A 72,089-nucleotide genomic window follows, 5' to 3' on the forward strand; every position below is an offset into this window, starting at 1 on the left:
AAGTGCTTTTTTCCTGCTTAATGAAGGACCGATTCAATTACCCATCCTGCCTTAAATACCAGTTACAATTATCAAACCGTACAACCTCTACCGTAATACCACACTAACTGCTGATGTGATACGATGATAAAGTCAACAATATTTTGCTCCATCTTGAACCGGGGAAATAACAGATTCTTTTAAATTAAAATATAGGTGGTCAATCAACACGACCGAAAGCGATTCAACTTCTATTTTTTTCCAAATAACGACCGAAAGCAAGATAAATTCTAGGCAGACAAATAGACGCCATCTTAATTTTTCAAAAGTGTTTTTCAACAATTTAATAACCTTCCTGATTTTATTTGATTACGAATAAAAATGATAAATTAGTAAGTGCGCTATACCCTAAAATAATTTGTGTTCATCTTGAGAGATAACATCAACAGTAGACAGAAGAGTACGTTGACATTGCTTAAAATTGACTTGCAGGAATTCAATTACAATAATTAGATTTAGGAAGGACAGACGATGAATTCACATTGTCCTAACCGGCGGATAAAGTAAACAAATAGTCAGCCTTGTCCTATAAAATTGAAAAAGGGTTTTAGTTAACGAATTCCCGATTTCATCTTCGATATTGACAGCGATGTTTTTCATCACATAGAATACAAATATAACATAAAGGTTAATCTGATCGTTTTGTTTTTCTATTTTGGAAGCCATCATGACTACATTTATAAATCAGATCGGTATTAACATTCAGGAAATCATAAAATTTGAAAAATGTCTTTCAAGTGAAATTTGTGGTTACTCATCTAGAATTCAGCTGAGCTTCGCTTCGATGCCTTGCATGGCATTTCGAATACGAAATCGGAATTTTGTGTAGTTAGCTACGTTTCTGTATCTGAACTGAAACATTAAATCATAGCCATATGAATCTTTAATTATAAAAATCGTTTCAATGCAGCTAAGTGTTTTTATTTAGCAGCCGTACTATTTGGTCAATTTGTTTCAAAAACTTTAATACATTAAGAACTCGTCAGACAGAAACTTAAAGGAAATAAAAATGATTCACCAAATTCGCAGTTTATCTGTTGCCTCACAGTCAATTCACTTTTATTATTTACTCGGATATATTGACGTTGTAATAGCCACTCTTTCGTGCACGTATAATTCACTGTGGCAGTCTATCAGTATTGTCACAGTGGTGATTAGCAATTAAGTAGAGAGTCTGGCATTTTAATATTGTGCTGAACTTATCTAGTAATTTTCAACTGAATTATGCAAATTGGTCTGACAAAAGCTATAAATCATTACTAATATGAAAAAGTAATTCATTATTTTCCTTACTACTTTTATTTAAAACAATTTGATTATTACTCCATTAAACATGTCCTTATTACACTTCCATTCGCTCGCGTTCGGAAATAGGAAAATAGGAAATGTAATCAAACAGGTCTATTACTATAGAAGTTCAGTTACTTGACATATTTCCTTTCATAGCATCATTATTTTTGTCAACATAGGTTAGCTACAAGTACAGTTCTATTATTGCATATTATTCTTTTACTATAAAATTTTGATTTCCCTTTTGAACGATTAAATTGATAAAGGTGCTTATTGAAAGAACAAGTTGAGAATCAAACTTATGTGTTTTGAGGCTGCGTCTTTTTAATTGGCGGCGTCAGTTTCCATTTCTCCTAGATAACATTAGTTTAGGCTGTGATAGTAAACTGAAACTTGGTCTATAGTGACACGTTGCGGCTTTTAAAAAGGTCTTGGGTAGGATTACATGAGGCAATACTAAGTCAAGGTGATTGTTGTTGAAAAATAAAGAATAAAACACGTTTCCGCTCAACTATACTTGAGTTTTGATTGATGTTTTAACATTTGACTAACCGTAGCTCATAGAAGAAAACAGAGATTGCAACATCTGGATCAGAGGTAATGTCAATACTACCAAATATAACTATTTAAAAAATCCATCCAAGCTCATTGCCTTTATGAAATTAGAAAGTTTGTAGTATAACGGTTCAAATGCCATTTATAGTGTGTTTTCATCTTTAACAAAGCTCACTGACAGGTAACTTTACTCTTTTAGTTTTGATTATACTTTCCTTACATTTAATTTCTACAGTGTCTGACTATTCTCAGGTGGTGGTCAATGGAATCTTTTAAAATTAATAAGTTTTGAAATGCAGCGGTTCCATTCTCGGATATTTTAAAAATAAGTTCACTATTTTCAAAGTCAAAGAGAACAGTACTGAATTGTTCGGTTTAAAAAAAGAAAAAAGTATTTTGTGGAATATCTAAGCCGGTCGGTTTTAATTTATATTTGAGAAATTGCTAATTAAGACTGATTTGGACAAATTGATTTACATTTCCATACAATATTAAAAACAACTTTCTTGTTAAGGTAGTTCTGTACGTTTGATAAACCGGAAGTAATGGCGTAACGTCATTTATCTGGAAAACGTAGAATATAGTCTGGATTCGGCGTACAGAACAGAAAACCATTTTATGAACTAATGGCAACCGGTGCATTTATTTATTACAACGGCAACGATACTGACTTTCTTAAATTAAAATATGATATTAAAACACCTGACACGATAAATAATTCCAAAAATGTCTTAAAACTAGCTTGAAATGCGTGGATGTCTTTAATCATTGGCAAATGTCTCAAAAACAAGCATAAGAACCTATACATTTTATTTCACCATATTGTGGGTCATATGTTTATTTACTGTGGGAAGTTTGATTAAAATCTACGTTGTAGAAACAATTCTAGTCGCGAAATTTTATCAAAAGTGTGATTTCGCATAGACACGCGTTATGAAAGCTTTTATGAGATCAATTTTTTATTCAAATCAGTCCAGCAAAAAATCAAGCACACGACCCTGTCTTTTTGCATTTGCCGAATTTTATAAGTATAGTTCGAAGTTTTAAAAAAAATCAGAGTTTAATCAAATTCTACATTGTAGAATTAATTTTGATCCTAACGTGCAGAACTACCTCTGTCAAGACATTAAAAGAATGTCAGTTCATCAAATATCATAATGATCGTAACTGAAAACATGTTAATGGTCTTAGACATAGTGTTAACGATATGACTTCGAAAAAAGAAGGTAAAAAGTACGAACCTTATGCGTTCTTTGTATTATCAAATATTTTCTTTAAATGTTATTAATGCTACATTTCAGTAAGTTTATCATAATTCTTCTGTTTAATGTCAACGACCGTAAAAAACCGGTGCTACCTGGTAGTGTTTGAACTTTTGTTAAAAGTACATGCTTAGCACAGTTGACATCCTACTCACAACAAGTCACTGGACTATAAGGTATAATTAATCTCTGTATGTATCCGCTATACCCCTGCCGTTTAAATGTCAGAACTATTATATGAGGATACTCCATCGTTAAATGCGTGCTGTCGCCTTTTAAGAAGCCAAGCGATTGCTTTGTAAGTATCCTACTAAGTGCCAAAATTACTGATAATTCTATATAACCTATTGCTTGCTTTTAGCACCACTACAGATGGCATTCAACACTGCCTCTTATTAATGGGATATGACGATAGGCAAAAATAAATGACATAGACCACTACCATTCCCATTAAAGTTTGCTACATTTCTATTAGCCGTTGGAAAATAGCAGCAACCAAACTGATCATTCCTACTTAATGCTTCTGCAATCACATTACTTTTGAGATGAAGATAACTGTAAAGCTCCAGCAATATTGTTCCGCTAAACCAATGACTAGAACACCCCTTTGAAATGTACGACTAATACAAAGGTCTTTTCTGTATTTCAATGCATTTAATGCCGTGTATCTCTCAACTAGTGCATTTGTTAGTTGAGCCATACTGTGCATAAGATTATTGTAACAGCTTTACAAGTAATAAAATGCATTACAAGCAGCACAAATAGATATACTTCATACATTTATAGACAGCTGTAACAATTACTAAAATTACAGAATTAGAAAGATAAAATAGTAAACAATTGTTCAAATTGATGTTTAACCTAGTTATGTGAAGTTTGAGCACTGGAGCATCATTGCAGTTGCATCAAAACAAAGACATGTAGCAGTTCGTAAAAAAATGGTGAGTGTTTAAAGGGGTTGAACTGTCTAGAAGTATTGCATCTTCATGCAGTTATTTTTCAGAATTCAATACATATGTGAATAAATTGATGACGCTTTTGTAGACTTACATATATATATGTTTTATATGCTGTTTAATATTCATGTAAAATAACCCTTTCTTTCTATGATTTGGTGATGTTCGATGTTTTTTTTCTTTAAAACCTGGATCTAACTCTTAACATTTTTATAATATATCTTGTAAAAACGTGTTACGTTTGTGTTACATTGAAATGTTGATGATCATATTCCATCTTTCCTTGAAACATCTTTTACGCATCTGTAGTTCTACAAACTGAACCTAAAACTTTTCTGTAGGGGAGTAAAACATTTTCATAACGATCTTCGTCGCGATCTGTTAAATAAGCATTTACTTCCTGTTAAGACAACTGAACCTGGTATCTGGTGAGCAGACGAATTGGATTGACATAGTGTCAAAGTAAATAAAAACCATTTCATTAGGCGTGATATAGATTAAGCTCATTTTTAATGATCAAAAGATTAATTCCAATTTCTTTTTAAGACAATTATTTCGCACTGTAAGACAAAACATTCGTTTTGATTGATAAATCAGTGGAAAAATAATTTGTGCATATTAACCGAACTAATCCTGAAAGTTTGGAAAAAGTGGTGCCATTACGTTCAACATTTGTGTGATTTAGTGGAATATGTTTCAAGAAATTACTTCATACATATATGAACTGTTCTTCAGATAAAAAATCTAAATCAAGAGTATATACTAGTAACTAAATATTACCAATTCTGACCTCATCAGTACTATAACCTGACTTAGATTACATAAGCGTACGTTCAAACGATGGCAAACATTGGTGAAATGATGTCTGAATAATGGATTTATTGTGAAATAGAACTTTTTTTCTTCCTTAATAAAACGACCCTATCTTGTCAATTAAACAGTATGATCAACGTTCGAAGCAAATACACGATCAATCATTTTTTTGTTACAAAAAAAAAAAAAAGATAAATATTCAGCAGGGAAATCTACGTTCGAAAATGCAGCCTCTCTAAACCGCAACTCAAAGCACTAGGACGTACACACGACTAACACACGCACACACGCGCGCTTCACACAGACAATGAAAGTAAACGCATGAAGACAAAACGAACAAATAAAGGAACACAGTAGGCACCACGTGGCAAAAAAGATCACTGTAGAGCATACACCGGTTTATGGTACAGTATTACCTCTGTTAACCACAGATCATATTTCTTTAAAACGCTGTTGCTCGAAAAATCTTTCAGAGTTTTGTTCGGAGTATTAATATTAATGTATGTTTGCCAGATTTAGAGCATTTACATTCAAGAACGCGCCTGGTAGTGTCTTGTAATCCATAGTATGTACACAGTAGATAAAGCCACAAGTGTCATTCATTTCTTTGCCTGAGTTAACGCTTCTTTATAGAGATACAAAATTTAATTTCCGGAGAAAATCGCATGATATTTGACATGTTGACATGTTTAGATGTTGTATTCATATCGCTATCTCTACCACAATAGAAATAAGCCTTGTGGCGGAATAACATAACAATATGGACAACACAGCACAAACCCGTAGAAGAAGATTAAAACACGCCTCATTAAACTGAATAAAATAGGCCACGGCGTTTAAAGTTTGCTTCAAAGAGTGCTGCTTATTTCTTTTAAAGATTTTAATGCTGCATTTGACGTCTCTAGAAAATAGTTTTCACAGTTTGACATACAGAATGATTTTATTTCTTGTTGATCACATATGCAATTAAGCCGTACTTAAATGCCAATACAGACAACTTACAAGATCAGCATTTGTATTTTGCTTAACACAGATCATACACCTTGATGAAAGCTTAATTTTAGTTTAATCATATTTTATTGCTGCTAATTTAAATACAAATACACAAATCATACAATGAAAAAGGATTGCTTATTTTAACAAATTAATAACAGTATGATTAGAATTCAATTTACATAAAAGCAAAAGGATTGGGCCACAAGTTTTGCCAACATTAGAGGTTGACCCGTCCCATTGAAAGCTTAATGATGTATTTACATGGTAAGTACCCAGACTGTAAAGAAACATATGTCAAAGGTTTAAGAGACAACATGTATTTTATTGATTGTGGATTGACTGGACGAACCAGATATGATAGAGTCAGACCGGCAAATCATGTGTCGATTTCCAAGCGTTTATGGTAATGACGCTCCGAACAGACTCAAGAATATTGAGTATGACCATCACCTTTTGCCACGCTATCCAGCTTCCTTCAGTACTTGAACCGACCTTTATATCTATGTTCATTTCTCTTAAAGATATCTCTAAAGTCAAATGAACCATAACGAATAACAATGGAATGGCAAAAACTCAATAACTGGATTGAAGGGGAGTTTAAACTCATATATATTCACGTTTAAGTGTACAATATTGTTTCTATTTTTTCTTTTTTGCTATAGAAAACATTAAAATGTTGCAAAACAATTCTTTTTATCAAGTTTTAAAACAAACTTTTTATCAAGGTAATGTGTATGCAATTTTAGATGTTAAGTTTACATTTAAAAAATGATTATATAAGTTAGTCCGCTGACCGCAGTGAACTACTAAATATTCTAACATAAAACTGCTAATTTTGTCGTTTTCAGGATGCGTTTTAACAAGATAGTAAACGTGTGTTAACAGAGATTTTCGCGTTCGAGCGCTATTAAACATGCCTTCTTACATATCTGCCTTCTGTTGCATTTCGGCTCAATAACGGAAACTTCAAAAGGAAATGACATCTACGCAATCTAACAACCCTAGGATTCTCGTGCATTTAATGACGTAGATGGGTAATATATTCACTTTTCTCGACCATAAAATAACCTGACTGAGGTTTTGCACAACTCTTTGTCTCTGGTTTGGTGTAAAAGTAATGTTGGCTTGGGGCTAGAGGGCGTGGACGGTAGCATGCATTTCCACTACCGTTCATGAACAGGCTCAATCAAACCGAGCCTGCAACATCTTCGTTTTTGTTGTGTTGAGCGACCTGTGGAGTTTCCATTTTTTCTATTTGTTAGTTCTATATGGTTGAGGTTTGTAATTACGTCTGTTCTGTACATCAGGTTTTGTCTTTAAGATGTTTCGACATATTGTTTTTTGCTTAATGACTACCGAAACTGGAGCGTACAGGGCCGTATCTTAATAAATTTGAATGAAATCATGAACATTGCTGTTGAGATTGAGATATATTTTGTGACTATTGACAACATTGATGTGTTTTATGTGAAAAAAAATGCCGTATGTGAATTTGACATGTAGAGATTCCTTGTCAATTTTTCTTGTCTTGCACGATTTCACGATTTTAAGTGTCGTGGTCATGTGAATGACTATTTTGGTTGCATTTTGGTCTAGTGTATTCTCCTATTATGACCTTAAAGGAAGATCTTAAAGAATTATAACACTGAAGAGGCTTCTGTATATATGTGGTAAATGTTGTACGCAGATAGCCATCTATTATAACAAAGAAAAAAACAAAATGCCAGAAAAAGGTTGATAGTATTTGTATTGATTACTTGTCCTAGTTGTTTTATTTTTAAATTAATGCATCTTAGCATAATTGACTTGTTACACAGCAAGGCCTTGCAGTTCTCGTACACCAGTATGACAATGATAACAAACAATCCCTTGATTAATATCTAGAGTATGGTATTCCATGCACTAAAATTGGTGATTAAGGGTGTTATGTCCAGTAAAGTGCAACCATGTTCTGCCTTTTAACTTGAACGAGAAGACTCCTTGATGTCTTGACAGATTTCGACATGTCTGCTTTAATCTCAAGTGTTTTTTGTTATCTTTTCCTTCGCAAAAGAAGTGATGCTTGACATTTTATAAGTATCGTCAGTAGACTGCATCAGAAGAAATCATGAAAATGATATTGTCAGATGTGAATGATCGGCAAGCCATTTGGCGGGCGGTCGTTTTTCGTCTTATAATTATTATCCATATTAAAGACAAGCCGCGGAGATCGGCATTGGAAAGCGTAAACACTGCGAAAACCATACTCATACATGCCAGGGGTTCTTGTGTTGCAAAAATGCAATAAGGGGATTTAACCTTTAGCCTGCTAAATTTCTAAAATGGACTGGTCCATCATTCAATTTTGGCAATACCATTTATTATTCTAAGGGGTGTTCAATGAATATTTACTGACTGAATAGCGAACAGTGCAAACCATGATCAGACAGCACGGATCTTGGTCTGCACTGGTCGCAAAGGCAAAATCACTTGTCGCCAGCAAATTTCAACTTTATCCGACTAGCTGGCCGTAAGAAACTTCCTGCTTTCTAGGAAATACATTGAAATGCATATAACAATTAAAGTGAAAACTCAGCGAAACCTAGCGTGGTGAAGACAGTAAAATAGGACAACAGAATGAACTTGCCTTAGTTTTTGTGTAACTTCAAATTGCTAACAATACACAGATTTACTGTCTTGTAGTTACAGTTAATTTGTACACAGTTGGAAAGTCTTCTAGCAATAGGAAATGCTTTTTTTTCATGTGCAATTTTCAAATGATACTGATGACTAGTGACCTAAATGGCTTTTTTCCAATACAAATGATTTTCACGAAGTCTCTTTTTTATCTCTTCTGCCAAACAAGTTTATTACCCTTTTTGTCTCCATAAAAACTGTTTTATAACAAAAATATATATTTCATTATATGTCGCATTTAATTCAGTTATTATATAAGATTATTTTCTAAGTTCTTGTTGGATTGTTTTTATTTATGAAAAATAGATGTTGAGATAAAGAACTCTAACCTTATCTCTAATTCACTAAAGTTTTCATCAGAATGGCAGTGTTAACGCAACATAGGTTATATCTTTACATTATGTATAAATTGATGTTCCTGTTTAGTTAAATCTTAACATATTCATGATCTGTTGCGGATTTTTTTATAATAAGTAAGGAAAGTCTTTATTATTATTATTATTATTATTGTACTGAGTGTAATAATACATAAACATCCCTTCGGCAAGCGGACTACTCTAATTTATTCACAATATGAAATACATACAGGCGATTAAAACAGCGAGCTACCTTGGTAATAGGCTGAAAGTAATACTTTGATTAAAAGAAACAGTTTCTATTGCACATTTATCTAAGAAGATAAGATAATGTCTTCAGGCATAATTCGTTAGCTATTGCATCCAAAGCATTCATCTTGAAACGCTTGAACATTCTTTAAAGTAAGAGTTATTAATTCCATTATCAATAACAGTTTGGTTAATCTAAAGTAAATCTTGATATACATTTAACGGAACGACAAACGATGATTAACCGACATCTCACTTTCACAGCTACAGAGACGGCATCAGACGCTTTTTTCTTGATTCCGTCGTGAAGTATAATTGAGTACGCTAAGCTTCTAATCATTATGTGATCCAAACAAAACAAATGAAACTACCACTTCATTGAGCTGCGGATAAGGAAATCATACACCAGGTTAAGAAAATATTGATACTTCATTTTCGACAATAAAGATTTTTTTCATTATCTCTTCCGTCCCTAATACATGAATAATGGTTTCAAAGCAACGATATGATATATATATAAATTTACCCGAAGGATCGTCTTCTCATTCTTGAGATACTGTTAAAACTGTGGAGCAGACAGTTTGACGTCGTTCTCAAAAAGCTCATTGTGCTTTTAACATAAAGGAACACACATCGATACACTTGGCGTCTTGTAGATGAGCTGATCGAAGATCATTTTAGATTGGTAATTTCATTTCCGTCAAATTAAAAAGTTTGATTTGCTCTAATAAATTCATGGCTAAATTGACGGAACACAACATGCTGAAAACGAATTTTCAGATACGTTGATACTGCTCTGAGACTTTAAAGATTCAGCAGCACTCGAACAGTAAAAGATATCTAGAAAATCTGCTTTGAATTCGTGTTCATGAGAAAGTGTAGACGATAACGTAGGGGCCTCCTTGGTCGAATTGGAAAGGTTGCTGACTTCAAATCGTTTACCCCTTATCGATATGGGTTTGGCCTCACTTAGGGCACAGAATTAATTATGTGAGAATGCCTTAGAGGGTCAATGGTTTTACCCGTGATGAAATAATAAACGAAGGGGCACATTGGATCTTCCTTTACCATGATGACAAGCTAGAAAGTTGGCAAATGGTTTCGTGTCTCGATTTGACGTCAAACACATCAAAAACAAAAAATAGAAGATATAAAAATGCATCGAACATTTACAATCGTAATGTATACATGATGGTACATGTATTTTGAATTCTTTGCTGTTGTTGTTTTGAATGTGTTCTGAAGTAATATCAGCGTTACATTTGTATTACACTTTATGAATTTTACTTTTTCCGAGTACGTTTTGTTTTAATATACAATGGCTTGAAGAACAGGCAACATGTCACAATATCTCTGTCATGTCAAAATATGGATCTCTTACAGTGGATATGCTGTCTCAGGCAACAAGTAAACGACATCATAACTGGCCGTTCTTAAAACACCTTTCTATATGGACTCTGAATATTATTTCTTGCTGTATCATCTGTAAGGATATTGAGTAAAAGTGTGTACTGAATGGTTCATTAAGTTTTCTTTTGATTGGCGTTATAATGAGGGTTAAAGTTATATTTCGTTATTTTGTAAATGTTCTCATTGCCAGCGGCCGTCTTAAGTTTTGTTATTACTCTGTGCATATTTGAATGACGTGTCTTTGTTAATCTCGCGATCAAGAATAATATTATGCCTAGAAATGTTTAATCAACAATCAATCCAGTTTTCAGAGGTTGCCATTGTATTATTGCCACACAGGAAGATACCCAAAACAATCGCGCCTGCTAGGCTAGCGTTGATCTGTGGATCGATTGGTCGTTCGTTCGCTTCTCGGGGGATGTGTGATTTAATAACAGACATTGTTTCTGAACTCATTTCATCCTCCAATTCATGTGGGGAATTTGACATTTACTCCTGAGAACCGGTTAGTTATGGTTCAGAATACGGAAACACTGGTAAGGTTAACTTCCCGAATTTACTTAGTAAAGTACTGTCGATAAACAGCACTTGACCCAACACAAACAAAACCTAATCATTTCACAGTGTTAACAAATTATATGCCCATTAATTAAAGTATGTGTTTTGATAAATCTTCGCCTTAATTCAAGAGTGACGTAAGTCCATTTTTGGCAAACTTGAGATTTTAGTGCCATTAGGTATGTCTCTATGACCTCTGTATGATGGTGAATTTGTGGCCTTGTAGAACTAACATACACCGGCCGGCTAAGTTTTAGTTCAACAAGGCTGTACGTAGTGTAAACGTCGTTTCCCAAAACTATCAAAAAAACTAGTTATGGTGTAATGATTGCGGAAATAAGGCAAAGAAATGGCATCAAAATATTCTGCAATAATAATTTAGCATTGAAAATGTGCTACCTCTATCAGTATACGATATTGTATTGCGATATAAGCGCCTGCTTTCGAAAATTTCCACCGCGGAGCAGTTGTCTATGGCGTTGGTGTCTCGAATATTTTGAATGTTAAAATTTTGTAAAGCATCGCTTCAGTCCTCAGTGATGGTAATTATTTTTATTTTTGTAATAAGAAAAGAGAACCATAAAGTCAGCATAAATAAATTGTTGGATTACTACACATTTTTGGCATTACAAATTGGTACTTCTTGGTTAGAATTAATTTTGTTGGCGCACACTTAATTCGATTTGAGACTCACCTGACGGAGATCCGACTACTGACCGGCTAAACATTCAAGAGTTTTATTACATGACATTTGAAATTAATTTTCTTTTTTTTCAAATATTTACTTATCATCCCAGTAAACATGTGTAGAAAAAGAGACAGGTCATATATCACAAACTAGGAAAATCGATTTATATAAGAATTAGTTAGATGTCATAAAATTTAGAACAGTCATAGTACTTAACTTATGTGAGACTTACCGAAAATATTTAAATTTGCTGTAAACAAAACTTTTTTTCCGCCTACTGTTTTTTTAAGTACGTAGACATACTTGTGAAACCTTTACTGACATGTAAATGAGGACTACAGTTTTACTATCTAAGATGAAACCCTGACAGAGCCGTGAAATGGAAAATGCTAGTAATGATATTAATTATACAAAGTCATGTTTTTAAAGATTGCAGTCATATACAATATGACTATGTCATCGGTTATTTGCCTATTGTTAGCTATTGTCTGCTTTTATGTTCCATTAAACGGACATACAATTTCTTTAGCATTGTGAATAGCGTTGTGATCACGAACCGGCCATTTTATTACAGTTTCATTGTGCTATCATCAGCAATCTATTTTACCCTGGAGGTTCGACTTTCTCCAGCAGATCTTTCGTGCTCGTTTAATATAACAAAGGAGATTTTGTTTTCGAAATTTGTCTCGAAATTCAAATGCTATCACCCTTTAATAATTAAGCCCATATTTAATTTCCTTTGTTTGAGTTAATGCGCGCATTATAACTTGATACAGAAAGCGAAAAGTTTCAGTCTCATACATCATTTAAAATCATTACCATTTGCGACACACAGACCTGTATTTCTGAGTCTGTTCTTGAAATGTTATAACAAGCTTAGTAGTTTTGGTAGATTAGAAGATAATAAATCAAGGCCAAAACGCAGCAAATATTTTTTTGGACTGATCATACCAGTCCTGTCAAAATTTATTAGTCTGAGAAAAAATTATTTATCATTAAACCTTATACAGAGACTTATGCCGTCACCATAAATGTAATAAATATAACAATATTTATGAACATTACGAGAAATTTAGCGAAAATGATATCACAGCTATTTTGCTTCATAAAATAATTTCTTAAGTAGAAAATTTATACGATTATCATAGATCCAAGAGTCTGCGTGGTTATTGTGAACATTTATGCAAATTTATTTGAAATTTCCTCCATGGATGACAATTGTATATAGACTGGAAATATAATGGTGGCCATAAACATTTATCCAAAATATTACTTTGACTTCGGATCCGGAGAGCTTGGTATTGTATATGAATTGTGTATGAATTGTTTTTTTTTATTGTGAACGTTTTCATATCCCTTTGACGGATGGCAAATATTCTAACGCAACATATACCGCGCATAAACATTTGATTGCAATACTGGAGTTAGGTACCTGTCTCTCGGAGTTACGTTGTCTTGCCCTGATTGCAATATTGGAGCTAGGTATCTGTATCTCGAAGGCATGTCGTCTAGCTCTGATTTGTTTACTCTGTTATTTCATACTCTCTAGGTGAAAGATTTACAGGTAGACACAGAGTCGACAGACATTGCGGATATCACAATCCTTTCTTTTAGAAACATAAATTATAATGGAATACGCAATAAATTGCCAGGAACTGTCGGCCAGAAGCCAGAAGTACATTATCGGAACTTTATTGGTCTGAAAGCATCGTTTGAAATGTGAAAAGAGATAAGGGTGATACAACACAATAGTTTGTTCTGTTTTTGAAAATATAATCTTCTTTTAAATAGTCATTTCGTAACTGGTTTCAAGAAACAAATAAAGAAAAATGTTATATTTAGTGCCTGGTTTGTCAGCCTATTCCGGAAATGTTATACATTTACTCTGGGCATGCACAGTATAGATTGGTTTTGGAAATGTCAATAAAACATACCATTACAATATATGTACCATTTTAACTGAACGTTAACTGTATCTCGATGATACCATTAATTTATAAAGTACGGATAACAAAGGGGTATAATAGAACAGTAAGGTTTTACGGACGTGAGATCCACCAAAGAAGATGGGGATTTTCAATTTCACTTACCTTTGATATCCAGAGCATATACTATAAATATACAATTGTCATAACTAAGATACCAGACCAATGACAACAAAAAGCCTAGCAGTAGAGACGGGTTTGCTAAGTCACACACTATCTACTAACCTAATACTTAGTTTCAGTGCTACTTTATGCACACACTTGAACTGCTTGGTTCAAAGTCTGTAAAAAGTAAAATCTTTCTTATCCTGTCACACAATTCTGTAGTAAGTCAACCATTTTTATTTCTAAACATATTTAGAATTTCTTGCTTAACTTCATAATGAGAAGCTAATACTATAAAGGGCTTTGTCTATGGTAGCCTACACATTGTGATGAACAATTTCAACATTTTCTGGAACACTGGATATAAATATATAATTTCGCAAGTAAGTAAATACAGATCTATGTTATAATGTAGTAAATAGCTCTTCATTACATTTGACTTGTGTTCCAATTAATTTTTTTAATGAATTACGATAAAGATTCCATTTATCGTCTTAAAGAAAAAATAAGCTGAGAGTACGTTCCACAAACTGGAATCGCGACTACCATGACTACCATTTTAAATGAGATAATTCATTCTTTCTTGCTTAGTACAGAATAAATCCTTTCATTCCCCAGGCGTCATACGGCTAAGCTGGTTTAGAAATTAAACATCATGAGAGATTCTACATCTGAAGACCAAAGGCTAAAAACACTAAAACTTATACACACTCAGTAAACAGTTTCTATAAAGTGTAAACGATGAGTGAAGATATGTATAATATATCAATTTCTGTTCCCAGAGTGATTTATGCAGTGTACTGAAGAATCTAATAAAGAGAAAAGGAAATAAGCATTTACAGTACATGCCTTCTCCCTAGTATATCTTTAAGGAAATCACAATATTTTCATCAACCCACTTTTCTGTTATCTAGACCAGTTCCGCAGAGTACAATAAAATAAATGAGTGTAGTCCCTTGGGATGTTTCGGAAAACTATATTACTGAAAACATGACCGATTGATCTGAACCGATAATGTAAATAGAAAATAATGTACAGACCACACAGATCAATCACAAAATATTAAACCAAAATATTGCAACCCCAAGTCTCGTTTTGAAGAGCTCCAGTTAATGCTGCAAATACCTCAGCATATCTTAAAGGTACCGGTATATCTTAGTCAACGAAGGCTTCAAAATACCAAAATATTTGTTGAAAATGCTAAACGACAGCGCGGAATGATCCAGATGATGCCCTTTCTATGGTAAATAGGTGATAGTTTGACAACCACTCTAAAGCAAACATATTCTATTAACATTTTCTGTCTGGAATGGGTTACAGATGACAATTTGGAATATTTATATAAATGAATCGTTTAAGGTGAGCATTTATGAGCGCGTCTGATAAAAAATGTTTGTAATCTAATACTATCACAACAACCTTAAGCCACTATTGTCATTCATTTCTTTTTTCTGAATCTACGCTTAGTACAGAGATAAAAAAAATAATTTCCGGAGTACGTCACTTGAGTTTTGACAATTGTTACGTTAAGAAGAAGCATTTATATTTCTATTTAATATCACCATAAAAAAAGAAAACTGTTGGAGACGAATTGCGTACATTAATCCACAACTCCGCTCATTCCTTTGGGGAAAAAATGCTTGTTCAGTTAGCGTCTACAGTCTGCTGAACAGAATGAGGGCTACTAATTCGAGAAAGGTTTTGAATGTTTTATTTTATTTCATTACCTAAAATACGTTTACATCATTTACAGTTTTTCTTAAAGTGATATTTTATTGTCTTTTGTTCTTTATATCAGTAAAGACAACTTACCGTGCAGTGTCGATCAAACAGTTTTCTGCTTAATACCTTAAATACCTTAACTGAACCTCAAAGACAGCGTTTCTCGGAAGGCAGGCGATTAAGAGATTTATATACCTGTACAGTAAAGGGGAAACTTTCAAATGCGAGATCGATACACACAATCTTTAATGTACAATTTGAAACAGTAGCGTATACGTTTCATTTACAATCGTTCTATGTTTGTAACATTTTTACTTATGTCCGTTACCTATTCACGACTTGTTTTGTTGCGCTTTAAAGGCTATTCATAAAGATTTGATGAAATGATCTTTAATATTTGGATTTTTGAGTGAAAGAACAATACGCTGGTAAGTGCAAATGAGTAACAGAAAATATTTTGTTAATAAAAGAAAACTGTATGCCATGTATATATATTTAACTTGCGAAAATGGCTATTTTTCCGATTCATTATGCTCTGCCGACTGCACTAACCTCGAATTGGTGTAAGCCATTAGTTATGAGCAGATCGAAGATCATTTTAGATTGGTAATTTCATTTCCGTCAAAATAAAAGTTTGAATTGCTCTGATAAATTCATGGCTATACTGACGGATCAAAACATGCTGAAAACGAATTTTCAGTTATGTTGATGCTGCTCTGAAAATTTATAGATTCAGCACTCCGATGATACAGTAAAAGATAGAAAGTCTGCTTTCGTGTTCATGAAAAAGTGTAACATAGGGGCCTCCTTGGCCGAATGGGAAAGGTCACTGACTTCAAATCGTTTACACCTTATCGATGTGGGTTTGAGCCTCACTAGGGCGCAGAAGTAATCATGTGAGAATGCGTTTCAGCTGGCTTACAGAGTGCCGATGGTTTTACCCATGATGAAATAATAAACACAGGGGCACTTTGGATATTCCTTTACAATGACATGCTGGAAAGTTGGCAAATGAAATACACTTGTTTCATGTTTCGATTTGACGTTAAACCCAACAGAAACAAAGAGACGATATAACAATACTGTGAAATCATTAATATTCGTGGGGGACGAATTTGAGTCTATCAACGAAATTTAATCCCAACGAACAAGTAAAATTCCCATTCATTTTATGTTCAAAAGTTGAAATCCACGAATTCTTATCCCCACGAAGTTTCTGTTTTCAAATTGACCAATACCACCAAATTTCATGCCCACGAACTCAATTGATTTTACAGTACAGATATTCCGCCTACAGGTTTGTGAAGTACGTAGACATACTTGCAAAACATTAACTGATATGTAAATAAGGACTACAATTATACTATCTAAAATGCAAACTGACAGGGTCGTGATCTGAAAAAAATCTAGTAAAATTAAATGATGTTAATTAGACAAATTCAAGTTTTTAAAGACTCCAATCATCTTCAATATGAATATGTCATCGGTTAAAATTTCTTTAGTATTGTGACCATTTCATTACAGTTTCATTGTGCTATAATGCAGACATAGGCAATCTATTTTACTCTGGAGTCTCGACTTTCTCCAGCACATCTTTCCTGGTCGTTTAATATAACAAAACGGAGAATATTGCTGTTTTGTTTTTTCAAATGCTTTCAATCGTTAATAATTACGCCTTTATTAAATTTCCTTTGTCTGAGTTATTGCGCGCATTATAACTTGATACAAAAAGCGGAAACTTTCAATCTCATACATCATTTAAAAGCATTACCATTGCGACACACAGACCTGTATTTCTAAGTCTGTTCTTGAAATGTTATAAAAAGTAGTTTTGGTAGATTAGAAAATAATAAATCAAGGCCAAAACGCAGCAAATATTTTTTTTGACTGATCATACAGTCCTGTCAAAATTTATTAGTCTGAGAAAAAATGATTTATCATTAAACCTTATACGGAGTGTTTGCCGTGGCCATAAAAATAATAAATATAAAAATATTTATGAACATTACGAGAAATTTAGCGAAAATGATCTCACAGCTTTTTTGCTTCATAAAATAATTTCTTAAGTAGAAAATTTATACGATTATCAAAGATCTAAGAGTCTGAATGGTTTTTATTGTGAACATTTATGCAAAATAATTTAAAATTTCCTCCATGGATGACAAATTTATATAGACTGGAAATATAATGGTGGCCATAAACATTTATCCAAAATATTACTTTGACTTCGGATCCGGAGAGCTTGGTATTGTTTATGAATTGTGTATGAATTGTCTTTTTATTGTGGACGTTTTCATATCCGTTTGACGGATGGCAAATGTTCTAACGCAACATATACCGCGCATGAACATCTGATTGCAATACTGGAGCTAGGTATCTGTCTCTCGAAGGCACGTCGTCTTGCCCTGATTGCAATATTGGACCTAGATACCTGTCTCTCGATGGCATGCCGTGTAACTCTGATTTGTTTGCTCAGTTATTTCATCTCTAGATGAAAGATTTACAGCTCGACACAGAATCGATAGACATTGCGAATATCAAAATCTTTTCTTTTAGGAACATAAATTATAATAGAATACGCAATAAATTGCCAGGAACTGTCGGTCAGAAGCCAGACGAACATTATCGGAACTTTATTGGTCTGAAAACTTCGCTTAAAATGTGAAAAGAGACAAGGGTGATACAACACAATAGTTTGTTCTGTTTTTGAAAATATAATCTTCATTTAAATAGTCATTTCGTAACTGGTTTCAAGAAACAAATAAAGAAAATGTTTTATTTAGTGCCTGGTTTGCCAGCCTATTCCAAAAATGTTATACATTTACTGTGGGCATGCACAGTATAGATTGGTTTGGGAAATGTCAATAAAACATACCATTACAATATGTGTATCATTCTAACTGAACGTTAACTGTTTCTAGATGATAACATTAATTTATAAAGTACGGATAACAAAGGGGTATAATAAAACAGTAAGGTTTTACGGACGTGAGATCCACTAAAGAAGATGGGGATTTTCAATTTCACTTACCTTTGATATCCAGAGCATATACTACAAATATACAATTGTCATAACTAAGATACCAGACCAATGACAACAAAAAGCCTAGCAGTAGAGACGTGTTTGCTTAGTCACATATTATCTACTAACCTAATACTTAGTTTCAGTGCTGCTTTATGCACACAACTGTACTGCTTGGTTCAAAGTCTGTAAAAAGTAAAATCTTTCTTATCCTGTCACACAGTTCTGTAGTAAGTCACCCCTTGTATTTCTTAGCATGTTTTGAATGTCTTGCCATGTTTCATAATGAGAAGCTAATACTATATACTATAAACGGGTTTGTTTATGGTAGTCAACACATTCTCATGAACAATTCCAACATTTTCTGGAACAAACTGGATATAAATATATAATTTCGCAAGTGAGTAAAATACTGAACCTATGCTATAATGTAGTAAATAGCTCTTCATTATCTTTGACGTAAGTATGTTCCAATTAATTTTTTAATAAATTTCGATAAAGATTTCCATTTATCGTCCTCATCAAAAAATAAGCTAAGAGTTCCACAAATTGGAATCGCGACTACCATGACTACCATTTCAAATGAGATAATTTATTCTTTCTTGCTGAGTACAGATAAAACTTTCCATTCCCCAGACGGCATACGGCAAAGCTTAAACATCGTGCGAGATTCTACGTCTGAAGACCAAATGCTAAAACCACTAAAACTTATACATACTCAGTAAACAATTACTACAAAGTGTAAACGACGAGTGAAGATATGTATAATATACCAACTTCTGTTCCCAGACTGATGTATGCAGTGCATTAAAGAATCTAATGAAGAGAAACGGAAATATATCTTTAAGGAAATCACAATATTTTCATCAACCCACTTTTCTGTTATCTAGACCAATTCCGTCGAGTACAATAAAATAAATGAGTGTAGTCCCAAGAGATGTTTCGGAAATTATATTACTTAAAAACATGACCGATTGATCTGAACTGAGAAATTCAATATAGAAAGAAATGATAAACAGACCAGATATATCAATAACAAAATATTAAACCAAAATATTTCAACATTTAGTCCAGTTTTCTAACAGCTCCAGTTAATGCTGCAAATACCTCAGCATATCCGACAAGGTACCGGTATGTCTTAGTAAACAAAGGCTTCAGAATACCAAAATATTTGTTGGAGATGCTAATTGACAAAGCTGAATTATCCAGGTGCTCTTTCTATGGTAGATAGCTGATAGTTCGACAACCACTCTTACGCAAACATGTTCTATTAAAAGATGCTGTCTGAAAAGGGTTACAGATTTCTGTTTGGAATATTCATAATAAATGAATCGTTTCAGATGGGCATTTAAGGGCGCGTCTAATATAAAATGTTTTAATCTAATACGATCACAACAGTACAAGCCACTTATGTCATTCATTTCTTTTTTCTGAATCTACGCTTAGTACAGAGATAAAAAAAATAATTTCCAGAGAACGTCACGTGAGTTTTGACAAATAGCACGTTAAGAGGATGTATTTATATTTCTATTTCCACAAATAAAAGAAAACTGGTGGTGACGAGTTGCGTCCATAAATCCACAATTCTGCTCATCCCTTCGGGAAAAAATTATCCTTGTTCAATTAGCGTGTACAGTCTGCTTTACACAATGAGGGCTACTAATTAAAAAAAAAGGTTTTGAATGTTTTACTTTATTTCATTACCTAGAATACTTTTACATCGTTTACAGTTTTTTTTAAAGTAACAAGGTTATTCTATTTTACCTGTGTTTTTTTATTTTCATACTATTAGGAGACCATTGTGGCCCTAAAAGGCTAACCGGAAATTGACTATTTTACCTTGAATTTATGAACGGCACACTGAATCATGAATGGTGATAACAGTATTTAGTATAAATTACATCAAATGAGCCCATTTGTGTAAGTTTGAAAGGTCATTACAAGGATGCTACGGACCGAATTTGATGAAAATCAACCGGAAAAGTATTCCCATTTGATGGAATATAACAGAAGAGTTTTTATAAGAATACCATACAACATTTTTGATGAAGATCGATCAAGATTTTCGTAAAAGGAATTTGTTTCAAGGTTTTTCCTTTTTAGATCTAGCGACCCCTAAACGACCGAAGAACAAATGTTAGAGACAACCCTATAATAATGCTACTGACCCAGTTTCATGATCAATCAAACGGTTCATTAGAATAGAAGGGATTTTATTTTTAGCTCTAACGGCCCGTTAAAGAGGCCAAGTGTTCCTGTCTGAACAATTATAGGAAGCGACCTTACAATGATGCTGCAAACCTAATTTTATTAAGATCCATAGAGCGATTCAAACAAAGGAGTCGTTCAAAGGTTTTTATAATATCCGTCCGTTTGTCCGTCCGTACGAACCAGATTCCCTACAGCCCACATTAATGACCCTATTGAATTCATACTCACACTCAACGATTCTTGTGGCAAGACCTACAAACTGACCATACTGATCGTACTTGGATTCAGCGTTGTTATATTTTCTGGTCAGTTCATTCAATGGATGTGTAATAGTAGAATAGTTGGCACAGTTTGGGGGAGTGCCTGCTGCCCTGCTGCTAAACGCGTGACTGCGCATGAACAATGGGCGGGTATCATGTGACTGCGCACGAACAATAAAGGAGAACAGTGGGGATGGTTATCAGGTTACGCGGAAATTCCCATGACATCACGGCCGCACCCAACATTCCAGATAGCAAAAGAGAGTAGGTGAGTCAAACGGAAATTCCCATGACGCCACGGCCGCACCCGTAACATTCCAGACGCCAAAAACAAAAGAGAGTAGGTGAGTCAATCGGAAATTCCCATGACGTCATCGACCGCACCCGTAATATTTCGTTACCACCCAGCTTCTCTAATTTTAGCATTAGACAATGAAGGTTATTAGATAACGTTGTTTTTTACTATCACCTTAGTTTTATCATTCCTTAATTTATATTTCATTGTTCTATCATAAAAGATTTCTTAACTAAATAGCCATAAACCGCTCCAAGCTTTAATGTAGTTTCACTTTATATTACAACGATATTAAACGCAACCAAATCTATTCAATGTAACCCACAAATCAACAATAGCCACAGATCAAATGACAAAGTGTTCACTCTAGTATATAACCTTTCAACGAGATAAGTATAGGATAGACAACTCGTGCCGTTGTCTATCCGACATAGACCACGTGACATAAAAACTGCAATTACTGAAAACTGTCCCACGCGTTCTGTAGAATTTAGGATTAACGTGCTTTTATAAGAGTGATATTATCTTTGTACCGTTAGCGCTTATTTGTCAGTAGGGCATGTGAAAGAATGCAGGTTACTTTGTATAAATTCAGTTTTACGTATACTCAAATACCGGATTTACTAAAATTTGACGTTCATTAACACTTTGAGTCATTTGCAATCGCAAATGCTAAACAGGTAAATATGGATTTCTAAAAAATACTCAAAATTGAACTGCTGAACAATGAGTTTTTGTGAGGAGTTTGCAATTTGGCGAAACACGATGACAGATACGTTGATTCAAGAAGATAGTCAGGTTCCGAAACTACAAAAAAAGGCTGACAGCAGATCGGAGGTAAACATGTTGTATAAAAAAAAATATTGTTGTTTGAAGTAATCTGGTATTTTAAGTATGGACTAATGCTTACTGGTAATATACATAATCACATACAAATTATCAGATTCTATTAGAAATCACTTTTCAACAATCTGTATAAAGTGACAAATAATTATGGTTATATTCATTTTTGTTCTTATAAAACAGGAACCAGTGTCGGTGTTTATTTATTTATTTATTTATTTATTTATTTATTTTGTTTATCAGGATATAGTTAGTGCGTAGATACTCGTAGGACTACGAACACTTTTAACTATATCGTGCCTTTCTTGTAAGAATGATGTAGTTGTTCTTCGTAATTCTTTCTAACAAGGCCCAGTTGTTCGAAACTTAACGGGCTGTTAGTTTAGTTTAGTTTAGTTTAGTTTATACTAATTTGCTTTAGCTCCATTGTGATGAAAGCTTCAAGCTTATTATAACCATTCTCGAGACGGTTCCTGAGAAAACCAGTACTGGGGTCATATGAGAAGTCATAGTCGTGACCCCAATGATGCTCGAACCCACGATCCCTGTATTAAGGTAGTAGAGGTGTAATAGCAATGTTTACAAAATGGCATTTGCATGGTATATTCTTAAAGATGACCGTGTTTTGCACTGCATTGCAAATTTTAAACAACTTTTACCATGCCGTTTTTTCTAAATTTTGTATAACTTGTGGTATCTCCTCTAGCTCAAGTAGAGAAAAATTTCAAAGTGATGGACGCATATAAAATGTTTGCAGAGAACTCATTTTACCATTAATTTTAATAAAAGAATCATCAAACTATAGTTAAACAATTATTAAACACAAAATAAAAATGTGGATATCATTTTATATAGTGTTCCTCAAGTAAACGGATTTAATGATACAGAATTCTTATTTCAACGTTGAAAAAATAAGGTCGAATCCTTGTTTCTGTTTTGAATTTTGCTTACTTCATTCAAAAATTACCTTGGGACAGATGTAAATCCTACCTAAATTTCTTCCACAATATGTAATCTAAAGAATGGAAGCAAAATAGAGAACTTTTACCACATGTAACTCAATATTTTTACAGATGTGTAACTCTACCCCTTCTGTTTAAGTAGTAAATTCACTTTGAACAGCAAGAAATCGCTTAGCAAATGTTTTTTTTTTCATTTTTGTACAATAAATCTATCATAAGTCTTGAAAGAAGTAAAAACTTACTAGAAAAAATCGAAAATAAGGGGAAAAAAAATTTGGTCCCAGTAGGGCTTGAACCTACGCCCCCCTGAGAATTGCAGTAAATGTGGGTTTATGGTAGGAATTGAATACTCTTCAAAAAGGAGGTACTCTATTACACATCTACTACCTTAAGCTGTTAAGCTAACCGCCTGTTAAATTTCTATTCAAGATACTAGTCTTGGTGGGTGGGAAACACTAGTATGATGTTTTAATTTTACTGTAAAGATGGTTTAGTGTTTATAATACTTAACAAGTACATTTGTTCTGTTTTCCTAAGTTTTCTAAACTGTCGAAATATAACTCTTAAAAATTAATCGATCGTTAGCTCAATCGCCTGTTAAAGTTTCGAACAACTGGATCCAGTTGTTTGCAAATGTAAGGTTCGTGCTGACATGTCTATTTTATAACAAGTGAACATAAAAAGTTACAGCTTTTGGAAACGTTTCAGTCAATGCGTAAATTACGTATTTTACCAGTCGGTTCTACACTACAAAAATTGAGTTTTTTGTTTTTTTATATGTATAGTTATTCCAGTCTTGTATTTCAGTCATGTGAACCCTTTTATTGATATCCAATAACATGGGGTCATTTTTACGATATTAATATTTAGACGTTGTCAACTGAATTTACCTTCAAGTCAATCTTATTGTTTTTATCCCATTGATAACTGGTGAGAATATTGCAAGGTCATTTAACTCCGGCGTTCGCCTGTATTGTTAGATGGTAAATTGACACGAAATTCACGCGTTTTTTTTGTCCATGTTTCACTCGATATATATACAACGCTACTGTTGTATATGAAATATAGACAAGTACAAGTCTGCTTTGCGATTGGCTATTTACGGATTATCGTGGTCTAACAATCGTTAAACCACGATAATCCTTAAATAGCAAAGCTTGTACCCGTCTATATTTCATATACAACAGTAGCGTTGTATATGAAATATAGACGGGTACAAGTCTGCTTTGCGATTGGCTATTTACGGATTATCGTGGTCTAAATATCCGGAGAAACTGGGGGGAAAAACGCGTGGATTTCGTGGCAATTTACCATCTAACAATACAGGCTAACGGGTAAAATGACCTTGCAATATTCTCAGTTGTGCAAACATATGACCGTGGAAGTAAATTCAATTGGCAACTGTAAAAATGACCCCAAGTTAATCGATATCAATAAAAGTGTTTTCATGACTAAAATAAAAAAACTGGAATAACGTATACATATAAAAATCATTTGCACAAACAACAATGAATAACAAGAAACTCCATCCCATGACTACGTGTAGTGTAGAACCAACTGGGTAAACACGTAATTTACACACTCACAGAAACGATTCCAACAGTTGTAACTTTTTAGGTCCACTTGTTATAAAAAAGACATGCCGCGCTCTCTGTCGTAGTTTACTTATCGGTCTAACACCAGATCAGCATTATCCTTACATTTGCAAACATGTAACAATTTATTTATTTTATGTTTTTGTTGGGTTTCACCGACACAATTACTCACTTTTAATCGTGAGTAAATCAATTATTCACTTATCCCTTGTTACTAAAACTACAAATACAACAAAAAACCGAATAGGATACAGGCAATTTATTTGACACCATTTCGATTAACAAAACAATTGAATATTTTATTTCAATGTATTCTGTATCTTTTCCAGGAGCCAAGGAATCTTTGATTTACCTGAAAAATACTAAAACACTGTAAAGCAAAAGCAAGAAAAAGACCCCAAAACACCAAACGGTGCCTATGTTAAGAGAGAAGGGAATATTTTTTTTGTATTCATAATTTTAACATGTCCGAAGCATTGCGGAATGATACTCCTATCAGTTGGGTAAAGCTTATATTTTACAGGATTGGATCGTAGACACCCTGTATAAAATTTCAAACATTAAACTAAAATCAAAGTAAATCCATAAAATATTTCAATAAAACTTCATAATTTTGTAGCATCATCTGTGGCATGTTCAACCAAAATGTTTGAAATAATGTGATATTTATTTCTAAAGTTACTATATGTTCATAAACAAAATACTTCGTTTAAACCCAAGTGAAAACTGGCAGATAATTAAAAATTCAGCTCTCTGATTGGTCAATTAGAACTCCTGATGTCATGATAAAGTTGTGAAAATCATTTTACAATAACGGGCGGGTGGTTGGGATAAATTATTGTAAGTAAGAAATAACTTTCTGGTGTCAAATTCTTGCCTCGAGTAACTAAAACACTTGTGTAATGCAAGTTTTAAATACTATACACTGACGCTTAATCACGAAAATATCATGCAAAGCATGATTTAAATTGCATAAACAAAATTATGGTAAAGACTTTGAAGCATGAAATAAAGCATGAACTGGAATATAGTAACGATGGGAATCGTGAATAGTTTTATTTATAAGTCATATGACGACTTTCCAGCTTTGATGGTTGAGGAAGACCCCAGGTGCCCCTACGTGCATTATTTCATCACATATTCGCTACTGACAAATAACCGCTATCGTCACTCTTATGAAAATAGCAGACGATAGTATAAGCCTAATTTCAATAGAAAGCGTGGGACAGTTTTGAATAATTACAGTTATTATGTCACGTGGTCTAAGTCGGATAGACAACTCGTGCCGTTGTCTACGGGACATATACAACTCGCTTTGCTCGTTGTATATATCCCGTAGACAACGGCACTCATTTCTATCCTATACGTATCAGTTACACTGTGTGCGGTAAGGCGGAACATGATCTCTACTAAAATATCTGGTGAAAAAAGTCAACGAACTTTGTAATTTTGATGTTACTTTATTAACATTTTGTTTTACATTAAAAAATCGTTTTTATTATTTTTTTTTCATTTCTTCTTTTGTTTGCCTGAGTTGTTGGCTGAGTATAGCCACGTTTTCTTCTAATATCTCAAAGTCCAGACACGATCCAGCCCTGACTCATCGAAGGTGCGTTAATCCTTTTGTTTGAATACAATACCACGTAACTACGTTATGTCATACAATCCAAAAAAAAAACGTAATCTAATCCTTTATGATTCATCTTAGGAGTGGCATCCGATTAAAATTCATATTTAATTCTTCTTTTTTTTCTCTTTAACTTCTTTCAGTTGAATTCCTAGAAAAGTCACGCTTTTCTCTAAATATTCTGTAGTTTGTAGTGCGTCAACCTCTGTGTTGGTGAAGACTGAAATTTATGTGACATTGATAAGGAATAATATTTTCCTTTGCTCTTTCTTCGTTTCAGAAAATTGGCATTCATCTGTGAGAAGTGTGGTACGACACCAGTTTGCTTGTGTGACGATTGTGACACCACACTTGAAAATAAGTACCAGGAGCACAACTGCAGTAAGGAAATCGAGCGGCCATTCATGTGTATAGAGTGTAAGAATGTGGACGAGAAGAAGAAGGCAAAATGTGTTGAATGCGGAGAAAAGACATTCTTTGAATGCTGCGAGTGATTTGCTATTATAAACTCTGATGGAGAGGAACATAATTGTCCAGATCATTGTATCACATCAGACATGCCACTGTGTGATAAATGTGATCAGTACTAAATTCATCATTGTTTTGATTAATGTTTTGAATAAACTGAGATTCTACCTCTTTAACAACGGAGTAATGTGAATAATAGACTTGTAAACAAAAGATAACTATATACTGACTCCTAAATGAGTAATTGTGAAAACGCTCGCTCACTCATTTGTAGTTGAGGCACTACAAACTATAGAAGATTCTCTAAAATTTGTTATCTGGAATTTTGGGTGCGGCCGTGACGTCATGGGAATTTCCGCGTAACGTGATACCCACAGATGTTCTCCTTTATTGTTCACGAGCAGTCACATGATACCCGCCCATTGTTCCCGCTCAGTCATGCGTTTAGCAGCAGGGCAGCAGGCACTCTCCCAGTTCGTCCGTCAGACTGTTTTCTTAAATCGTTCTGTTCAGTCAACAAGTATCGATTTGCTCGTTTCTCATCATAATTTCATTTAAAAATGTCTTTGAATGGTGTAAAATTTGTGGAGATCATTTTAACGTTGAAGTCGATATTTACGTTAAAGTGACGTCAGAGCGACAAATATGGCGTTTAGTTTTGAATAAAAAGTTTGCGTTAATCTTGTCTTATGTAAAACTCAAATGATAGAATTTGACAAAAAACTAACATGATCATGAAAACTTTATTTTCTGTCGACTGAAGGAATAAAATTATGGGGTCACCGAATTCGTTTTCGCGTAAAATTACGTTACGCTACCCCTACCCCCAAAATCACAAGATAGCGCAATTGAGTATTGTTTCATGTATCTCCTCCTTTTAGGATAAACTCTACTATTTTATTTTTCCTAGTAAAATTAAATCAAAATAGCCTTTAAAACACTGTTACATTAGCGAAATAATTTCTGTGTAGAACTCAGATTTTAATGTTTAGATTTTATTTGATATATGAGAATGCGACAAAATCAACACCCCGTTACCCTTTGCGCAGAATTACATTACTCTACTTCTACCCCAGATAAAAAAATGCGTAATTCAATGATCAAGACAAACTCATCTTTAACCTATTTAAATAGAATTTAATCAAAAGAGGCCTTTACAACTATTAATGATTTCATTCAATGTTACAAATGAAATTATTTATCTCGCAAGTTAATAATAATACAGGAAAACTCATGTATCGATGCACATTACATTGTTAACATTTACAAAAATAAATTAAAAAAAAAAAACAAAAAAAAACGACAGAATATAGTGAAAATCCTTTATTTGAGTTATCTCAGCCTTTTAATTTTAACAAGTACCAGTATACAATTCCATCACATGCAGCTAATAGACATTTACGGATTAAGTCTACGTGGACTGTGGACACCTACGGCGATAAATTTTTCAAGGGGACCGTCTCAACATAGTTTAATTATGTTATGCGCGATATGAAAAAGAGTTTATAACGGCAATAGGGTTTGAGTTATTTTATCATCACTATGCGGTAGCCGATATAAAATTTGGATGTGCCTGTTTTTAGCTCGACTTTTCGAAGAAAAAGTAGAGCTATTGCATTCGCTCCGGCGTCGGCGTCGGCGTCTCCGTTGGTTAAATTTTCACATATCACATATCTCTGTTACTGTCAAAGCTATTGATTTGAAACTTAAAATACTTATTAACTATCAAAGTCTACACAAGGAAGAACAATCCCGATAACTCTGATTGAATTTTTACAGAATTATGCCCCTTTCTAATTTAGCATTTTTGGTTATAGTTTTTGATAAAATCACATATCTCTGTTACTTCCAAAGCTAAAGACTTGAAACTTAAAATAGTTATTTACCATCGAAGTCTACACCAGGAAAAATAATCCCCATAACTCTGATTGAGTTTTGATAGAATTATGCCCCTTTTAACTTAGAATTTGTGGTTAAAGTTTTTGATAAAGTCAAATATCAAATATCTCTGTTACTATCAAAGCTATTGACTTGAAACTTAAAATAATTATATACTATCGAAGTCCACACCAGGAAAAACAATCTGCGTTACTCTGATTTGAATTTTGATAGAATTATGCCCCTTTTTAACTTATAATTTTTGGTTAAATTTTTTGATAAAGTGAAATATCTCTGTTACTATCAAAGCTATTGACTTGAAACTTAAAATAATTATTTACTATAAACGTCTACACCAGGAGAAATAATCCCTATAACTCTGATTTGAATTTTTACAGAATTATGCCCCTATTTAACTTAGAATTTTTGGTTAAAGTTTTTGATGAAGTCAAATATATCTGTTACTACCAAAGCTATTGACCTGAAACTTAAAATACTTATTTACTATCAAAGTCTACACCGGGAGAAACAATCCCTATAACTCTGATTTGAATTTTAACAGAATAATGCCCCCTTTAAATTAGAATTTTTGGTTAAAGTTTTTGATAAAGTCAAATGTCTCTGTTACTATCAAAGCTATTGACTTTAGACTTAAAATAGTTATTTACTATCGAAATCTACACCAGGAAAAACAATCCTCATAACTGTGATTTGAATTTTGATAGAGTTATGTCCCTTTTTAACTTAGAATTTTTGGTAAAAGTTTTTTATTTTATTTTGTTTTATTTAACGTCGCACCGACACATTATAGGTCATATGGCGACTTTCCAGCTTTAATGGTGGAGGAAGACCCCAGGTGCCCCTCCATGCATTATTTCATCACGAGCGGGCACCTGGGTAGAACCACCGACCTTCCGTAAGCCAGCTGGATGGCTTCCTCACATGAAGAATTCAACGCCCAGAGTGAGGCTCGAACTCACATCGATGAGGGGCAAGTGATTTGAAGTTAGCAACCTTAACCACTCGGCCACGGAGGCCCCCAAAGGTTTTGATAAAGTCAAATTTCAGAGGATGGGAGCAAAATTTAAAGAACTTTACTGTTGAAGTCCTAAGGAAAATGACAACAAAGGGAAGAAATTCACCGAAAAACTCTTAGTCCACTAAAATTATTAACAGATACAGATGTGTCAAAATACACCTTAAATTTGCAGGTACCATCCATGTTGTACCAAAGAAAAGTGGTCTCGGTTTTTACCTACGGCTAATAATAAAAAAAGTTACAAAATAGCCTATTTCTAGTAACATAAAAGGGAAGTAATTCAATAAAAAATATTGTAAGTGAACAAAAAAAAAAGAATCTGCCAAATGAAACCAAGAGCACCGCAATGCAAAGCAACATAAACACAAAACAAAGTCATGTGACCTTTAACCTCTAAGTGTGACCTTTACCTTGAAGCGAGCTATGTGCTCTGCACGTCGTCTCAATGTGGTGAACATTTGTGCCAAGTATTTTTTAAATCCTTCAAGCAGTTTAAGAGTTACACATCGCACTCGAAACAAAGTTTTATGACCTTTGACCCCTAAGACGGACACACAGACAGACAGACGGTCAGACGAACACCAAAATACTGTAACAGTCTCAGGAAAAATGTGCAGCCTCGACCAATTGAGCTACCGAGGCCACCCGATACGAGAACCGCTACAATACGTTCCTTCGGGCGTATAATAACAACAAAGGAATGGAGACGCAAGATATTACGTTTTCCACAGTTTTCACAATGTTTTACCTGCTGACCTACATTTTGATCCCAGCTAACCCAGTTAAGATTTATTTTTATTTCTGACGACGACGACGATGGAATACGGATACATTGCGAACAGATAAGCTCATCTTTTCAACTTTGCCGCAGATGCGCAACTTATGATATTGAAGAACCTTTCGGGAAAGTGTTGTGACGCTAGATCAAATACTTTTTGCGATATGCATAACAAAACACCTCTCTGGCGAACAGACAGACGGACAGACAAATCCAAATCTTATCCTGTGCGGTAACATAATAAGCCAGACCTTCCCATCATTATTGGAATGTTTTCCTACCACACATAAATTAAAATTATCATGTTGAGACGGTCCCCTTTAAAAATCGATCGTCTTAGGTGTTCACAGTCCACGTAGACTTAATTCGTAAATGTCTAATAGAACTGAGGCAAACAAATATAGGCCTACATTATAAATATATGCCATAAATATCTTACTAGTTAATATAGGTGCATTTTTAATGAAGCAGATTCGAACAACAACCAGCCTTCAGAAAATAATACTGGGGTAAACAGAACCTGGCCAACCTCGGCACAGTAAGAAAAAAGTAAAACGTAGGTGAAAATGAGAAATATTCATTTTAACATAACTCGGAAAAAAGTGTTAATACAACTTTTTAAAATTTAGAAAGCCTTTATGTAATTATAACATCATGTTTGAGTAAACATTATTTTATCTAACTTTATTACAAATTTTCCGTGTCAGTTGTTAGGAGAGTAGTCGGACACCCCGATTTCGAATAAAGTGAATCCTCCTGAATTACCGCGGGAAAACAGCATACTTGTTGTATGGAGGCTGTTGCTCTGAAAAGGTTAATACTTGGCTAGATAGAAACACCATACTTTGCAAAGAGGTTTTAGCTCTCCGGACATGTGTGTTCAAATGTTATCCTTGTATTCATAAACACATAACAGAAACATATTCCATACATCATACTGTTTCCTAATATTAGAAACATAAGAAATACGAGTAAAGAAAACATTCCATGACATAAAAAAAGAAAGATTTTTTTTTTATTATTATTATTTTTTTTTTGTTTAGCTCTGTTTTTCTACGTTACTGTGGGCAGTTAACCTAACCAGTGTTCCTGGATTCTGTATTCTCAACAAATAACTTCTATCTTCACCACATAAATCAGAGGTGGAGGACGAATGATTTCGGACACGTGCCTTCTATCAAATCGGCATGCCCTACCCGGGGACCGAACTCGCGATCCATAGATCTGCGCTCCTACTGAGCTAAGCGGATGGGGTAAAAGAAAGAAAGAAAGAAAGCAGCGGTTGTGACTGACACTCGCTGTAACTCAACGAAACCTCTCTTATATCATGAATACTGAACTTGTAGAAGTTATGATTTATTTCAAATAGCGTCTGTGGTATAAAATTTCAAAAATTAACTCTGACCCGTAAAACCAAATTCCGCCATCAAATTATGCGAACGTATGCGTGGAGCGGGTAATTAACCGGGCAAGCCCATGGCAACTTATCTTATGGTCAGATGTTACTAGGGTGGAGAAGTAAGAAACGAAATAGTAAAAATGTAAGACCTTGGGTTGTGCGTGCGTGTGTGCGTACTTCGGGAGGGTTAGGGATAATATTAAGAAAAACAAGATAAAACAACCTTTACTCCCTTGGAGGGGCGGTTGAGTCAAGGGTCATACGTCTGAAATCACAACCTTTAGAATATTTGAATTTGTTGTATAATATTGACCAATGATATTGTATAATAATGATGCTTTTTGTTTGTGTTTCAAGTGTGAAAACTCCGAACAATATACACAATTGCATATGCAAATATTCTTCATGTTAGCAGTGTTTAAACGGAAAACGTGTTTATTGGTACTTTGAATAAGAAAAATTTGAAAAAATAAGCTTTATCATATAGAAAGTATATTTAAAGCGACTTTCAAAAATAACATGATCAGTATTTTAAGCAAAGTTGTCGTATTTGCGTATGTTATACATTCTGCATTCAAACCATTTCTCAATGAAGTCGCCAATTTTACAGTTATAAGGACCTCTTTTAAAAGGAAAGCTCTTTTTTTTCACGTTCCATGATTCTTTTTACACCTGTAGTGAACAACTGATGAATGAGAATGTAAAATACTAAGATTTGATAAGAGATATATCAGAAAAACAGCCAAACTAAGTTATGTTGTTATTTGGGGGTAGGGGTAGCGTAACGTAATTTTACGCGAAAATGAATTCGGTGAACCTATTATTTTTTCCTTCAATCGACAGAAAATAAAGTTTTCATGATCATGTTAGTTTTTTTGTCAAAGTCTATCGTTTGAGTTTTACATGAGACAAGATTAACGCAAACTTATTATTCAAAACTAAACGTCATATTTGTCGCTCTGACGTAAATATCGGCTTCAACGTTAAAATGATCTCCACAAATTTTACACCATTTCAATAACATTTTTAAATGAAAATATGATGAGAAACAAGCAAATCGATACTTGTTGACTGAACAGAACGATTTAAGAAAACAGTCTGACGGACGTGAAATAATGCTTCATCAAAAATGGACGTCAATGGTCGTGTTTGAAGGTTTGTAGAGAAAAAAGTTACAAAAATATAAAAAAAGTAAAATACGCATTCTATGAGGAATATGCTGAATTTTATATTAAACAAAATTTCGAACGGAAGCCAAGAACTTCAAATTAGGCGCATTCCACCTTAAGTCGGTGCTAAAGGGCGTGAGAAGTGTTGCACATTACATTACCTCTCATGAAGCCTTAATTGCAATACCTAAAGACTGACTTATATATAAATGATATTGACCTTCATATGATCATCACCTTTAAACTTAAAAACTCAAAATAACAACATGTTTGGTCATACTCCAGGTGGCATGGTTATGCATTTTGAAAATGCAGCTACTTGTCTAGTCTTTTTGTGTGATTCGGACAAGTAGTTTTAGAGAAAAAGATGTTTATGTTAATTGTGCTAGAGGAACGATAGAGGATTATTTTCTATACAAATAACGCACCTTGACCCTTCAGCTCGCCTGAGCTTAAACACTAGTAAACAATATTTTACACAAAAAACTAACAATGTTTTGCTGTGCCTTAATTAATGTTTCAAATGTACTTGAATATAATTATCTGACAATGACGGGAACTCGAGAAGTATGTCTTTTATATCAAGTTGCTCCAGCGCGATCCGATATAAATAGCACAAATGATATTGGATATTGTGGTATGTATTTATTATGGTTTGCCGATCTAACTTACACCTGGGAAGGGTGACTGTATTAAGTGGCAGGGGCCAATTTCGCATTTGGCCCGGGTACGTTTTTTAAATAAAACAGACAGATGCACTTTAAAGGCATTTATATTCAACTGGTTATTTATGATGTTTATAGAACTGAGGATTCCTGCGTACGAGTAGTTATTGCGTAAAGTAAATATGAACTTGAATCGATTTTCCTAGCTCCGTGTAGACGGTCGGGTCTAAAGTCTTACCTGAGGTAACGAAATTCAGACGAAATGGAAACGGTCATTCATCCATCCAGATTCAGCTCAAAATAGCGGAAAAAGTAAACGGTTATGAGACACTTTTCTTCCCACCATTATTTTCGTATGGCCACATGCTTTAAAAATATGCATGTGTTTTAGGTCAGTCATTTGCAGGTAATAGGGTACAGGTCGCGCAAGGTGTGCATTTTGGGCCATTTTTGCCTCAAAATTTAGTGTCCTGAAACCTACATTTTACTCGTTTTTGTCACAGAAGCAACAGAATCGGCAGACTGAAAATGTCATATAATGAAGTGCATAGTCTATGCAATACATTCGCTCAACACTTGCCTCGAATTTATCAAAATTGGATTTTTCATGATTTTGTTCGCACTGGTATCAACGCAGATTTGTGGAATTTTCAAATTAACTGTCCCTTGCCCCCATTATGTAAAAACCTAACCTATTAACCGGTTTCAGTTTCCGTTCATGATGAACGGCTCGCCGGTAAACATAGAAAATAAAATCGATGCGTATTGGTCATAAATGTACTGTGGGAAACCAGAAGATTTTATTTCAGTTTCAAAGAGAAACTCTGTTGACTGCGGTACATAAATAACACTGTTTTCTAATACTATTGATCCAAATAGATTGTGTGCACATATGAATTGCAACCCCTTTTTTATAATCTTTCAAAGCTTCATATAACATTCGGATATATGTTTGTTATTACACATTATGCAATAAAGTAAAACGTCTCCATAATACAATTTTTTTTACAGTCCAGTGGACTATTTCTAAAACGTGTTAAATATTCTGCTTGACTAGTCTGAAGTATGTTTTAAGCAGGAACGTAGCTCGGACATTAAGTAAGTATATAAATCCGGGGGAGGGGTGGGGGGCGTAAAATGTTTGTCACGTAGATCGTCTGAAGTGCAAATTGGAGGCATTGCCGCAATAAAACTAAACAAAGCCTATACGTTTTGTTAACCTTATTTCCAAAACAAAAACATGATTGCAGACAAAATACTGTGCATTACAAACGACATTTTTTATGATAATAGTTTAAACATTTTGTAAATATTGAAAATATAGATAGGGTTCTTCAAGGTGTTTTTTTTTTCTTTCTTATAAGAATACATTTAATAACGGATATCTATAATTATGTTTCAGGAAAATACTTTTAAAATGTTACAAACACTATATCTCAATTACTAATATTATAAATACAATGTCGAAAAATGGTATGCACACAACGCTATAACTTCAGTTTTAATTCAGACAGTCAATCCTGTGATTCATCCTATGAGTCGCGCCATGAGAAAACCAACATAATGGCTTTGCAACCAGCATGGATCCAGACTAGCCAGGCTGGTCTGGATCCATGCTGGTCGCAAAGCCACTATGTTGGTTTACACATGGCGCGGCTCCTATGTTGATTATATGAGGGAACATTGAGAATGTCTTCAAAAAATTTAAACAAACACTAACATTTATACACGATACAAAAAGAGATCATCAGGTAAATAAGATATTGGTTTTCAACACTCTTGAGGCTAGAATATTTATGAAAAAAAAAAGTCGAATAGTAAAAATGGATAAGAATGGTTACTTGTATCCTACATTTTCCAAACAATCAGGCCCTTCAGTCGCTCCGTGTCATTATGTTATCTTTCTTCTGTTTTACTTGCTATTGTCACAGGACTTACAAAAATGAATTAGTCACGTAGACACACAGGTTCTTGTCCAGTCATTATGTCCATTGTAATAAAGACTTTTGTCGTCTGTTAGAAAAAACAACAGTTGTTAAAGGATATTCTGTTTCAGACGTTTCTTATGTACGCTATTTATAGAATTATGTCCGGTCATGCATACTAATAAATGTAGTCCAGCAACATACAATGCAGAAGGTACAATACGGATTTGTTTCTGCCTGTTCATATTTACTTGTGAAGTACAAGCCGATTCTTTTTTTACAAAATTTATATCATGTATATTAGGCATATCATAAGACAAATTACCCAGTTTCAGTTTCGGTTCATGATAAATTGGATTTCAATTGTAATATGTTACCACGGCTCGCTGAGCATTTGATGTCAATACAATCGATGTTCGAGGTTACAAACGTAGTGTCAAAGTCGTAAACAGGAAACCAAAAGATTTTAAACTTAAGATAGAAATAAATCCGTCTTTGCGTAACACTGGTGACTGTGGTACAGAAGTAGCACCACTTGGCTAATCGATTGCAATCCCTCAATTCACATTTAAATATTCTGGACCAGATATATAAATATGTTCATTAGGGGACAGTTAGCAATAACGTCAAATGTCTTCAATTATGCAAAGGTTAAAAGCTTTTTTTTTTCTGCATTCCAGAAGTGTCCTGACAAATGTGTTATTTGTAGAACGTGTTGCGTGTTTTGCCTGACTAGCCAAAATATAAATTATGGAATTCTATTTTAAGCTGGGGCGTTTAGAAAATGTACGGTGATCGTTATAACATTAAGCAAACGCCCATAAGTTTTAGAAAATTAATTTTTGACAAGATGTTTTGCATTACAAACAAGATTTACAAATTTTCTAATGAGTGTAATTCTCAACTAATTCATTTAATGACGTACGTATATCTAAAAATGATGCTTAATTTCGAGCCTTCACATTGACCAGAGCCTTTAGAAAACATGTAATGCCATCTAATTCCCGTTTCCAAAATGTATTTTATTATCTATTGGCCAACTTCAGGACAATTGAACATAGTATTATTCACATTAGAGCAAAATATGCACAAATGGAAATTTGTGTACACAATTTGCTTACTTAAAATCACTGAGGTAACACATTTCCTTTGTTATAGAAAACCGTACCTACATATTTTAGAATATTTTGTGCACAAGCACGCACACTTACATATCAGTTCTCAATTTCAAAACAGAAAAATTTCAGAATAAAATCTTTTTCTTTTGCGAACCAGTACAAATGATCACAAATCTCGGTTCAACGAGAAAGTATTTGGCTGATTCAGCGGACGAGGGTCATTATTTTAAAGCCTGGATTATTCAATGACAACACGTTTTATATTTTTTCTTTTTATTTCATTGACGGTGTTCATAAAACGTAGCAAAATATTTTTGCAACTGTCATCTATTCCTGTCAAGAATAATCTTATGATATTTTTGTAACTTTGTTCAGTGTAATATAACATCACATAATAACCATTCCAGATTTTCATTAACTTTTCTCGTAACATAGTCCTGTCTTTACATAAATCTAGGCTTATGTGCATCACACTTTGTGTTGCCACATTTTCTGTTTTCTGTAAGAAAGTAAGTATAAACAGTCGGTTTAAAAGATGTTTCATTAATATAAAACCGACACCAAAACTTATCTGATGTGTCACAAGTAGTTTTCTAGTAATATGATAGAAATGAAAATGGAAGTTAATTTACAGTATGAGTATTATATATCTTCTTTCCAAGAGCAATATCTTTGTAACAGTAACAATCAATAATAGGCGGACTGTACTAAAGTCGATAACAATTACTTATCAATGTATTAGGTCATACTATCATTCCATATACGATGTACCTTGATGTTTCATGAATGTGTTATCACGAAGGTAAATGTTGTATTTGGTAATGTTAACTAGGTCGGCAGGAAAATGTGACCCCTCAAGAGCAAACCTCCTGGCCTGATTAGCATATTCTTGTGCTAATCTGATATTATCAACTTCATGAATTCTTGCTTTACACAAACAATTCACCATCTCTCTTCTTCGCTCCTTCCCATTGGTTGTATGCTCTAAGGTACGCATCAGTTCTTTCGCTGACCGCCTATCTTTTTCTTTCACCTCCTCTGAATAAAGGATATCAAAGGTATTCTTTATCTTCAAAAGACTCATTGCATTCTCCGAAATGAATACCTTTCGCCAGATCATCGCCTTTTCGTCTGAAAGATCTTGAAGAACATCTAAGCCAAGCTGTCCGGATACCACAGCATTTTTGACGTTTTCCTCGCTTGGATTTTTCGACAGGAGGAATCGGTAGATGTATTGCTCATCGTGATGAGCGAAAACTTTTACAAACGCCTGCTGACAGTTTTCAGCTAGCAGCTGAGCCTTTTGCATGTATTCCTTTGCTAGAGCGGTTTCTCCTGCAAAGACAGCCGTATTGGCCATCTTTCCATAGTACACAATGTCTGGAAAAGTCCGGTCAACATCGGAAGGAACAGATTCCCTCATTTCATTCAAAATACGCTCTCTAACACATCTTTCCCTGAACTGAGATATTCTTAGAAACGTGACGGCAGCAAACTTATAAGTAGCATGTGCCTTTTCCTCTGGGTCAGAAAATCCAGAAAACGATGCGCGTAAATCGTTGAAACGTGTTTCCAGTTCTGTTTTTCTATCTTTAAATACGTTGTCATCCATGTAACATTTCGTTCGGCTATAGTATGTTAGGATATCTTCGCTAACACCTATGTCAGCTCCGCTTACGACAAAAACTGTATTACCATATCGTCTGTTCCATAGGTCAGTTGCAAAGTCGTAATATCTCATTATCTTTAGGAATCTGATCAAGTCATCAAATGACAAAAAAGCCAGAATTTCAACCAAAAACACACTGAACTTTGTTTTATTCTTGCATGAGTTTACTTTTGTTCGGATATTTTCAAAGCTGTTCCGTGATATTAGCCCATGCATGTGCAGAAGTCTTCCAGCTTCGTCTACATCTATTATTCTGCTCATATACTTCGGAGCAACACTCAGTATAGCAAACAAATCACGCTTAGTAATATTTGTACTTCTGTATTGTAAAGGATTATCCTTTACTGACACAAAATTTGCCATTTCTGTAAATCCAAATTTCAAATTTGCTACTACAATGTACCTTTAACGCACTTGAAGTTACGGAAACATCCAGATCAATAACTTGTAGTTTCAAAATGTACTCCTTAAATAATAGGATAATTATTAACTTCCGCTGTTTAAAACTTGTAAATTGTATGAATATAGCACACACTGGTCGGCTGCATGACTCGGTTTTAAATTACATTATAACCATGATAACAGAACATAAAAACATATAACATTTCATAAACACAATTTTTTATCTTATAAATTATATAAAATTAATTTATCTTAATACAAAAACTATGGATAGAGAAAGTGCTGTCTGCTTTATTGATAATCAATAATGTAGCCGCATCTGTAGCCATCGACGTTTATTCATCACTGGAAATACCCTTTATAAATATAGTGTAATCGATCAAATTGATGTCTGTTGACATACTTATTAAATGTACGTACATGTGTATATGCTGTAAGATTCTATTTCGTAAGTACTTGAGCAAACTGAAAGGTAATGAAACCTTGGAAAGTGAAAAAGAAAAAAAAAAACAGAGTCACTTTTTATAATGCATGTTCATAAACACGTACTTTCAAAGATAAATAGGTAAAATGCATATGTATGTATATAATATATTAATTTAATTATCCCCCAACATACTAGAAGCAGTCGACCATTACCAACCGTTTAATTATCAATGTAAGCTGGAAGAATGATAGGATTGTAAGATAGAACGATAGTTTGATAATAGGATAACGATAGTAGAATGGTAGCATAACGACAATAATATAGAAAGATAACGGTAGTATAATAGTAGGATAACGGCAGCAAATGGCATGACGACAATATGGTAGTGGAATAACGAAAGCTAAATGGATTGAAAGCGACAGTATATTGGTAAAATAACAATAGTATAATGGTAGCTAAGATAACGACAGTTTAAAATTAAGATAATGACAGTATAACAGCAGGATAATGACAATAAAATTGAAGGATAAGAGCAGTATGATAGTAGGATAACGGCAGTATAATGATAGGATAGCGACAGTAAGATGTAAAGATAACATAAGGAAAATGGTGAAATAACGACAATAACATTGTAGGAAGACATTAGTATAATAGTAAGATAACGGCAGTATAATAGTACGATAGCCAAAGTAAAGATGAAAGAAAACGACAGCATCATGCTTGGATAACGACAGAATAATAGTAAGATAACGACAGTAAAATAGTATGATAACAGGATAACGACAGTACAATAATAGGAAGATGGAAGTATAAATTAAAGCAGGATAAGGATAGTATCATAGTAGTATTATGACAGTATAAAAGGGAGATAACAACAGTATAATAGTGAGAAAAGACAGAATAACAGAAAAATATCGTTAAGAAAATGGTAGAATAACTGCAGCATAATAGTAGGATAACAACAGAATAATAGTAGGATAACGGCAGTACAATAGATAGATAATGTTTAGACAATGGTAGGATAACGACATTTTAATAATAGGATAACGGCAGTATAATATTAGGATAGCGACTGTCACAGTGTAATAGAAAGATAACGACAGTATAATTGTTTCATATCGACAGTAAATAGCAGGATCACGGAAGTATAAAAGTAGGATAACGAGAGTATCATACAAGGATAACGACAGAATGATAGAAAGAAAACGACAGGAAAATGGTAGGATAAAGACAATATAATAGAAGGATAACGACAGAATAATAGAGAGATAACGACAGTAAAATGATAGTATAACAACAACATAAGAGTAGGATAGCGAAAGTGTAATAGTAAGATAAGGACAGTATAATAGAAACAAAATACAGTAAAATAGAAAATACCGAAGAATGATAGAAAAAAGTGAAACAGTAAAAAGGAGAATAAAAGAGTAACGAAGTTAGATAGAAACAATAAATAGAAAGATAATGAGAAAAGGTTAAATAACGACAGTATAATATTAGGATAATGGTAGAGTAACGAAATGTAGATACAGGTATAGACAGTACAAAATAGAAGAGGATGAAGGAAAAGATCACTAGTATCTATAGTAGTTTATAAGCTAAGAAACGAAAATAATAAGAGATAACACAATAAAATTAGAAGTATAAAAAACTGAGTAGATAGTAGAAATTATAAAGATAGGAACAGTATATAGAAACAAATAAGTAAATAGAAAATACCGAAGTATGAATAGAAAAATAGTACGACTGAATTAAAAAAGAAAATAATCGAATAAGTAAAATACACAACAAGTTAATTAGTAACAGATAACGACAGTATAGAAGTATAGAATAATGGACAATGTATAGAATAGGGATATGACATTAAGGGAATAACAGATAAATGGTGAAATGACGACATTATTACAGCAGGATGACGGCCGTATAATGGTAGGATTACGACAGTATAACAGTTGGATATTGACAATAAAATAGAAAGATAACGACAGTAAAATGGTAGAATGACGACTGTATTATAGTCGGATAACGGCAGTTTAAAAGTACAATTACAGTACAATGGTCGTTAGTAGGGGATGAAAATCCCCGAGACGGTAACGTCCGTATATAGATATTCGTCTTCGCTGTTTGCATATACTGAGGCAATTTTTTCGATGTTTTCCGGTTCCGGTTTATGTAAAATCCGCTGACTGGTTGTCTTTATGAACATCCGAGCACCCCGAATCAGTCATAGATACTCGTAAACCGCGCTAACATGATTATTTTACTTCTTTTTCGTAATGAAAACTACATGCAACTGAAAAACACTTTTATAACAGTAAGGAAGTGTAAAGACCGTCAAGTTTCTGCGTGGAGTGCAAACAAACAAAACAAAATTCTAAAAGCTAGTGCGAGAACGCTGAATGACGTCACCGGCATGGCTTCCGTAAATTTTGCAAAGTATGATATTCGCTGTAAGAGGTATGATGACACTAAATGTAAACTACAGTTTAGAGCAAAGTTTCACTTTCTTGAGCGTTGAATATTTCTTTCTAAGCGGATATATAAAAGATAAATCCCCAATGCTAGGCGGTGCCTTAATTCATATTACGAAAGTACCTTGTTAAAATATGTTTTTAATGTCTTTGTGCCATAAATGCAAGCACCGGTAGGTTGATTATAGGTTTGTTGGCTCATGGCATACTAGGACACAGATGATTAAGAAATATGATATAGCGATTGTAGGATGTAAACACGGTAGGATAGTAGGATGATAAGAATATATGACGGCGATAATACGATAATATAATATCAATGGTAGATTGTCAGTATGTGCGAAAGTAGGAATATTGTCATCCTATCATCATATTCTACTAGTGGTTAAGTTCGACGACTTTGAATCATTTGCCTCTCTCCAATATGGGTTTGAAAACCTCGTTTTGGATTAGGAATTCTTCACGTGAGGAAGCCATCCAGTTGGCCTACGAAAGGCCGGAGATTCTTCTCTTAAGTGCCCACCATATGGGCTAAATTGTGTCAACCCTTAACATAACAAAACAAACAACGAGCTATCCTACCATCCTACTATCGCAATTCTTCTATCCTATCACCACTATGCTACTATGACAGGTTTTACTTTTATCAAAATTTGTTATTACTCAACGCAAACATTAGTGCAATATACATTTTCTAGTGACAAATGACAACATTGTTTCATGATGTTATAGTCAATTGGGTAAGAAATGATTTAACATTATAAAAAGCTAACAGAACTGCAAATATTAATTAAGACAGGGTCTTTAATTGCGTTATATAATAACAGTATATTACTGTCAAATAAATTTACGCATGAAAAGTCATATTAAGTATAGAGTACAGTTTCGCACAAAGGATCTGACAGCTAATAATTTTTGTAGGGAGAAAGGTGTGTGAATTAAAACAGCTATTTGATCAATAATCTTTTGAATGCGACTCAGATATCCTCATTTAACCTAGTATTTGATATTTGTAATACGTAAATGAATTAAAAAAAATACTCTTTGCCCAACGCCGTGTTGCTAATGTATGTGAAAGATTGATCGAAGTCCCCTAGAGAATACACTAGTATGTTAACATAGTGCAGCCTTTCTTAAAATGATAAGTATTACTGACAATTATTACAAAAACAATTTATTAAGAGATTAAAATAGTTTCATTTTTCACTGGATGTTATGATAAGTATAAATTGTCACCTGAAATTCTCAGTGACATTAATGATTGCACTTTGCATGCCAAGTTATAAATAAACATAGTCAAACATTTACAAACTAATGATATTCGAGTTAAAAAGCTGGACATTTTGATACTAAACTTTCTGTTCAGCTAATTAACATTTTGTGCGCAAAAATCTGAATATCTATATTTACACGGAGTTTGGTTAAAAATGCATGTCCGTCCTTGAGAAATAACACAAGAAAAGTAAATACAACGATCAAATGTCACTGTTCATTGCAGCATTTCGGTGACAACAAACGCACATTTTCAAAAGTAAGGAAAAAGTCGGTTTAAAATTAAACTAGATTCCATCTCCAGCGTACCTTGCGAATAATCATGCCTCTTTGTTGGCAGTTCTTAAAAGCGATTAAACTAAACTGTAAAAAACAGTGTAAATTTTCTGAAAAAAAAGTAACGCATTATCAGAATTTGAAGTAAATGATTTATCATAATTTCAGTAGATTGTTATATTAATTTTAAATGCATTGAAATTTAAATTACCATTCCCTTTTAATGTAAATATGAAAATCGATACGCAGACAATTAAACCTGGGCGTGAAGTAACAAGGAAGTTAGGTTGTTAAATTACGACTTAAATATTTTATTGTGTGTATTAATTTTAAACTTGAAGGTTTTTCTGTAATTTTAAATAGATGTATATTTTCCATATATTGTCAGTTTCCTTGTTATTCACAAAAGAATTGGTGGACTAATTCATACTATTTCGTACAGTGAAAAGGAATGAGAAACGAGGTGTTTAACGGAAGGTAAACAAAAAGAACTGAATCAACAACTTAACTGAAGAAGCATCAGAGAAACACTAAGAGGAAAATAAAATAACGTATTAATGATAATGGGAGATCGAACGGTGATAAGCCTTCGTGATTGGAAAGTATTCAATAAAGTGATTCCTAAATACATAAAAAACAATATGAATATAGAACAAGCTGTCGATTTGTTGTATTTGCGAGGATATATTACAAAGGAGAAAAAGCAAATATTAGAAACGATCTGTTGTAGTGAAGTTAGGAATAAAGACAAAAACAGAAAACTATTAATTGAATTATTAACTACCTTAGATTTCAATGACATTGTAAGATTTTTACGAGATATAGGTCAGAACTCTTTTGCTAATGAACTTCAAATGGAACGCTATAGTAGAGGTATCATTATACCTTCACACGGCTCTGACATAGCAGTAAGATATGGGACTTTTACTTATTACAACAATTTGAAAATTCAAATGGATAACAACATTTTTCATGACAGAATTATAGAACTTGTTAGGCGTTCAGCTTTTTTGAAAGGATCACTAACTATCGAAACGAATCCAACGAAAAGGCAACGTCTCGTGGATCGATATGCAGTGGTAACCTATCAGAAAGTGGCACAATACAGGTTGGTATGTCTTTGTATTTATAAATCGTTGACCAAGTACGAGGGGAAACCTGTGGAACGTACAATGTATTGTTTTTATTTAATTTGGGTCAGTGCAATTCTAATGTAGACTATTGTGACAGAAGAATACATATTTGTATAATCCGCAATGGGTATTAATTATCTGAAACTAACATTACATACTCTTTATACCATATATTCTGCGTGTGAAATAATGTTTTTGAAACCTAGCGTGCCTTAAATTTCGCTTACTATAATAATTTCACAATAGTTATCAAAATACTATATCTTTTCCCATATCATCAAAACATGTTGTCGTTTTTTAACTACTCTTATCTCTGTACATCAGGCCGCCTTTTGGTAAAAGATAGAAACGTCAAATAATCGAATCCTCCAGATATGAAATATCTCATAAATTTACAAAAACTTTTCCTTTGGACTTCATTTAAAAAGGTTTATATATATTATTTATTGTCTGATACCCAGTCAAGCGGAGCCATACAGAGGTTCTCTAACAATTAAGTATTGTATATATTTTCATTTTCAAATAAAGCAGACTTTTAATAAAACTAATACATGTATTTCGTTAACGTGAATTTCGAATAGACTAACCGAATTGCGGATGCACCAAACAATGTATAGGTGGCAACAATTGTGTTTACTGATGAAACCGGCAAGTTTATATTTTTGGCCGAAATTTCTGACAAGTGAAAATAATCCAAATTAATCCTGATGTTATTGGATATCTTTCTTTATGGCAAATATCTCAAAAATAAGCACGCACGCCTAAACATTTCATTTATCCTGAAGAAAAACAGATTTTTTTTTAAAATCTGAACATACTATAAAAGCAGGAAAACAATGTTACATCAATAACAACCTACATGAATTCTCAAAATTTCTGTCGATATTTCTGGATCTAGGTAAAGGCGTTGTAAATTATTATTTTCAATTATTATTTTTAGAGCTTACACTGCGCATTGAGCTTACACCTGGCCTATGCAAAAAGGTAAAACAATATGTTTATGTTAATGTTAATGAAGAAACAAAAAAACTATCTAATTGTTTTGTTTTGATATTTTACTTTATTTGAAACAGGTGGCATTTAATGAAATTGCTATTTGATTACATCTTTAGGGACAGAGAAGACAGAGTAAAAATGTTACAAGAAATGAAAGATTCCTTACCGACAGACGTGGATGGAACATTTACAAATATCATTTACCTATGTAAGATGGCGGTGACGGAAATGCATGCGGGAAATGAGGAGTTGGCGAAAGAATACACGAGCGAAGCATTTAAACTGTGTGACGGCTGCCAACAAACATTTGTCAAAGTCTTTCTTTGTCATGATCTACAATTCGTGTCAAGAATTTTACATTCCTCCTCACATACTGACAGACATTTGAAAGATACAATTTCAGGAGGAGATCTCGGATTACTTTTCATGCAGGAAGAACAAGATGACTCAGCAAAGATATGGAATCGTGTCTTTCTTTCTGAGAATGCTATGGGACTTCTTAAGATTAGGAGCAATTTTAAAGTGATCCTGGAAGAAACAGTAGATGAAAATGACATAAGGCATGCTGAGATGCTGTTGGAACATTTGGTTACTAAACAAGGCCCGCTTGAAATTCGCAGGGAGATGATTTATTTTCTGTGTCAAGCACGTATCAGTGAACTCAGAGCAGATTTAGACGAGGCTAAGGATTATGCCTTGAAGGCCAAAATCCTGGCAGAAGAAGGTGTTCATTTTGAAAACGACAAAACTAACATCGCTGATTATTATGATTATCTATGCGGCAAATAAACTTTTTCCCGCTTTGATGCTAAGGAACTTGTGCAGATGTAGATGCTCACTATGAGACCGTATCAAGCTCCCTCCATTCCTTTTTCTTACATCCACATGCAGATATGTGTACTTGAGTTTCGCATTAATGTCACCAGTAATTTATGCATAAGACATGTGCATACTATTTTGAACTATTCTTTAAATGTTCAGTAGCTCCCTCACTAGATTTATTTTAAATTGTCGTAATAAACATGCTCAGTATCATTATAACCATTTTCAAACACCATTTGCTTTTCCATACACTTCCATTATTACAGTATGGCGTTTACGGCCTTCCACAAATCGTAACATGTATATCAAATAGCATATTTTAAGAACTGTATTAGTTCCACAAAAATGGACGATAGACATGGAATAATGATACTTTATTTCTGTATTTATTGGGTGAAATTTATGACACCTCGCCCTGTTTACATCGTCAGCATGATGGACGAAAGCATTTCATGAAACCATTTTCAATACACATCTAATACAAGAAATATTGTCAGAATGTATAATGAAATACTGTAACCAAAGTAAAAAAAAATGGTTTAGAAAAAAACACTCCTTGGGTTTGTTTAGATGGCTGACCAATCAGAACGGACTTAGCCTTACCTTATTTATTTATCTTACTCGCAGTAAGCAGCCCCTACCCCCACCCCACTCCACCCCTTGTACGTTTCTGAATTGGTCCTCTCTGACCATATAAATTAAGTTTTCGTGTTACTCGTCAGACATATTCTGATCTTCTGATCACCTCTTCCGATGTGGTTCCAGTGCAAAAGATTCCGTGGAAAATCTTTACGTTGAAAATTGACTATGTATAATTTGATATTCAAATTTGAACCACCAGCGATATAAAGTAATATCTGGAAGGCATTTATCTTCAGACTAGTTTTTACAAATTGAGTTTCTATCCGTGTCAGCTCTCCGAGGAACGTTATTCAGAGGTCGCTCTATATGCTGCTTCAACTTTCCTTGTAGCGTATATTTAGATCGGCGTTTTGCTATCACCTAGAGCACACACAAAGGCTTAAGGTTTAAAGGCTGACGCCCTTATAACGTTTAAATTTTGCTCGATGTGCTTGGTACGACCGAATCGGGAAATACAATAACGTGATTGGATTAATCAACTCGGGATTATCAAGCTAGACCATATCTTAGTTTGAATCACAGTTTGTATTGTGATGTTTAACTTTGATCGTCCTTAAAGGTTGTTTTTTGTTCAACTAAAGCTAGGATGCATGAGTAATTAAAACCGTAGTGACGTGTAAGAGATAGTGTAAAGGAAATTAAAGCACTTTTAAACAAGGAAGTATTATATTTAATTCATTTTCGCGTTTTTTTTTTGTTACCTTTACCATCACATCGTCACAAATGTAGGTCAGTGTGGCAACTTGCCTGCTTTTCTTTATGAACTTTCAATGAACATTCTAAGTACCCGTCTGGACATTATCATAGACCTTGGTGTGCATCTGGATTGAATCACCATCATTTCGTAAGTCAGCTTGATGACTTCATCATCATATATATATATATATATTTTTTAAAAATATATATATATGATGAATTCACACTCAAAGAGAGGTTTTGAACCCAAAGCGGTGAAGGGCAAGTGATATGAAGTCAGCGACCTTAACCACTCGGCCACGAGCTAAGTGCACCATATAATGGGTTATTTTTGTTTCTGTAACAGGTTGGAGGAAAACACTCTGACTTCATTTTATATTAATTCCATTTTTACGGATTCAAGTAGGCAAGTGAAACATTACAGCACTAATCATTTACAGCACTAAAAATTAATCGCTTAAGAACAAATCCCTTAACTGTTTTAAACACAATCTAGTGACAAATAATATATAATACTCCGTTCACAAATTAAAAGATACAACTGACGGAATAAACATAACAATATACAGCTAATAATCCAGTCTCATTTTTCAGCCGGTTTAAAAGATAAAACTGACTGAATAAATGCAGCAATATACAGTTACTAATCCGCCTCATGTTTTAAATACAATTTAAATTAATATAGTTAGGTACAGGTATGATAGGTAGGCCTGAAATCATGGTTAAATATTTCATTTGCATGTATCTAAATTATTTTATTTTTTATATGATGTTACAAGGTAATTTATAAACAATATCGCATAAAAATGTTTGTAAATATCGATTAGATCTATTTTTAGTTTTAAGTTTCTTACACACTTTCTGATATAAATAAATATGCATGTATTTGACAGCCATTTCAAAAGGATAGCCCGCCCGCTTAGCTCAGTAGGTAGAGCGCCGATCTAGGGATCGCGGGATCGTGTGTTCGATCCTCAGGCTAGGCATATGTTCTCAGTGACGATTTGATATTTGACAAAGCGTCTGAAATCCTTCATCCTCCACTTCTGATTCATGTGGGGAAAGTTCGCAGTTACTTGCGGAGAACAGGTTTGTACGGGTACAGAATCCAGGGACACTGGTTATAGGTTAACTGCCCGCTGTTATATAACTGAAATGCTTTTGAAAAAAATAGCTTTAAACCCACACTAAAAACCAAAGGTCAGATAATTCCTTCCCGCATCAATCGACTAAAAGTTGAATATTTATACGCCCCCGCCCCTCTGTCCCACACCCTCCTCTTCGAAGAAGCGGGGACATATTGCTTTGCACATGTCGGTCGCGTCGCGTCGGCCAATTGGTATATCCGCCTGTCAATAGAGTGAACGGTTTCCGCTCAATTACATGAGAATTACTTGACCGAAAATATTCAAACTCCTCGGAAGTATGAATGGGCTTATAAAGTAAATGACTCCTACTGTTTTGGGGGTCAGTTGATTAAACGTCAAGGTCACAGGACTCTGATTCTTGAAAACGGTTTCCGCCGAATATTTCGAAATCACTTGACCTTCAAACTTGATAACATGATTAAACTTATAAAGCAGATGACCACTATTGATTTTTAGATCAATAGGTCAAATGTCAATGGCATATTTTCAATTATATTGTAAAATTAGATATTTTACAATTTCTACATAACTGTTTTGATTGTAACTTAAAACAGAGACATGTAAATCAAATCTTGACCAGAAAATTTAGACTTGGCTAATAAATCAGCATTTTCTGATCATATATTTATATGGGTGTGATGTCAACGTGTGATAAGATATATTGGTATTATGCTTATGTCACGGGGTAATATTATGGTAAACAATTACATCTATTAATTTCAAAATCCCTTTGTCGATGACAGGGCTGTGGGACTAGACAAAAATTGAACCCAGACAAATTGTTATCCCAAAATAAGACTAAGGACATTGGTCTAGCAGACTCGGTTTGATTGAGTCTGTTCATGAGAGGTAATGAAATGTGCAACACCTCTCACGCCCCCTAGCACCGGCTTAAGCGGAAACTCTATTACACATGTTGAATGGACTCCATGATCCCAAAGGACCAGAAAATATAACGGCATTTGTGACATATATAGCTTTGTCTTTAGTTGCAAGCTTCGCTAGCCAGTAAGCCGCTTACATAGGTAGGATTCTTTTCTTCGATGGCTTGCACTTTTATATGATCTTGGGATTGTTCCATGCGTTGAAAGGATCGTCTTATAAATTATCAAGTCTTTAAGTATCGTAGGCGGCCGTAAAAAAATCTCCTGGTAAATTGACTTATTGTTCTTACAAAGTCAACCTCTCATAGAGCTTTTACTTAACATTTTCAGTCGGAAATCTATTAGTTACCATTTTTAAAGCTTGACTGCCAACAAGGGACCTCAGTTTGATAATTGCAACATGTATGTAATTTCTCAAGAGAGTGAGTAAAGAAGCTGTGTTATAAGTCATTATCATATTCGGCGTAAATATTAAGCTCAAATAGACTTTCTGAATGAATTTCCATTTACCATCATTAAGAAAATCTAAGCTGACGAGTAGAAAAAATGAAATAAATTCTACCGCTTCAAATGAGCTGATTCTACGTAATACTCAGAATAAAAATGTCATTTGTCAGGCGTCACGCAGCTACTCGCTATTGTTCCTGTTAACTACCAAAGGAAATGTAGTACAATAGTTTCCAACAGATTGGAAAGAAATGTTCATTTTCGTCGAACGAAATTGCTTTGCTTTGCTGAGTCAGGTTATGTTTGTATGAACATTTTGTCCAGATAAACGGAAAGGAATTCATCTACTGTAATATTAATTGGTAAGGAAAGATGTGCTCATGACTATAATAACAAGAGCCATGTCAGACATGGCTAATCCCCCCACCGGGCATATCATAATTGAAGGATGTGGTCCGCATCAGGGGTTTTAAGATGTGGAAGAAAGAATAAGTCAGTAGTGAGGTGGTTTACTGCTAAATTTTATTAGTTTCCATGAAGAGTATAGCTATGATGTTTTTCTATATGGCTACTGTAAAAAGAAGGAATGGAAAGCTAACAGGGAACAAGAGTGCCAGAATGTCACAATATATGCCCGTCAAAGCAAATTTCTTTACTCCAGCAGCTGTATTTGCAAATGGAATGTTAATTTTGTGGTTGTTTAGTAATCATTGTAAGTCTTTTGTTTTTTAAAGTCCACAAAAAAACTCCTTACTAGGTAGAGATACCTTATATATAATAAAATTAATAAAATACACCTAAAACTGGAGAGTAACATCTATGCTGTACCACAGAAAAGTGGTCTTGTTTTTTCCCTAGGGTCAATTATAAAAATGTTACAATATAAGTTATTTATAGTAACAACTAAGGGAAGTTCATCTTTAAAAAAAAAAAAAAAAAAAAAAAAAAAATTGCAAGTCCACACAAAAATCTTTATCAGGAAGAGACTGGTCAAAATACACCTCAAAATTGGATTTAGCATCTTTGTTGTACTACAGAAAAGTGGTCTCGAATTTTCCCTACGACTAGTAATGAAAAAGTTACAATAAAAGCTATTTAAAGTAACAACAAAGGGAAGTAATTCTAAAGAAGGGAACTGCGCATGACACTTCGTCTCATGATGGTGTATAATTGTGCCAAGTTACATCAAAATCCCTCCATGCATGAAGAAGAAATGCTTCGGACAAAGTCATTCTTGTATCTGACCTTTGGCCTCTAAGTGTGACCTTGACCTTAGGCCTAGTGACCTGGATCTTGCGCACGACACTCCGTCTCGTGGTGGTGAACATTTGTGCCAAGTTATATCAAAATCCCTCAATGCATGAAGAAGAAATGCTCCGGACAAGGTTTTTATTCTTGTATCCTTTGACCTCTAAGTGTGACCTTGACCTTAGACCTAGAGACCTGGTTCTTGCGTAGGACACTCTGCCTCGTGGTGGTAAACATTTGTGCCAAGATATATCAAAATCCCTCCATGCATGAAGAAGATATGCTCCGGACAAATTTTTTTAAGAAAATATGATAAAGGGGAATAACTCAAAAAATAGGCAAGGTAGAGTTATTGTTCTTGCACACTGCACTTCCTCCCAATGTGTTCTATCAGTGTATGAAGTTTGAAGAAAATCCCTCCAGTACTTTTGGGGTTATGCTCCGGACAAAATGTTTTAAGAAAATATGATAAAGGGGAATAACTCAAAAAATAGGCAAGGTAGAGTTATTGTTCTTGCACACTGCACTTCCTCCCAATGTGTTCTATCAGTGTATGAAGTTTGAAGAAAATCCCTCCAGTACTTTTGGAGTTATGCTCCGGACAATTTTTTTTAAGAAAATAAGATAAAGGGGAATAACTCAAAAAATAGGCAAGGTAGAGTTATTGTTCTTGCACACTGCACTTCCTCCCAATGTGTTCTATCAGTGTATGAAGTTTGAAGAAAATCCCTCAAGTACTTTTGGAGTTATGCTCCGGACAAAGATCGTTGCGGACGCACGGACGGACGGACGGACAGACGGACGCACGGACGGAGAGCATTTCTAATATCCCCTTCACCTTTGGTGGGGGGATAAATAATCTTTAAGTCTTTAACAAATGACGGTGGAACGGGCTAAGTTGAACTTACAGTGTTTCATTTTCCACATTGCGTTTAATACAGAATTCAGCACTTGATTTGACTTTCCAACTTGTTTAACTTTTTTTATGTAAAGTTTTCCTCTGCATACCTTCAAACACTCATTTTGATGTCCACATATCATGAACCGTTATTTCACGTTTCTGAGACTGTTTTCATAAATCGTTCTATTTAAAAATAAAATAAAATGCGTATTTCATATCTTTTTTTTTTCATATAAAAATATGTTTAAAGTGGTATGACATTTTGGCATATAATTCCGACGAATAAGTCAATTTTAACGTTAAGTAAACGTCAGGGTGATAAATTTGACGTTGAGTTTTGAATAAAAAGTACTTCTTGACTTTTTGGCTGAATAAAACGACTTGCAAAGGCAGTTTTACAGACTTGAAATCGCGGAAAGTCAGTTTTTGTCAGCATTTCTATTTATAAACATTACTAATAAAAGTAATAAGAATTTGATATACATAAATACGCCAAATAGTTTCCGTGCGAAAAGATTCACTCTTTAATCTTGAAACACTCAAAATATTCCTCAAAAAACGCAGCGTTTTCGGCCAAACAGCTACAAGACCAGTTTAGTATACAAACTTATTTTATTAGCATTACAGCATATTTATTTCCAATGAGACTGATATAATGAATAAGATATTAATTTGTGTGCTCAGAACAGCACTTCAAATACAGTTGATTGGAGAACCTATCAGAACAAAATTAAAAAAAATACAGTTATAAATTAGTGCATGTCATTTTCATAGGAATATCCATATGGCATAACCATGTTCATCAGTCCACTTGGTATTCTGATATGGGTTTCCGAATTATTCCACAATAAAAATCTGTAGTCTTTCGGGACTTTGTCGGATTGAGGCGTTTGACTTTTTACAGAAAATATAATTATGTCGTTCGACATGTGACATACAACATTAAAAAACATACGTCTAATGTCGTTTTTTCCGCAAGACATTCAAAATACTTCTGAAAGGCCTGTGTAGCGCGCTGCGTGACATTCAAAAATTACCTTTTAAAGTCAAAGTTCAAATGTCGTATGTCTAATGTCGTTTTCTTCATGGCATTCATTTTTCCTTGAATGTCGTATGTCATGTGCTGCGTGACACTGAAGTCGTGCACTGAACAACGTTCAGATATTTTTAATTCCATTTGTCTAATGTCTAGCCAGTTGCACATAGATAAAACATTAGCATTTACCTAAGCCATCTTGAACTCAACAATCGATGATTGTTTGTAGTAACGTAGTGTTTCAAAAAACATGACAACGGCTCATATATTAACAGAGGGGAGTTACAGTGTCGTTCGCTCATTCCTGTGGTCATGGGTTCGAGCCTCACTGTCTTACGACTTTGAAACAAAATTGTGAATTATTTACAGATCAATCAGTCGGCCGCTACAATCCTAGAAATATGTCTCTGTTTCAGCAAAGAAGCTAAGAAAATTGTATTGGCCTCGGTTAGATAATTGGCTATTCAATCGAAGATGTTTCGTTAAGAGAGTCCATTAGTTCTAATGGCCGTTATCCTAATAAATTGAGGTATTCAAACGTTCGCAGCATCTGATTCAATTATCTGCCTTATCAGAAATATACAGAAAGTCATTAGATTTCTGCCGGCATTTTTCATTTATCAAAGGAATTGGAAAGCATACTTTTTCTGTGTTAATATCTGAATTCCAGATGCGAAAAAAATGTATTATTATTATCATCATTATTATTATTACTATTTTTATTATTATCATCATCATCATCGTTATCATCATGCAGGCATTATTATTGCAGTATGATTTATCAATTTTACTGAAATTTAAGTTGTTCTTTTACATTGATTCATTCTTATTTGCCTTTTATTGTGGGCTAAGTTCTAATGAGCAAATATCTAGTACTCCAACTCTTTTGCTCTTATCAGACATTCTGTATATAGGTATATATTTTATGAATTTTTCATGTGTCCAAAAACAATACGATATAAATTTAAATGTCAAATAATCAATGTTTAGACTTCTGTATTATATATTGTTAGTCTGAGGAACGCCTGATAGATATATGATATGTTAAAGTAAAATGATCATCTTGATATGATAGATTTTAATCTTATCTTATGCATGATGTTTTTTGGCTACTCATTTATACCATATTTTAAGGCAAACATATAATATTACAGATGATAAACTAAAATTTCAAAGATTGTATAGAATGTGTGTCATGTATTTTCCGATACATTCTAGCATTTTAGTCAAATAGCACCTGTGTCCACCATCTGCTCTGTTATAGACTGTACTCTTAAAGAGAATTCCTATATATTTTTTCCTTTCATAGAATTTTTTTAAATTCACATATTCACATATATGATAGGAAATTTTGTGCTGAAAACAATGAACAAATAAAAACAAGAGGTCACCAGGCTTGTTTTTGTGAAAAATTGTTTTGAACACACCCACTATTGGTGAAACTATTGTTAAAATTGCCAGCGATTTTTTAACATTTTCAAAATTTTCTACTTTTTTATAAATACCAACCAAAATATACATCAAGACAGCACAATAAGTTTTTTTTCTTTTTACAGATTTTATTATATACTTATTTGATATTATAGTCATATTTGTAATACTCTATCCTTACAATAATGAGTACAAATGAAAAAAAGATTTGTTTCATATTTACTTTTGTGAACTTTTTTCAATGAAAAATACCCATTATGAAGAATGTTTTTTTTTAAATTTGAAAAAACTCTTTCATAGAATTTTTTCCTGTTTTTCTTGTGTATAGATAATGGTTTTGTGGGCATAAAAATGGCTAAAAATGTATGGGTCACCAGGCTAAATTTTATGTTAAGACCGCTAGAATACAATACTGTTCGGACGGAAAGTGGCGCGAACCTGGCCAAATTGATTACATGCATGTGTGCTAGAAGTTAAAAAAATGTTTTAAAAATTCTTAATTCTTTCTATAATTGAATACTAAATAATCTGAAAGGTGATATTGTCTTATCAGTACTAAGTCAATTATCTTACATTATATGAACAACACTGTCTTTGTACTAAAATGCGATGTGAAAACACAACCACAAAAATAGCAAGATATCTGTCAGGCATGAAACTTGTCAATACAACATAAACCAGTATCAACATTTGATTACTGATAAAACTTATCAAAAATGTTATTTCATTCAAGATTCCTCATATTTAAGATTGTCTGTAACATGTTTTAACAAATGTTGACTTCAGTTCAGTTTTCCATAGAAAGTGTCGGCTGCGCAGAAAGATGCGCATAAAAAACTATAGGAATTCCCTTTAATTTATCCAAATCATGTAGGGGATTGTACTTCAATCTATTTTTGTATTTTTCTTTTACATAAAACGTAAAATATATGTAAATTTATAGGAATGCATTTTACTTTCTGCCGCATTGTCAGTGAATGAAACAGTTCGGGTAATAAAAATTGCACGACAACTGTTATTTTTACTTAAAGACACTTGCGGCAGTTTCTTGTATGGGAGACAGGGTAAATATTTCCTAAAAATAAAATATGTTCAAATTTTGTATATGGACAGTTTCATGAATGCTAAAACAATCATAGGTCATCGTGCTTGTTTAGGAGTTATCTTCCCCTAAAACAGGATTTTTCTTCGAATTTGAATATTCAACGGCAGATTTCTCCTGAACAAGCATGGTGACCTTCGATTTTGTTTTCATAATTCTGTTTCTAACATGACACTGTGTTCATATACAAAGTTTGAACAAGCTGTATTATTGGGAATATTTTTACCCAAAACTTCAGCATGCGTCCTTAAGACATTTTCAGGATATATTTCACAATCTTATTTACCAAAGAACAAGAAAACGTATTGTTTGTTTGCATTGAGTAAAATGTAGGCTGCATATTATAGCAGATAGGGTACTGTATCCCCTTTTCATTTCTTTAGTTGCTACTCTAATTCAGAGAGTTTAACTATGTGGAGATTATGACACAGCTTGGAATCGAATATACTGTACATTTATATCTAATTCTGCCGACGATAATCTCACTTTTCTAAAATTAATGAGTCTTTCATTATATTGTTATTGAAGTGGATCTTTGACATTAAGCAGAAATTACCCGATGCCGATGTGTTATATTTCTTCATATCGACTGCCATTTTAACAGCAATTTACATGTTGAAATAATTTAGTAATGTTTAGAATGTTTAAAATGTTTAGAATTATAGGAAATGATCAAGGGACATACAAAATTATTTGCATGGCTCTGCGACTCTTTTAAGAGTATTGTAAAAAAAAAAACTGTGTTTTGTTTGTAATTTTTAACATGCAGTATCATTTACATAGTTTTGATTTAATGTATGAGGATGACCTTTGCAAAAAGAATTTTAATTCATTTTAACATTTAATATAAAACTGTTCACGATTCTTTATTCTTACGCAAATTTGTGTTCAAACGATTAAATACCGCTGTGATCTCTCACTTTTCTTTGAAAAATGTATTTATAAAATATTGTAATGATTTCTGATATTTCCAAATGAATATAAAATCAATATTCGTTCAAACTTTAAAAAAGTCCATAAATACAAATAGACTATATTCTGCCTAGGAATTTCATTCGCCCTTATATATGTATATATCTAAACTGAACATCTCTCTGATACATCTATTACGACTGAACTTTTTGTACCACAGTAATTTACTTCTATACTGCCGGGTCTACAATTGTAATAAGCTAGGAAGAGGATATTACTTAGACAAATTGGTCTGGGTAAAGCTATTAATCATCTACATTATGATTGTGTAACCAATTATTTGCCTGCCGTCCGCTTTTATGTACCATTCAGTAGGCTAAGCATAGATAAGTAAAAAAGACAATTTTATTGTGCCATAATCTGGAAATAAGCTATGTCTTGAAACTGACTTTTGTTAGTCTAATAATAGCGTCTCGACTACTGAATGAAAAAAAAAGTCATTTCACTGGGTTTTTTTAGTTGGGCGTATATTTAGTCACGTATATTATTGGTGAAACTGTCATGAAGAATACAACAGACTATCAATTGTTAATGATAAAGCTTATATTAATGGCTGAAGTATATATCTTAATGACACCTTATAAACGTTATGATATAAATGAAATTCGTTCGTATAAGATATGGTGGAAATAAAAGCCTCAGTGTATATTGATAAAGATGGATCAAGGTTATATAAAAAAAAAGGGTGAACAGTTAATATTCCGAGCAGTCAAAGGCTAGTAACGTCTAAATTGCACCACTGTCTAGACATTTTTCATAGTCATCAGATTGTTTCACATGACCAAAAGTGTGAAAATGAAAAATGTTCCCATGAAAAAACTCTCTGGACCTATATATGGTTTCACTGTTTCCATGACAACCGTTCGTTTTTGGAAATAACAACCATATGGATGAAAATACATCTAATCCTTGTAAGTTTTGTTCATAAAACAATAAAAATTGTACCAAATAGAGCTGAGACACTTCCTTATATGTATAATATTCTTCTATATCATTCTAAACTAATTTGCGTATATGGTACCATTTTTACTATTTTGTCACCAATACTGACCAAAATATGATAGATTATCATTTATAGGGTTGCATTTCTAAAACTGAAATAAAATTCTACATTCAAATTTGTAAAACAATATTTGTTTCAAATGCAGAACTACCGTAAAGGGAGTGTTGTTCATTCAAAACTTATTTGAATTCTACAGTTGATATCTTGCTTGAGAGAACACATGTGTATGAGACCACTTGCTATAAGAGGCCACTTTTCATTTCCCTTTTGCGGTGTTAATGAACACTATATTATGTTGTATTGTGGGAATCCTTTGTATTACGTAACACAACTCGTACTGTATCAAATGTGCGGTTTGTCTCAGTAAACAATAAGCTCCATCCAGCTGGCTTACGAAAGGTCGGTGGTTCTACCCAGGTACCCGCTCGTGATGAAATAATGCAAGGAGGGGCACCTGGGGTCTTCCTCCACCATCAAAAGCTGGAAAGTCGCCATATGACCTATAATTGTGTCGGTGCGACGTTAACCCCCCCAAAAAACAACAAAAAACAAAAAACAATAAGCTACATTTGAATATGAATTTAATATCATACGAATTTTGTATTCGGGTCATAATAGATCAGAATGTTTATGCTGAAACTCAAATGATATATCAATGAAAATGTGCATTAACATATAAAGCCCCAACACGCATGTGATTGCATTGTCAGGAGAAATCTTTCACATGTGTGAATTATAATATGCATCAGACTGCTATTGGTAAAGTAAACATTTCAGTTTAATTTATGTGTGTCCTTTTCTATGTCACGCCACCACAATTTAAGCCGCCTGCATAAAGAGACGTAAAATATTGAAAGCCAAGAGTAGACTCTGGAAGCATTGCGCAAAGCAAACAAGTCAAGCTTCATACATTTCCTCAGGTACTAAAACCTGACAAGGAGCATAGACCTTTAACATACCTTACAAGACAATGGGGGATTGCGAATATGTAGCGGTAAAAGATAAGTAATTAATTAGTAGGTCTTGTATACCTTAAGTTTAATTAGAAAACAAACAGGCAATCTATGGAGGATGAAACAAGCTTTGTATATATGAGATGTGTTTTAATTAATATGTATTATTTGTTGACAACATTAGTGCGGATACGTTATAACCAGGGGCTCGGAAAAATGCAGGAATACATCAAACTTTAGCGCTTATTCGAAAATAACTTACCTGAATACACGCACTACAGCTATGACAACTTCATTTTCCAAATAATATTTATAATCATCCCAGTAAATATTCTTTTCCTGTCCCTATCTTTAAATTGTTTATTTTGTTGTACTTATTGAGTCAACAGAAGTTGTCGTAATAACCATGAAAGCAGTGAGCAAAGCATGCTTAGCAAGAGAAACATATCGCAAAGTACTACAACCTCAAATAGAAATTTTTAGGAAAATACAGAAGGTAGGCTGGTTCATAAACCCATTTTAAATTACATGTAGTTATATGAAAGATATATATGATAGACATGAAATAACGAAAATGAGGGAGAAAGGGTAAGTGAAAGAAGGGTCATGAAAAGGACACAAAGGGAACATCAGCATCAACATATAAAAATAATATTCATAACATTTATAATGGAAGGGGCAAAAAGCGAGTTGAACATATTGGCACTGTTTTGGGTACAGCCAGTAAAGGAAACTGAGGGTTTGAACTTGTTGGGACATGACAACATTACACGAAAAGTAAAAACTCAGCATGTTTTAATGTATGCTTTCACATTTAAGGGTATCTGAGGGTACTTTGGTCGTCTAGTACTCGCGTACAAGTTTTCGTTTCGTCAGACTCTTTATAAGAATAATGTTCAACTGAATTCCATCTATTAAGGCATTTTGTTCCCGTTTCTGAGTTGTCGTTCAGCTTTTACATGTACAAGAGCTATTTGTTAATACAGATTATGCTCGACATACGTGCCAGCTATGTATTCGATGTCTTGTGGCCTTGATTAGTCACTTTATAATAATACAATAACCAGCCGGGGCCATCTACTTGCGCAAAAAACAATCCTCCAATAAAGTTTGACGGAAGTATGTCATAAAGATCGTGCGGTATTGACAGGGGACCATTTAAACTTTCAATCTCATGCTGCCTCATGCAATCTCATGCTGCCCGTGACCTGTGAAAAAAGATCAGTTCAAACCTTTACCCCTCTACACTCACACACACACACACACACGCGCGCGCGAAAATAATGGGGTTTATCTTTTCACACCTCTGTATTGAAAGGAAATCTCTTTTAAGTGTCCGTGTCTCCGTTCTTATCGATGCAAACAAATGTGACACCCATTGATATCAAGCAATTCAAAGTTTAGCGGTTGTAGGCCCAAACATTTTCTTCATATTGATCTGGAACCACTTTCAACCTATATCCTTCAGTGACACAAACCGTTCAGCTTCTGACTCAAACATCAAAAGGCGCCATTTACTCACCATTGATTATAATCCTATGAAAGGTTAAGAGCAAGTATTATCATTATTATTATCGGAAATCGTTTCCAATATAAAAGTAGTTGCAATTCCCAGACATTTAGGCATCTTACGCTTAAATATAAGGAACGTTGTTACAATAATAATCTTTTAATTAATGTTCAATAACTTGAGTGTTCTCTAGTTATTGGTAGATAATAATTTTCAGCATCGAGGTCAATATGACTTTGTACTTTAAGCTACAGTTCCCCATAATTAGGTCTGCCATGCTATGGTGTTACCGACTCTACTTGAAAGAATGCTTTCAGACACTTTCCTGTGGACTGTTGTTTTAAACACATTTAAACGCTCACTACATACGTATAAGTGGTTTCGGGTGTACGCACTGGTACATCTACTAAAGGTTAATCTGTTTTAGTCATCATTATACGTTATGTCTTATAACTCATAATGTAATGCATCTGACGTGTCTGAGACTTCAAGCTTACATTATTGTTACGTACATTTAGTTGAATCCAATTTGACTCTAAGATGGCTCGTAAGAATATTCTCAGACGTTTTTGAGACATTTTCCGCCTATATTTAATACCCTGCTAAAGACAGTTGTGCAAGTATTTGTCTTAGCAGTATCCTGGAATAAGTGCTCATATGCAAAGGCTATATGACATTTTATTTCAACGACGTTAGCTTGATTATTTCGTTCATTTTGCGTTAATATATAAGTTGCTTTCTATATCTGACCTTAAAACAGGAGGCAATATTTCCTCTCGAATGTTTACGGAAACTGGCCGTCATGTTTTTGAAGTAACAAACGAAGTAGAGGGTCAAATTATTCCAAAACTGGGACCATTATATCTATATATAGCTCTGTCTTAGGAGAGGGTCACCCAAGGAAAATTTATGTTTAGTTATTTTATAATTAAACAAAAGGTTTAGGATGAAATGATATTTTTAGCTCTGGGGCATTGCTTTTCAAGGAGTCGATATGATATGAACATTCATTGTAAAATGACACATATGGAACATTAGCGCACAAGAATCTAAAATCGACTCAGACATTTTGACAGGAGATTTCAAAAATTTCCAACACATGTATGTAGTGAAAAAAAAGAAAGCGCTCTCTATCTCCGGTGCTTTTTGACGGATCAAAAGAAATTGATCATGGTCGAATGATTACTTATGTACAATTATATTTTATAATTCGGCAAGCAGTTTCTTCAAAGAAAATTTGTTGAGTTTCCTCTGTTTCACTATATATAAATGTGATCACGCCCTCTGACAGGCCTGTGCTTTGACGACAATGTTAACAGAGGGTTACCAACGGAACGCCATTATCAAAGTAATTGAAACAAATTGAAATTTCTTAGTAAAGGATCAACGAAGGAAACATTTACTTACAATTATTTTAAGATTAAGTCAGCAGTTACTGATAGAAAGTTATCTTAAGTGTCCACTTTATAATTATTTCGGGCAACGCTCTTTGGTGGCCATGTTTGACCCATAAGAATACTTCGAAAAATCATTGTAGTGTAAAACTTCATCTTGTGGATCTCAATGATCATTCCTGTGAAATTATCTCAAATTCGGGCCAACCAGAAAGTTTCCATGTAGGAAGTAAAGGCTACGTCTTCTGGAGGACAGGTTTTGTAACGAAATAGAATAATATAAGAGTCACCAAAGGATCAGTCAATCAGAAAATATTTAAAATTAGGTCAATCACTTTTGAGAAGAAAATTCCAACAGATATATATAGGAAAAAGTGACACGCCCTCTGGTAGCAATGGTTTTTATTTTATTTTTTATTTTTTTTTTTTTTTGATTTTTTATTTTTATCTCTTATGGCTCTCGTGTACAACAAAGCAAAACCGTTTTAACACTTGTAATGGAGGCCAAAGCAAGGAACCAAGAACCGTTTAATACGAAAAGGTTTTCCTTATCAAATTTGCACAATTTTAAAAAGCTGTGCAAATAAGATACCAACTATAACACATCAAATGAAAATACAATTATAGACATCTCAGCCGATTATTCCGCCATGCATACCAGTGAACTATTGTGTGCTATCCGATGTCACGACCAAAGTGATGCCAGTTAGTGTAAACAGCGGGTGTTGCTTGACGTTTTGTTGTAATGTGAGGTTTGATAGCCTGAATGTTCTGGGCAAACATTGAACCAAGACACGCAAACTTGAACAAAGTTTTGATGCATGGCTCTATGGATGTGTTTGGGGTGCTCTGTGCTTCCGGGAAATCTACCCTTACCTTTTATCTTTGATCTGTTTTTAGGGGTAAAACAATAAATAACACACACCCTAACAATGGCAGATGACCTTTGTTTAAACATCATTTTTTGTGCCATTGACTGCTTTTTTCCTTGTCACTATGGTCATTTGTATGAAAGGTTTCCCACACGGCTGAGCGAAATTTACAGAGCTCTGAAAAAGAAAATAAATGAACAAACGAAATGATTTGAACTGATGTAATTTATAACAGAATGTATTTAGTAGATATATTTTACATCACTTTGTTAAAGAAATTTATATTCACTTCAAGTATAAATTAATATATGAAAAACGTTTCACCAACATTTTGCAGCTAACACATTTCGTATTTTTTTTTTTCTTAAATTAGATGATTATACAATTTAGCCCAAACAAACAGTGTATATTTCATTTACTCCACCACACTCTAGACTTGGCACCCCAAAAAAGATATTCTATACTTTCGACTTGCATACTACAACACCACGTATATTTGAAAGTTTGCATATATACACATATTTTGTACGTGATATCATCATTAAAAATCTGTATTGAAAACTTCTTATAGTTGTATTTACTGTTGCCTGGTACGGAAGCGAATATTTGTTTCTAGTTCAAATTTCATTTTCATTAAACAAGTTATTCCATTTCCTTTCTGTGGTGAAAACAAATAAGTTAAAAGTTCAACACAAATTATAAACAGACAATTTGGAAATGCTCCTCTTTCATTTTTATGGGCTTCGGATAAACATCCATCGTTTATGACGATATACTATTTGATTTTGTGATTAACTGCTTAATCCGTTTTAACATGGACTCGCCAAAATTCAAATGTTTAAGTGATTTTTATACGCCCGTCTCTGAAAGAGCGGGGAGTATTATGTGAACACCCGTGACGTTTGTTGGCATAATATCTTGGCCAAGTTCGATAACCAGCCAAATCGTTCCAGGCACTTTTTGATTATGGCCCTTGAATTACTCGAAAAATTACGAATTTAGCCATGTCCGCTCTCTAAGTCAAACAGTTTTCATCGGATCTTTACTAAACTTGCCGAACATGTTTGTGGGAGTAATATCTAGGCCAAGTTCGATAACCAGTCGAATCGCCCTAGGCACTCTTGAATTATGGCCCTTGCATTACTCAAAAAATACTGCGAATTTACCCTTGTCCGCACTCTAAGTCGTACAGTTTTCATCCGATCTTCACCAAACTTGCTGACAATGTTTGTGGGCATAATATCTCGACCAAGTAAGATAACCATCCAAATCGCCCCAGACATTTTTGGATTATGCCCCTTGAATTAGGCCAAGTTCGATGATGGGCGTATTTTGTGACAGTCTGGCACTCTTGTTATATAAAGTCATGATTAAACTGTAAAACGTTTTTCGTAGTCTGAGAAAGGGATAAGACCTGGGACATTGTTTACAAGATACTAAATGATTTCGAAAATAAGACTACATGTCCACATTGTAAACTGCTTACTTTGAACTAATAAGAGTTTAATTCAGATCGCAATTGATTTAGTAGCTAACATAATCAATAAAAAGAATACTAATTTTCAGCATTTTAGACAGTGAAGTTTTGTCTTTTCCGGATTTAGTATGCATTAGTATTTTTCAGGTTAGTCAACGCATCTTTGAAGAAAGGAATACTTTATTGAGACGATATACATGAATAAATTTTGATACTATTCTAGCAAATTTTATAAAATTTCTTTTGTCAGCCCTTCTTCCATTCCCGAACTAAAACTGTTTTAATTTCTTATTTGTTCTTACAAATTCTGAATCACACAAGTTTCCTTCCCGTTAAAATATTTTACCTTGTATCAATGTTTCAGTGATTATTAAAAATAGATCGTTGAAGTACGTTATTGGTATATATAAATTAGCAAAATGTTTCGTTTTCTTTTCGTTGCACTCTTTGTTAAACTTTATGGCCTTAAAATCATACCAGTATATTTGTTTGCATATTGACAATCAAGTTGTTTTCAATTATTCTTTAAGCTGATGCTCCTGTTCGGTTCAGTTTTACAATATATTTCCAAGCGTTTTAAATTTATTCCATAAGTTTGCCTAAATTTCTTCTTTTCTTTTAGTTGTGCTTTCCCCACAAAATATCTGTATTTGATTTGCTATTGTAGTGTAAACGCACTTTCCGGTAATAAGGTATACTTGCGCTAGATAATCATCTTTGGGTGAAATACTGTAGTTGTCTGCAGAAATTCTGAAACGGCGATTATTTAAAAGGAAAGTAAAAGTAAGTTATAATTTTGTTCTGTAAACTTCATAAACTATTTCTAGTTAAGAAATCAATTGCATTTTTAGGTCTAAAAGAGTCTAGTATATGAAAACGAGTGTTTAAAATATGTACGACATTAGGACCAACGGAAAAGTCCGTGGGATCCGCATGAGATCTGGCACATAAATAGAAGCCAGCAGATGCGCTTTGGCAGAACGTCGTTGGCTTTTGAAGAGAGCAGATCGAAGAGAAAAATAATAATTAAATAAATTATTTACGATATTTGGAAATGTCTAGGACTTTGGACCAACTACTAGTAGCTTATAAGGATACCTCAGAGTAGCGGCGTATGCCCTGAGTTGCAGGTTCCTTTAATACCCCAGAGTAGCAGCGTATGCTCTGAGTTGCGGGTTAAGACAAATTGGGTCCGGGTCGTAGGTTCCATACATGCGTATATTCGAGTTAGAGACAAGTTTGAGACTTAACGGTACATAGAGTACAGAAGTGAAGGTCTGAGGCAGGGTTGAGACCTATGTCGTAGCATATACTGCATACTGGATAGACAGAAGCTATATAGTCTCAGACCAAGTTGAAACCTCATTAACAAAGTTCCGAACATAAATATTTTAGTGATTAATAAGGGACAAGAAAGTTTGTTTGAAACCAGCTGAAACATTGAAATCAGTTACAAGCTCAGATTAACAACATAATTGTATTTTTAATTTGTTCCAACATTTTCCAATCATTTTTACAATCATTTGTGAAGAATCATTAAGCAAGGTAGCTTGAGAAAAATTATAGATACACACATTCTTATACCCTAAATAAGCTAGATAGCTGGAAAATTTATATTGATACTTTGTTATTATATCTAGTCTGTTTGAGACGATAATTCAGTACCAGGCTCGGGCGAAAACGTTACAAATTGGTGGCAGCGGTGGGATATTTGATAACCATACCAGTATCACTTATCCACGTTAACATACGAAAATATGGCTGAAAACATCAGTGAGATATACCAGGGCGAGCTCGAACATTTGCATCAGCAGCTTACAGAACTACAACGGCAAAACGATGCCCTCAGAATGCAGAATGAGATTACTATGTTAGAAAGACAGTTGGACTTGCTAACATTTCGCGAAAGTGCAGATGGAAACGGACACAAGGATGATGTGGAACCTGTAACATCCACACCGAAGGTTCGGAAACGAAAGTTCGCCACACCTCTTGATCAAAGAAGGCTGAAGAATGAACGTAAAGTATCAACTAGGTTCCAGGTTGGTAAGCAGGAGGGCTTATCTGACAGTAGCAGTTCTGAGACGTCTGAAACACAAAAAGAGCCCTGGGATCGACATGTTACTCGCAGAACTCGTCCAAACAAAAGAAAGGTTAGTGCTGAAAAGCCTGACACTAATAACAGCACAAACCAGCCTGAACCCCAGGATGACAACATTCGTTCCAAACGAAGTGTTATGGTGAAACCGGCAACTTATGACGGTACAGGCTCATGGCTTGACTACAAGGCTCATTTTGAAGCATGTGCAGAGATAAATAAGTGGTCTGATGATGAAAAGGGCTTATACCTAGCAGTATCCTTGAGAGGCCAAGCCCAGGGTGTATTCGGAAATTTGGCAACAAAGTCAAACAATTATGTTGATCTTGTAACGGCGTTGCAGGATAGGTTTTTACCTCCAAACCAAACAGAGTTGTATCGATGTCAGCTTCGGGAAAGGAGACAAAAGGCATCTGAGAATTTGTCTGAGCTGGCACAAGACATCCGAAGACTCACAAACTTGGCGTATCCTACTGCACCATCGGATGTTAGGGAGACCCTGGCAAAGGAGCAATTTATAGATTCTCTGCAGAGTTCGGACATTAGAATTAAGGTCAAACAAGCTAGACCTATAAATCTGAACGATGCGGTCAGGCATGCTGTTGAGCTAGAGGCTTATTATCGCGCAGAGAAAAAGTCAGCTGAAGCGAAAGGACTTTTATTTGCCACAAGTGACGAAACTGAGGGTAGAAATGACAGTATGAAACAACTACAGAAGGCAGTAGATGATCTTACGAAACAGTTTTCATCTTGGCAAAGGTCTCATACCAACAAATCAGATTTTCGGAGTAGAAATTATGAGCCCAGAAAATGGGGAGACCAAAATAATGCAAGATACAAGCCAAACAAACATAAGGAATGTTATACTTGTGGGTCAAAGACACACTTGTCATTTTCTTGTCCAGATAAGAAAGAAAGGCCAAGACCTAGGCCGACACCGAAACCTGAATCAAACAAGGGGCCAGCTAAAAATGAGGAAAGTAAGCAAACAGAAACTGGTACAAAACCGAAGAAGGATGAGTCTGCTAACGTCTCGAACTTAAATGGCTCAGGACTTTACATTTCTGGATGTATAAATGGTTTCGTTGTCGATTGTTTGGTTGATACTGGGGCAACTTTAAGTATTGTCTCAACAAAGATATGGGACAAGATAAATAATGAGTCTCAGGTTCTAAATCGGTTTGATAAAGAAATTGTTACAGCGTCGGGTGAACCGATTGAAATATCAGGAAGGGTTGATATATGTATGGAGATACAAAATACGAAATTTAAATGTGACGTTCTGATTGCAAACATTGATGCTGATGTTATTTTGGGATTAGATTTCTTAAGGCGAGAAAGAGGTAGTCTTGACTTGGTTAATAATAAACTTATCTTAAGTAATACCCCGTTTAAACTGAACTATTCAGGGCATTCCGGCTGTTACAGAGTAGTCATCTCAGAAAAGACGGTCATACCTGCCAGATCAGAAATGGTTTTAAAAGGCAGGGTATCAGCAGAAAATTTTAAGGAGGAAATGACTTGTTTAATTGAACCAACGGAGAAGTTGTCTCAAACCAGTAACACAATTCTAGCTAAAACCTTAGTGTCTGGTAGTAGAGAAATTCCACTTCGTCTTATGAACTTATCAGACGAAACACAAACATTCAACGAAGGGACACTCATTGCCTCAGCCAGTCCTGTTTCAGAAGTAACTGAATTAAAACTTAATAAAGTGAACTCTTCTGATAAACATACAGTTCCTGAACATTTGCAAGACCTCTACAGCAGAACAGTTCCTAATTTAGATCATACTCAAAGGAAAGAAGTAGCAAGTTTACTTAACAAATATTCTTGTGTATTCTCAAAGGATGATCATGACATTGGGCGTACTGGTATCATTAAGCACAAAATTTCTACAGGTAATGCTCAACCGGTAAAGCAGCCATTCAGAAGGGTTCCAGTACACATGAATACCGAAGTTGATGCACAAATCAAAGACATGCTTGAAAGAGATGTGATACAACCTTCGACAAGCCCATGGGCAAGTGGGATAGTAATGGTGAAAAAGAAGGATGGAACTAGGAGATTTTGTATCGATTATAGACGTTTGAACGATCTCTCGGTTAAAGACGCATACCCCTTGCCTAGGATTGATGATTCACTAAATCAGCTTGCCGGAAATCAATGGTTTTCATGTCTAGATCTTAACTCTGGTTATTGGCAGGTTGAAGTAGATAAAAATGATATTCCGAAAACAGCATTTACGAGTCGATTGGGTTTGTTTGAGTTCAAGGTCATGCCATTTGGGTTATGCAATGCCCCAGCAACGTTTGAGAGGCTGATGGAAATAGTTTTAGCTGGTCTTCAGTGGCAGATTTGTTTGATATACCTTGATGATGTAATTGTAGTTGGGAAAACGTTTGAAGAAATGATCCAAAATTTAAGTAAAGTATTTGATAGATTGCTTGATGCTGGGCTCAAACTAAAACCTAGAAAATGTGTACTGTTCTCAAAAAGAGTTGAATTTCTTGAGCATGTAGTATCGGCCGAAGGTGTTCATACGGACCCCAAGAAAACAGAAACAGTTCGAAACTGGCCAATACCTGGTTGTGTTCGAGACCTAAGGTCATTTTTAGGATTATGTAGCTATTACCGTCGCTTCATATTCCGTTTTGCTGAAATAGCCAAGCCATTACATAAACTAACCGAGAAGGGAAGCAAATTTGAATGGTCGCTTGAATGTGATAAAGCTTTCGAAGAACTTAAACAGAAACTTGTTGAAGCCCCGATTCTTGCTCATCCTGATTTCAACCAAAGTTTCATACTAGATGTCGATGCAAGTGACTTTGCCATAGCTGGAATACTTTCTCAGAAGATAGATGGGTCAGAACATGTCATTGCTTATGCAAGCAGAACCTTAAGCAAGTCTGAACGTCGTTACTGTGTAACCAGAAAGGAACTGCTTGCATTAGTTAACTTCGTTAAGTATTTCCGACACTATCTGTATGGTAGAAAATTTTTACTTCGTACTGACCACGGATCTCTAAGGTGGCTTATGAACTTTAAAAACCCTGAAGGCCAAGTTGCAAGATGGCTGGAAGTATTATCCTCCTATGAGATGCAGATTGAACATAGACCTGGTCGACAACATAGAAATGCTGATGCATTAAGTAGAAGGTCATGTAAACAATGTGGCAGAAACTGTCAAGTCGTAGAAAAAGAAAGAAAATATACTGTGGCAGCTGTTTCAACAACAGACAGTCAAGAAATGGTTGATCTGCAAACAGCTCAAGAAAAGGACGACGACATCAGCAAACTAAAGGAGTGGTTGGAACAAGGTATCAAACCAGAAAAGCACCAAACATTAGAACATAGTTATTTCCTGAGGTCCCTTTGTAGTCAATGGGAAAGACTTGGAATCCAAAACCAATTGCTTGTAAGAAGATGGGATGAGATTGGAACAGGTATAATATATTGGCAAGCAATAGTTCCCTTGTCCCAAAGAAGAACTGTACTCCGATACTCACATGACATTAAGGCATCTGGACATCTTGGAATCAAAAAGACCTTAAACAAGATTAGACAAAAATACTACTGGCCGGGACTACAGAATGACGTCAAAGCTTATGTCAATGGTTGTGAAGTCTGTTTGAAACGAAAAGGGCCGATGAGAATCAAGAAGGCTCCCATGCAGATTTCAAGAAGCGGATATCCTATGGAAAGGATAGCTGTGGATATTCTAGGGGAATTACCAGTCACAGAGAACGGAAATAAATACATACTGGTGGTTTCAGATTACTTTACTAAGTGGACTGAGAGTTACCCAATGCCAAACATGGAGGCTGTAACTGTAGCAAAAATTATGGTTCAACAATTCATATCACGTTTCGGAATACCCCGAAAAATTCATTCTGACCAGGGAAGACAGTTTGTTAGTAAACTTTTCATGGAAATGTGTAAGCTTCTTCAGATTGAGAAAACAAGGACCACTCCATATCATCCAGAGTCAGATGGAATGGTCGAAAGGTTCAACAGAACACTGTGTGCCATGCTCAGTGCTTATGTAGAGGAAAATCACAAAAACTGGGATGATCAACTTCCATATGTAATGATGGCATATCGAGCTTGTGAGCATGAAACTACAGGTGTGAGTCCAAATAAAATGATGCTTGGAAGAGAAACAACAACCCCACTTGATCTTATTTATGAAATGCAATCATCAATAAAAAGAATACCAGTAAATCAGTGGGTATGGGAACTCCAAGAAACATTTGAAAATGTCCATAGGTTTGTACGTGAGTACACTGGTAGATCTATAAACAGACAGAAAAAATATCATGATACTAAACTTTCTTTTGAATCATTTTCAGCCGGTGACAAGGTATATGTCTATTTTCCAGTAAAATCTGTTGGTACTTCTTCAAAGTTCACTTCATATTGGAGAGGTCCATTTCAGGTAGAAGAAAAGCTGACAGACGTATTGTTTAAAGTAAACTGTGGTAAATCTGGTTCATTACAGGTTATTCATGCAGACAGAATGAGGAAGGCTCGAGATCAAATACTAACAGGTGAAAATATGTTTGATACAGGTAAAGATGATATGTCAGCAGAACCAAATGTTCCAGATGAGATAGCTGAGACATTCAACGAAAAAGTTGAAAATGAGGTTGAATCAGACTTAAGTACTAGAGGTAGAGTAAGAAAGAAACCAGTTTGGTTAAAAGATTATATTTCCTCTATTTTCAGGTCAAAGATGTCTGAAAGTGACAGAAAAGAATGTAAGACGATATGTCCTGTCTGTAAAGATGAAGTGAAAGAGGATATAAGATTTGATGAGCACATGGTAAAGTGCGCACTTAAGCGAGAAACCTGTCGCATATGTAACCTTACTTTCAAGAAGAAGGATTACCTGATCAGACACATGAAAATGAAACATAATCAGACGAAAGATGGAAATAAAAGTACAAAGAAAGATAGTGACAGTAGTTCAGAAAGTGATGGTCAGTGGAAAGAGCAAGAAGAAATTGACTTGCTGGATGAAGATAACAGTACCAGCCAGCAGAAAAGTGATATTGAGATTGGTAGACTTTACAGAAAACGCACCAATCCAGAACAGGTTGTTAATCCTGTGACCCCAAAGAAAATGAAAGAGGCACCAAAACCCTCAGACAAAGATTCAGACAAGGCTAAGAAAACGGAATCAAAAGTGAAGACGCCAATTAAGACACTGAACAAAAGTAAGAGTACAGTCTTGTCCACTTCTCAGGCTAGATTGCTAAGCAAAATCAGAGGTAAGGCTCCAAGTAAAGCCAAAAGCAAGGTCTGTGAAACAGCCTCTAAGCTTATAAGTTCAGACTCTAGTTCAGAAGAAGAGATCAACAAAGCAGAAGGGTCGAGCAAAAGTAACAAAGTGCCAGAGAAACATGTGTTTGAGCTTGATTTTAGCATTGGTAAGTCCAGTAGTGACAAGCTCAAAAGGAACATGGAAGTAAAACTTGATGACGAAGTATTGCTTGGTTCTGTGTCATTGCTGTCAGGGAAGTTTGGGGCAAGTCAGGAGTTTAGAATGAGTGATTTCGTTGAGGGAGATGCAAAGATCAGACCAGAAGATGTAAAGTTTGAGATGAGAGAGGGTAAACTAAGGTTAAACATCGATTATTAAAGAGTTTGAAAATGATTTGACAGTAGTAGTAGATATATACAGATACAGAAGTAACATTTCAGTTGAAAATTTAGAAGTAACCTTATGGTAAAGGTATACGTAACAAAGACATGTTTTGTTTTATTTAACCTTCTACAAGGTTTTGTAGTTTACGAATAAATGATTCCGAAATCTGTTAAGATTTATTTTTGTTGCTTCATCAAATATGTAAGCGAGACGCTTAAAATGGAGGCGTGGGTAATGTAGTGA

At 34.3% G+C, this 72,089-nt stretch overlaps 1 protein-coding gene across 1 annotated transcript; it reads left to right on the forward strand.

Moving 5' to 3' along the window:
- Window positions 1-43,704: 43,704 nt before the first annotated feature.
- LOC123553232 (uncharacterized) lies at window positions 43,705-46,924 on the forward strand. The gene is made up of 2 exons (XM_045342978.2): window positions 43,705-44,539; window positions 45,677-46,924. Exons 1-2 carry the CDS (start codon window positions 43,989-43,991, stop codon window positions 46,347-46,349), a joined length of 1,224 nt encoding a protein of 407 aa, XP_045198913.2. The 5' UTR covers window positions 43,705-43,988; the 3' UTR covers window positions 46,350-46,924.
- Window positions 46,925-72,089: the final 25,165 nt, after the last annotated feature.

Source organism: Mercenaria mercenaria, chromosome 4, assembly GCF_021730395.1.
Source record: "Mercenaria mercenaria strain notata chromosome 4, MADL_Memer_1, whole genome shotgun sequence".
Classification (NCBI taxonomy): domain Eukaryota; kingdom Metazoa; phylum Mollusca; class Bivalvia; order Venerida; family Veneridae; genus Mercenaria; species Mercenaria mercenaria.

What these genes read in the sequence shown, in the direction of transcription:
- LOC123553232 (XM_045342978.2), top strand. Translation starts at nt 43,989, where the DNA reads ATGATAATGGGAGATCGAACGGTGATAAGCCTTCGTGATTGGAAAGTA. An exon ending in CAGAAAGTGGCACAATACAG is followed by an intron (nt 44,540 to 45,676) that starts GTTGGTATGTCT and finishes TTACATCTTTAG; the next exon opens with GGACAGAGAAGACAGAGTAA.